Source organism: Lates calcarifer, linkage group LG18 (assembly GCF_001640805.2).
Source record: "Lates calcarifer isolate ASB-BC8 linkage group LG18, TLL_Latcal_v3, whole genome shotgun sequence".
NCBI lineage: Eukaryota > Metazoa > Chordata > Actinopteri > Centropomidae > Lates > Lates calcarifer.
The window spans coordinates 3,403,660-3,464,607 of NC_066850.1; the positions used below are offsets into that span (position 1 = coordinate 3,403,660).

Consider the following 60,948-nt stretch of genomic DNA (forward strand, 5'->3'; position numbering starts at 1 on the left):
TACAGATGTATCAGCAGCCGATAGCATCCAAGCCCAGTTTCATGCTACACAATGTTGTTGTTGTTTCCTCACCAGGTAGTGTAAACTAGTTTGAAGCAGACAATGCAGGTAGTTGTGCTCGCTTCAGTCATGCACATGTGGTTCCATTTGCCCATGCATTTTCTTCCATTTTCTCTGCATATGTGAAATTAGGCGCTGATGTAATTTCCCAGTGGCAAACACCTGCACTTTGATGAGCAAAGGAAAGAATTGCGTAAATGTATCCCCAGATCACAACAACAGTAAACAAGTGTGAAAGGAGGCCACACGGGTTAGAAGGGAGGGGGACTATCATACTCAGATTTGGATTCAACAAAAGAAAAAAAAAAAACTAAATCCACTGGCAAGCAGCTCTATCCCGATCATATGTCGAAGCCTTTTGTGTGTTTGTTCCTGACACTAACAGAGAGAATTACCACAGCATTTATGAGTTAAGGTGAACGTGGAGAGAAGGCAATTGTTTTATTCTGAATAAACTGTGAATTTGTGCCAATTTGTTTTTGTTAACTAACACAAATTTTGTCGATCTGACTACGTCCCAACAAGTGTGTTTTGCATGTGTGTATGTACTGTACTTGTGGATGCAGCTTGTGAGTCAGTGTGTGTGTGTGTGTGTGTTTGTGTGTGTGTTTACAGTGTGTGTGGCACCTCACGTGGAGGTTTGCCTTTCCTCCGGCTGCCTGGCAGCTTGCTGCGCCGGGACAGAACCGGTTTTAGTGCCAACTTCCACACTCCACCACGCTCACCTCACATGGCTCCCAGTAGTTTTCCCACCTCCAGTTTTTGGTTATTTAAAAAGCATTTCCCTAAATTGTACTTGGCATTTTTGTGTGCTGAGTGAGATCCACAGAGCCTCTGAAATAAGCTCACACTCTTCAGTTTTAAAGATAAACAGATATCAGTGGGCAGCTTCCCTCAAATTATTACTTTTGGAGAACACAATTAAATTCTTGTTTTGGTGAAACAGCATTTGCTTTGCTTTGTTCATACCTATTTGCTTTCTTGACAAAGGTAAGATGAAATACAACTCTTCTTTCTTGAGAGTCTTGTCTTGAGATGGTTAGCTTAGCTTAGCTTGGTATAATGACTGGAAACATCTAGCCTGACTCTAAGCTAACGACAAAACTGCTACCAGCTAAAAATAAGTGTGGTACATGTCAGTTTTACACTTCCTTGTTTGTACAGGTTAAACAAACAAGATATAACATTTAATTAGCGAGCCTTAGAGGTGTGGGCAGATGTAATTTTTACTTTTAGATGGCCCGGTTAGCTGTTAAATCTGTTATGAGTATTTATGTTAAGTTAAGCTAACTAGCTGCTAGCTCTAGCCTCGCTAAATGGCTAGAGACAAGAGCGGTGTCAATCTTTCCTCTAATTCTCTGTGATTTTTGTGTAAAGACCAAGAACTGAAAACTCTGTTTTTCTAGAACATGGCAGATTGTGGAAAAAGTGAAATGCAAGCAGAAAAATCCAACATGTCCTCTTTGCAGTATTTAGGATGAACAAAGCTAACAGGACTTCGCTACATATTTGCGGCACAAAGATAAGAATAGTGTGTGTCTTCTGAGCCAATTCTCTGCCAGAGAATTCAATTAAAAACTGAGATAGTCACCACAACACAAAGTAAAACTGAGTTGCAAGTGCTGGAACAACACAGGTGGTCGGAGCTGTACCGAATGTATGTAATGTAATAACTGTGATTTGTGCAGGACAGAGAGAACAGAAGGAGAGAACACACATGCAGAGTGTAAGACCATACACATGCACTAGTCCCTCAAATGTTATTTTCCACTTAGAAGTGAAAATATGCTGTGATGATCATGCAAGCTTTTGAGAGAGTGTGTGTATGTGTGTGTGTGTGAGCTGGCTCTCATCCTACTGTGTGGTAAATATTTCTTCAGGAGGATCATACCAGTCTGTTCCCAGAACAGCCACCCTGCCTTCAGCCTGAACTATTTATTATTGATTCCACTATTATGACCTTCTCATCTTCTTCCCTTTGCCTCTCTGCTTACAGTCAGCAGGTGAAGCCCCAGGGTGTGTGTGTGCATGAGGAGCAGCATGTGACAGAAACTCCATGTGCACACGAGAGAAATCAGGTGACACTAAGGTCAGATCAAAACAATAACAGACGAGCGTGCACGTGCACACACACACACACACACACCACCTTAGCGCTCTTTTCTCATAAACACACTCTTTCACACGCAGCTGTCAAAAGTCAGCCTCTCGCAGGGTTCGCTGCCTTTGTTTTCTCTGAGAACAGCCTCTCTCACCCTGATCATGTGCCAAAACATTTTGAAGCCTTTTTTCCCAGAAATTATTCAGCGATGTAAATTTTCCACTATGTCCACAATTATTTGACAAGATTAGAAAGGTTTTGTTGGCTTTCATAACCCGTATTAGTGAAAACAAAAAAGTGTTTTGAGGTTCAAGATGTATACATGCAGCATAAAATCTGTATTATGTTGTGTGGATTCTTGTAAACATGTTTGAAGAACTTCTCTTTGAAACAGTTTTTTGTACTTTTAGATTAATGGCGGCAAATGGTAAAGAGTTTTTAACTGAATTCCAAGTCTCCTCTCTGAGCTTCAAGCAGGGATTTATAACCATCGGCCCCACTCAACAGTGAGCTCTTGCTTTCTTCTCATCTCATCAGATTTTCACAAAAGCTGGGTATCTCCTAATAGAGTGAAACTCTCGTGTGGCTCTTTGTCCAAAAAGCCTCCGTTTATCTGCCGTCCATACCCCTGGTCAGATCTGAAGAAATCACCCACTCCTAATAGGATTACGAGGACGACAGTCCAACCACAGATCAGTCCTGAAGAGAGCAGGATTGGCTTCGGCTTATCCCCAAACTAAGACAAAGGCTACAGATGGCTCCTTTTGTTGCATTAGAGAAAAGTAGAGAGACAAACACTGAATGTACATATATATATATATGTGTATACTGTATATATGTGTGTATGTTCATCATTTTCTTGTCCTTGAGAACTGGGATGTGGGTGTGGGTGGACTTGGCCATTCATGAAAGCAAACACAATGACAAGTTGATGCCAAATGAAGAATCACCTCAGCCTCGGTGTTTCTGAAACTATCGGAGACAGCCAGTGTGTCTGGTTATTTGTGCTATATACTATGCAAATACTGAAATGTGTACTGATTATGGTTGCTCAGTTCTGACTGGCAGGCAGGCGACTGTGTGAACATAGCTCTGGTAAACAGTTTGAGGAGGGGACATTCCTCTACTATTCACATTTGTCTCTTTTATTTTCATATAACAAGACACCTCATTGTGTTTAATCATTCACGTACACAAAAATGAAGTAAGCAGCTTTTTGTCACGACATGATCTCAACTGTTGACGAACCAGTCTCACCACAGGGTCCATTTAGTAGCTGTTTTGAAGCGTACAATGAGACTGTTTTGACAACTACTGTCTCCAACGGTCAACTTTCAGTCCAGGTTGGACTTTGACAATCCTGTGCAGATGGCCCGGTCAGGTAACTGTTTGTTACAGGGAGTTTTCCTGTGAAAAATGCACCAAAACAAACAGAGACTCCTTGAAAAGCTGAGCGCGTATGTGGGTGAAAAGAGGACCTAGCTGCTCCTGCGAGAATATTTATGAAGCAGGTGAGAGCAGGACTTCAAAATAAACAGGAAAAAGAATACTACTAAACTGTTTAATGAGAATTTTAAATATGTTTTTCTTCCTGAATTTCCAAGTTGCTGTTGACTCCAATTCATCCACCATTTTCCATTTTGTCCAGAATACACAAAACCAAAAAGTTATCCAAAATCAAAATAACCTTTCTTGGTGATTTCTGATAAAGTGCCAATTTCAGCAGAATGGGATCAGATGGTTCAGTTCTGTTTTGCCACTTTTCATGGTCACAGACAGATGGGCGGGAAGAGATTTGTGCAGCACATTTCAACATGAAGGTGCTTTTTACATTAAACTTTGTTTTAATGTTTTTCAAGTTTAAAGTTTCAGTTTCACTCTACCTCTTTCTTTGAACAAACAAATACAGTTGTTTTTCTGGTAAGGAACTCCTCGATCTATAGCGGATTCCGGCAGAACATTGCAGACTTGTCCGTCAGAAAAGTTGAACTAGGCTCAGTTTTTGCTGCAAAGCAACATAGATGTCTATGGTTCCCGTTGCTGGATCTGACAATGGTATGTGACGTGTAAGTCTGATATTTTCTTGAACTTCTTTCCTTCGGGCTTTGTGGCTCTTACTCTTTCCTCTCAGTTGAATGTACGATGCCATTGTTTTCTCTTCAAAGGACTGCCTCTTATTTCTGAAGCTACAACCTTTTTGGCCTTTTGGACATTTATATGCTCGTAGTGTTCGTCACACTGTGTTAAAAACTATTGTATTGTCTCTGAAGGACACAGCGTCCTCTTTGACTCAAGACATTAATGGCAGGCAACAGTAAAACGTTTTTCTGCTAAGGCTGCTTTTGATTCACAAGAGCATGCATGTCATCCAACATCACAACCTTGGCTTCGTTAAAAGGTACCTCAAGAAATCCTAAGAAACAAGACTTGCATCAAAAACATGCAGAACTTCTGTTGTGAGATGTCCTCAAATTACCTTTTCCATCTTTCTCTGCAAACTCTCATTTCAAATATTCACACACCCTGACCTCCTATCTGAGGCCAGCTGATTTCCATACAAATCCAGATTCCCTTTAGCCTCACAGGAGGGGAAAAAAGTTTAATTTCACCCTTCTTACTAAAAAATCACCGTCCATATTCCTCTTATCTCACCCCCTGGGCACAGTAGAGAGCATACTCACATGTACAACCCTCCCTCCCTTATAATCAAATCTCCTCAAATCCAGTTGACATGATGCAAGGTGAGCTGGAAAACAGATCTAGCCAGAGTGACCTACAGAAGCCTTTTAATCGCTTTGCATTGCTCGACTTTCCCTTTTATCCATTTAAATCCACTTAGAAAGTTGTAAATGACTGGGTCTCTCGGCGTGGGTTGGAGGAGAGCAGCTTTCGGAGTCAGAGGAGTGCGATTGGAGTCGTCTGGGAGGCTGGCGGGGTAGATGAAGGAATCATTTACATTTGTCCTTGAATGACAGCGGTGCTAAAAAGTCGACAAACTTAGCAAAGAAAGAATAAGGCATGAGATGTGAAAGATATGGCATGTGAAGTCTTGTACAGACAGATAGGTCTTCTTTAAAGGAAGAGTGCAATCCTCTCTGCTAAATTAAAACATTAGGTGAAGCAGCAAGTTTCAGTTTGATGATAAGTTGTGTTAATTGTTTCATGTGTCATAAACATGATCTACTGACTCATTTTTACAAAATTTCACCTGGTGTTGATCACTGTGAAAACTTAATTTCTGTAACAGTGAATAATAATAATTTTCTCCTGTGTTTAGGTTTCTGTGTTATTTTGGTCATTTTTATTTCTCTTGTGTTTCCGGTTCCTTGGTTCTATTTTGGTTTTCCTTCCCCTCATGTTTCCTGGTTTTGTACTTCCTGTTTTATTTTGTAGTCACTCGTCCTGGTGTGTTTCTTGAGTCTTTGACTCTTTGCCTCCTTTTGTCAGTCTCACCTGTGTCTCGTTTGTAATTATCTCAGTGTGTATATTAAGTCCTGTGTCTCCCCTGCTCTTTGTCAGAGGATTGAGTTGGTGTTGTGAGTTAGTTCCTGTCTTTTTGATCTCTTTAGTTTGGATTTAATAGGCTCTTGTGCCACTAACAGTGTTTGTTTTCTTTTGGACTCTCACCTGTGCCTTTATTGAGGAAGCCATTGTCAGTCTTCTCCCCCATAATGCATCTGAAGGGCAGGGTGATTTTTACATAATATATGTAAAACTAAACACCCCAATAAAGAAGCTTCTGCTTATATATTCATGTTATATTTTCTCCTTTAAGTTATGTAATGTTTCCTGAGCTTATGCCAGATATATACAGTGGGCCTCACAGTTACACATACAGCTCTGGGAATAACTATGAGCCAGTACATAAATGTTTACTCGCTTGTCTTAAGTCTCTGGCCACGTATAGAGAAGCATCTTGAAGTTGTACCTGTGTGTGAGTCACTGAGTGCACTATACCCCAAATAACTTGGCTGAGAATGTGGGGACCAGCGCCGCTTGGATTTGTATGGTAATGCTTTTGGCCTCCAGCCAGAGTGGACCCTGCAGCTGAGCAAGAACACACACACACACACACACCACACACACACACACACCATGCCTCCACACTGGGAAAATAGGGATGCCCTTTACTCTTTTGGATGGAAAAAGAAATATGTTTCAATTAGCAGCTCAGTCCAAATACACTGCAGTAAACACTGTGTGTGTGTGTGTGTGTGTGTGTGTGTGTGTGTGGTGGTGGTGGTGGGGGGGGCTTGTGAATAGGCCCATAGAGTTGCTAACCACAGACTGGCCATTACACCTAGTTACAGTCACCGCTGGATCGGCAAGGAGACAGACAGTCTGCAACACTGACAGAACTCCACTGTGTGTGTGTGTGTGTTTGTGCACGTGTGTGTGTGTGTTATATCAGGTAGGGGATCCCCTGAGTTGCCCCCGTCGGTACCACATGGCTAATAGAAAACGTAAACGCTCCCGAACAGGGAACAAGGAGCAGAGAGAGGGGAAAGGCGAGCTTTTCTCTCTCGGCAGAAAGAGTCCTCTGTAAGCTTCGAGTCCGTCTCCCCGTCTGCCGCGCTCCGTCTGCGTCGCTGTCAGCGCTGAAAGAAGTATTCAGATGATTTACGTGAGAAAAAGAAGTTGTGCAGCAACATTAAAGCACTCCACAAAATGGTGCTCAGGAACAGGCACGATGCAAAGGAGCAAGAGTTCTCGATGTGCCGACAGAATGGCTCCTGTTGTATCATTATAGTTATAAAATTGTGTTATTGCAATCATATTTTGTAAGCTGATCACCTGTTTTGTTGTAAAAACACTGGTGAGTGGGTGATTACTGATGGAAAGTTTTGAAATCATTCAATTGCCGGAGCAAATCCACTGTGAAATATGTAGAAAACCAAAGACTCCAGAAGGAATAAAGTGATCATATTACCTGGGTCTCAATTAGGGTTGCAGAAATCTAGGAATTTTCAAAGTTGGAAACTTTCCAGGGGAAATAAACTTGGGAAGAAATTTGCAAAATTGAAGGTTAGCCTGTAACAGAGAACTTAAATGTAGTTGGGGGGAAAAAAAAATCTTGCTGCGTAGATAAGATACAGAGGTAATACTTTTTTATTTTAGTCAGGTTTCATGTTTTCTGGTGGCTTTTCAAATTTTTCAAACGTTGTGGAGAATAGCCTGCTTTCGCGAGTTCGAATGAGTTTGTACGTGGGTTGGGTTGGTGATCACATGTTTGCCAACACACTGCTAAAAGAGACCACCTCCGAACCACCTCGGGTTCCTTCACAACTGCACTTAGAGCTGTCCACTTGTGACTGGCTCACCAAAGACACGTTAATGACAGGTATTGTTGTCGCCAAGTCACAAGTCTTAGTGGCCACTTTTGCAGGTAGCACATCGACGTCTTCTCAAAAGACATCTGAATCCCATTGCAACACTACAACTTCCATTTTTACGCGTCAGTAACCAGCAACCTGAACAAGTCAAGAAGCCCCAGTGATGCACTGGTTCAGGGGTTTTTGTGTATGTCTTTGTCTTAGTCAGTTGTTGTTGTCTTAGTCAGGTAAAGGTGTTTAAAAACCTGTCTTTATAGCCTCGTGCTAGCTGTATCTCGCTGCCGTCTCTATGAGTTTGTTGTCTTTTGTGTGTCTTTGATGCCACAAAATGAATTCTTTAAAAATGTGAACAGCAAGCACATGGTTTCTGACTTTTGACCCGTCCTTGACGGCAGTTTCATAGCAGTGCTTCTACGAATGAATGAAAAATGAGAGCTCGGGGAAACAAGTTCCAATCCTCCTTCATCGAGAACATAAAGAACCAAGGCCCAGAAAAATCTGATGGTAGATAAAAACAAGTGGAGTACAAGTATCAGCTCTTGTATAAATGTACTTCGATATTTTTGATCCCTGTCTTTCTCTCTGGTTCTTTTTCTGCATGTTCTCTACCTTTACACACTGTGCCATTATTCTGTCTCCGTCTCCACTGATACACAATATTACCATTCTCTCTTTGCTTTTACAGCTCCCTCTCTCTCTCTATTTATACACAGTGTTACTGTTCCCTCTCTTGGCTCTTTTAAGAGTCTCTCGCGCTTGGACGCAGCCTTAAATGGAAAGTCTATACATGCTGCCTGTTTGTGAAGGCTGGAGAACTCTGTTCAGCAGCTGAGCATTTATAATGATTTGTTTGTGTTTAAAAAGGGCTTTCCACAGTAACCCACTGTCATGTGTGGAGCCTGGTTTGAGCAGTAGGAGTGGGCACACATACATATACACACACACACACACACACTGCTGTGCTCTAGAGCCTCAACGATATGGATTTAATTAGTCTTATTATTCTAATCATAGTCTGTACATGACAGGCCATGCCACTGGGAGGAGAGAGGGAGGAGGGGGAAGCAAAGTGGGGAAGAAATGAAGAGGAAAAAAGGGAGGGAAGGTGGAAAAGACTGCTTTTTGCAACTGATTGCAAAGATAGCACGGTTATTACAGGTTGCTGTTTTGAAGCCTGGAAATTCTACACTAGATTTATCTATCAAGGAAGAAGGAAGCTCAGATTTTTTATTTTCCTTCTTTCCAGCAACATAGCAGGTTAGTAACAGTCAGTATGAAATGGCAAAATATAACAATTTGCATGTTTGCTCCCCACCCACCCAAAGAATCAGAGCTACGAATAACGCAAGTATAATAATACATGATCAGAAAGACTGTCCATAATCATCTACAAGCTGCACACAGTTTAAATGTCTCCATAAAATGTATCTACACAGCCAAACAGCGTATATCGTATTTTCTCCAAGTGTATAAACCTCATGGGTTCACTCACCCACTGGTCGTGTGTGGGAGAGGCTTCCTGTTTCAGATTTAATAAATCGATCGGCCTCTGGTTGAAGCTCTCCTCCTGTTATTGGTTCAAACGGCGGCCGACTGTGAGTGTTTTCAGTCGGCACACATGCTTTCAAAATCAGTGTGTTGTGTGTAGGTTCTGGGAATTTTCAACATTGTAAACTTTCCACGTGAGCTGGCCTATAACAGGGAACTTGAATGTAGTTGGAAAAAAAACATCTTGCAGCATAATTTTGGTTTAATTATTTTTCAAACATACAGATTTAATATGAATTTCTCCCTGTCACTGAGCATTTCTCCATCACGTTTACATGTTTATTTTATTCAACATTCATGTCTTTTGTTTGAAAATCAAAAATGGTAATTTTTCGTTGTATAAATTACCCTAAATTTCTAATTTCTAATTCAAAATTTCTAAAATTCCCAAGCTTAACTTTCCACAGGAAGGAATTTTCTGCCCCTTTTCAACCCTAGTTGTGTGTGTGTGTGTGTTTGTATATATGTTGAAGGTATTTTTTGATTGACAGGTGTGGAGCCTCTTTGCACCTGTCTCCAGCATCACTAACAGAGGAGTGAACACAGGAGGTGGAGTGTGTGTGTGTGTGTGTGTGTGTGTGTGTGTGTGTGTGCCAGTTGATGGAGTGGTCCTCTGTGACACACACACACACACACTTGGGTGGAGGTGGGTGGGTGCATCGGGGGACCTCCTCCCTGCTCTGTCGTTAATTGCCCCTACTCCATTACCCGCTGAGCCGCCACGGGGGAGGAGGAGCGAGGGAAGGGAGGGGAGGAGGGGTGGGGGGGGCAGCAGTGCAGTCTGCCATCTGCTCTGACTCCTGACCCCCCCACCCCTGCTCCACCCACCCTCTCTCCACCTCTCCCGCCTTTTTCAGGGTCCTCGGGGGGATTGTTTCCTTTATTCCACTGTGAAAAGAAAATCCTTAGTGTGTGTGTGTGTGTGTGTGTGTGTGTGTGTGTGTGTGTGTATGCACCACCACCACCACCTTAAGTGAACAAGACACACACCCCCGTAATTACATCCACACACTTTTGCAGCCGCAAATGATGCACACGTGCCTTTGTACGCGTGTTAGAAAAACACAACACACGATGCACAAAATCACAATCACTCACATGTGTGTGTCACGCAGCTTATTGTGTGTGTGTGTGTCATGCAGCTTGGTGTGTGTGTGTGTGTGTAAGGTGGGCGGGTGAGTCATGTACGCAGCGGCACACTCACAAACACATGCTCATTGTTTTTGAATCGGTGATTTTAAAGGATGGGGGGAAAAAATGGGGAGAAACTGGGGGAGAGGGAAGAAAGTGAGGAGGAGAAAAGAAGAAGCAAGGAGGGGAGGGAGGGGTGAGGCAGAAAGAGAGAGAGAGAGAGTGAGAGTGGTAACAAGTGTCTGGCTCTTTGTGTCTTGATGTATTGTTCCAGCAGCAGAAGGAGACAGCCCGTCGTGGCTTGTGATTGACAACTAGATGAATTGTGGATCGGCCTTAAAATAGGGTGTGTGTGTGTGTGTGTGTGTGTGTGTGTGTGTGCGCACGTGTATGTTCCATTACAGAGCAGCTACTCATCCATTACTGACATGTAGTTATTACTGTGACTCAGTTTAAAGATGCTGAATTTCAACCATGTGTAGAACAGAGTAGAATTTCTATGATTCCTGGTTGACCTTTAATATTGAGTGACAGGTATTTCACAGAAAGATCTTAAAGAGATAACGCTGTTTTGATGATTAAACGTCAATTTCTGTTGTTTTGTTTTTTGCATTTCATTGTACGCAAACAGCGCTGGCTGGGGTTTAAAGATAAGAAAAGCTCGGGTGTTGAAGAAGAAAGAAAGAGAGGTGAGAACGTGTGGAATAAAACATCATATTTCTGGTTCCACATACAGGCATTTCTCTTTCCATTAATGCTATTTTCCAGTAGCTTTGCACCTAATATCACGGTCTCTCCTCATCACTTATTTCCCTTTTAAAAAAGGGCATTGCCCCCCACTTTATGGGGGAGGGGGTTTGCTGGGGTAATCTGGAGCAGCAAAATGAAAAATTAAAGTGAAAAAAGCTGATGTACGCCATGTTTAGCTCCACTGAAAATGCTACCTCAGCATCTCATAGCTGAAGGTGTTGGTGTGTGACCTGAGCTTCCCCTCCTCCCCAAAAGCTCCACCAACAGTCCATCAGTGCTGTGGCATTAATGGGCTACCCCCATGTGCCCTCCTCCCTCCCCACCCATCCCTTCCCTCGGGTATTGTAGTATAATTAAAGGGCATTCACCCTCAGGGCCACTCTGATGTCCACGCCAAGAGGGATGTCACAAAATGCACTGAACCATTTGAGAATAGTAAAAAAATATATGTATCTCCTTTCCACTTTTCCTCGACCTCGATGGAAAACGTTGAAGGAAAATTGATAAGGAATTAGGAAAAGAGAATCCGACTGCACAAAACAACTTTATTTATAACACAGGGAACCTTTCCTGCTGCTGCAATGAATTGTGGGACGGGATTCTCTCGTTTTGTTTCGTAAAGGAAGGTCCAATGTCTCCTCGGTTAAATGACTTAAGATAGGAAGCACTGAAGCTCCATTCCTTAAGACTTAGAGAATTCAATCATATCGATCTTATCGTGAGCTGAGATACTTCCTGGTTGAAAGGTCTATTCTGCCGCAGCCCAGGTTTGTTTAAGCCATACATGGACCCCAGCTGGTTCCACACGTGAAGGCCAAAGGACTAAACAGTCACGGAAAATGCTTAAAACGCATGTAGAAATATCACAGGAGTCGTACACACATACATCACAGTGAATGTCCCGGGGATGTACGCCTCGGAAAGGGTCTGAGGGCCAACAGGGCCAAATCTGGCCCCTAAGGTGACAATAATAATAAAGCGGGGGTAGGTGGGGATCCAACCATCATGATTACAGCGGAACTGAATTCCCATGGGGGCCCTATATGTGAGAGGACGCAGGCTGGAATATAGGCCAACCATATGGATACGCTGTGATGATGAAAGACACTGCTGCAGAGGGATACAACGTGCATCCCTCAAGCTAAACAATGCTGAGGTCCTCCTCCCTTTTTTCCTCTCTCTCATTTACTACACAAAGGCCAACGGGTTCATCGGCCATTCCACCAGTGCTGCAGTGTTACTGTAGTGTGTGGTGGCTGCCAGGGCGCTGTGCCAGTACGGTATTGTATATCCTCATATACTGTAAGGACTGGAATGTTGGACGCAGCCCAAGCTGAGTCAGAGGCTCGGTTTTCCGACAAGACGTCGTCTGCAGGAAAACAGAAGTTGAGTCAACCTTAGATGATAAGTTCACATTTAGAGCTATTCCCAGAACCGTTTCAAAGACCAAGTTTGTTAGATTCCCTATTTTATTTGACTGCTTCACACTGTTGAAGCATAGAGGTTTATATATCGTGTCAGGAAATGATGCCTTCAGGGACACCACCCACTATGTCTGTGAGAGTTTTTCTTTTCTTGTGGTTTGGGTGGATTGCAAAACTGAATTGCCCTAGTTGTCTGAATCTGAATCAATGTACAAGAAGAACAATTACAGGGAACCTAAAACCAAACGTGTGAATTATTGATGGGACGATGTATGATTGTATCGCCCATCACGATAAAAAATAACCACAATAGTAAGTAAATAAAGTTTATTTATTTACCACCTTTCAAAAGCAAAAGTTACAAAGTGCTTCACAGCATAAAACAAATAAAAGATATTTTAAAATTTAATAAAAAACAATAAAAATAAGTTGATTGTGGTGAATTTCCATCATCCTCACAAGTGACTTCAAAAAATGCTGTCCAGTCAACACTCAGTCCTGTATGATGTTTTTTGAATCGCCACAAGGGGGAGCTGCATCTTTCCAGTGATTCCAAGGTACTAAGCCTGACAAAATGGCCGAAGGCTCCGCTAGCCTGTTGTATCCCCCTCAAAACAAAGTTAAATCAGATGTGTGGAAATGTTAGCCAGGTTTCGTTAGCTATGTAGCTAACGGAGTGGAGCTATGGTCTCTGGCAAATTGACTGTAATTTTGAAGCCATTTTAAGAATTTAAAAGCATATTTTCATGATGATTGTGAATATTTTGGTCAATAATCATGACAGGAAATCTTCATATCACCCCATGCCTAGTTTAAATATTAGAAAAGCTTATATTGCCTGTATTATGTGACATTCATGACTGTATATTCCACGTGGAGGTTTCAGCTCAGGTTTGACATCGCTGTGCATTTGAAGAGTAGCAGTACATCACTGTGATAGCTTGTCAGTATCCGAGCCATATGTGAATACCACCGCCGAATTCCACCACATGCTATGATGTCTAGTTGGCGGAGAGTGTGTTGAGTCGGCTTGACACAGTTTCTGTGTGTGTGTGTGTGTGTGTGTGTGAGGCCCAGTCGGTTTCTTTTTCTCACCAATCTTTTTTTCCCAGTCAGATCTTTCTTTTCCTACCATAACTTTTTTCTTTTATTACCCTCTTCTCTTTCTTTTCTTCACCCTGTAATTAAACAGTTTCTCTTCCATTCCCCATTCTTCCTACTCTTCTTTCTTAGCATTAGCCACACACACACACACACACACACACACACACACTCGTCTTTCTTTGATGGGATCCTGGTATCTTGAATAGAATATGACTGTGGTCTGGTGCAGGCCTGTACCAACAAATACCATTGTTCATGGGGGGTTGGCAGATCCCTCTGATGCCATGCCAGTTCCTGTGCCAAACACACACACACACACATCAGTGATTATCAAGCAAAGCCTGACAAGTGGGGGAGCTTATAGAAGTGCAGGAAAGGCCTGGCACTCATCCACCCACAGGCCTCTTTTACCCCCACCCCCACACAGTGGGGGGTCAGCACACACACACACACACACACACACACACACATGCATACACTCCATCCACCCCCTACAGAAAAAACAGCCTCTGTATTGTGTTTCCTTGTTATTCTTTTTTTTATTTTTTTCCAGTCTTAGTCTCTGGCTCTGTGATTCTGCCGAGCTTTCACTCTGACAAAGACACACACACACACACACATGCAACATGCCCCAGTCGTGTTGAATCACACACTTGTCTTTGTTGAATTTCATAATCACAACACAACAGGACACCTGACTGTGAAACCACCAATGACGATGATTAAAGGGTCAGTTCATCCAATTCCCAAAGGACAAAAACTCTAATCAAACCCTTTAGGTGAATATAATTACATTTATGGTGCTTTCATCAGTTACATTACATCAGTCTGATGTTAAATATATAGCCGGGGCCACCAGTCAGTTAGCTTAGCGTAATTTTATTAATTTTTATTTTAAATTAAAATGTTGAATTAAAAAATAGAAATGAGAAATTTGGTGTAATTTATACAAACTGTATCATACACAAACATAAACATTTTGTTTGGTCATTAGCAGACATGCTGCAAACTAATAAACATTTTCAAAATTGACATTTTTATTTGTGAGTAGAACTTGAGATCATGAAGTGTTAGCTAGCTTATATCTGATTCACCGGCTAGCTAGCTACTGTTTAAACACATTTTGATTTATTTTTTGCTCATTAAACTTTAATACTATTGATCAGATATATTTACCACAGTTATCATCTAAATGTAGTTGACAGGACGTAGTGTGTGGGCTCAGATGCAGTAGTGTAGCTGTAGTGAGCAGTGATGTTGTTTTAATCAACGTTTTTTTCCAACTACAATTAAGTAACTAACCTGCAATTTTGCAAATTTCCAGTTTATTCCCATTAATTCCTGCGGAATTTTGCAACTCTAGTTGTCACCCTGCGTTTTGCCCTCTCTTTCTGCAACAATGGTTGTGCTGAGTGCGCTCATTGTGTCCCACCACTCTCTTTACCATTGTGTTGTTGTGTTTATATACTGTACTGATCCTCCTGCCCACCTGCCCATGTCTCACGCACTCACAGAAGAGCGTGGAGCCTCCACAGCTGGCCGGTCGGCACGTGGCCTGACCTGAACTATTGAAATGTCAAGGGTCACAGGTTGCCTTCCAACAGATGGACTCTCAGTTTGAGTGTGTGCGTCGGGGGTTGGTGTGTACTCACATGGCTGTAACGTGGCAACAAACGCAACCTGGAGGAGGGGTGGGATGGTGTGTGCCTGGCGTGTGCCGGGGGTCGCGACAGGTCAGAGGTCAACAAAGCTGACAAAGGCTGGTGACTCTGCTAAGGTCACTCGCCAGAGGGAGGGGGCCATTGGCAGCCTTTTTTATGTGACCTGGCATTTATGGCGCGATCCCCGATGATTTGACCCAAAGTCCTGTCAAAAAACGAGCGAGGCCGCCGCTAATTAAAAGGCAGGAGGCAAAACTAAAGGTTAGGTTTGATTATGTAGGTGTGTCAGGGGGTGGCAGATACTCGCTCGCTTTAAATCGAGGCATTTACAGAGAGGCGAAGGATGAGGGATGGAAAGAATCGCCGGCCGCCACCACAAAATATTTCTCTCCAGTACAAACAGAGAGAGGGAGGGATTTGGAGAAGGGGTGACGGAGAGATAGGAGCCCATGGAAAAGGCCTTGTTTGCCGGGAGAGGCATGAGATCATTGCCCTGTGCTACTCTGCGCCATTATCCCCCCTAAACCCTGCACTCCTCCTCCCTCTGCCTCCCATTATCCCCCCGCCAACACTCACACACACTTCCTCACACACACTCATCTAACTGTTCTGTTTATTGATGACTCAAGCTTGCCGTTTCTTGCCGGATACACAGTCAACACTGGAGCTCCGGCACCTCAGGGCCTAATGGACTGATCTCGACTGTTTACAGCTGTGCCCTTTCTAGAATGACTCACAAAGGAAACAAAGAGGCCTCTGTGTGTGTGTGTGTGTGTGAGCTTTTCCTTTTTCTCATCAACAAGACCTGCCGACGCACTTTTTCTTCGAAAGCCCTCCTATCCTCCTCCTCCTCCTCCTCCTCCTCCTGCCTTGATGAGCTTGTCGTCTTTTCTCCGGCCTCCCTCGTCCTATCAGTCTCCTCTTTCATCCTTTCATCTTCAGGTGTCACGTGTCACCACTTTGAGCCTCTTCATGCTCCTTTGTTTATCTCCTCTCATATCCCCTCATTTTTTACTCATCCTCCTCCAAGTCCACGCTTCGTCTCCATGGCCTACAAACACAGTACCTGCAGGTCAGGGCTCTGAAAGGCCTAAAAACTTGCTAAATTGTGCAAAAGTTGTCCACTCCCTTTTAATTTTTTCACCTTTGACCCTTTCACCTTTGCCCTGTTTACCCAGCTCCCCTCATATGTATCTTTCCATGCATACCTGAGGAAGCGAGCCTCTATGTTTGCCTGTTTGACATCAAATTTCCACCCTCAGAGGCTCTAAAAGGACTCTGTGTTTGTTTGTTTAGCGCAAAGCCCTGGCGCGAGCGCTGCGTTGGCGCTCACCGATTAGCCCGTCGGGGAACAACACCCCATCGGAATGTCTGGAATTCTACACAACAAGGATTAGCTCATCCCTGTCTGTTGTCTCTGGCCTCCGTGTTTGTCATTCTTTCACCACGTGGGATTAGAGACTAGAGATGGACAGACAGATACAGATGGAGATAGAGACGAAGGAAGAAGCGAGGCCGGTGGTTGTGTCTTACCTTATGTGGAAAACAAAGACGCCTTGTTTTTGTTTTGTTTTTTTGGGGGGGGGTTTCTAATTGTTTTGAGGTGAAAAAGTTCAACAAAAACAGCTGCTGGCACTGTACCTGGCATTTTCATCCCTGTGGCGGACCAGCCAAGCTCAGACAGCATGACATCATGTTTAGATAATACCCGCAGAGCCACAGTGGAGTTTGATGTTAGGAAATGTTTCAACAGTCTGAAACATCAAAGATAACCACTCACTCAGACGGAAAGAGGTCCTCTTTGTTGGACTTTTTACTCTGAGAGACACAAATATAGATGTAAACTCAATGCAGCGTGAAGACATAGCACGAGGCTGACATTCTCACTTCATCTTAATAGAAGAATTTTCTATCTATGCAGATATAAAGCCCACAGCCAAATGCAGAAATGGTGCGTTCCAATTTGGAATTTCAACTGGAATGCCCCCTGAATTCAAGATGGCTGCTACTAGCATCAATAGCAGTGAACACTCACTGTTTATAGCAGTTCTGTCTTATTAGTTTCACATTAAATCAGTACTGTTCAGTTTTTATCCGTGGACATGTTGCTCTGTTTGTATGAGCAAAATACTGTGTAGCTATCAACTGGTATTGCTAACGCTGGAAATGGTGGAACGTAGCATAATGCTACCTATCACTACTATTGATGCGAGTAGCAGCCATCTTGAATTCTATGTCGTCGGGGTTGGTGGGATTTCTCCAAATTTCCGAGTTGGAATTCCGATTTCGGGGGGTGTTCCAGTTGAAATTTCCGACTTGGAACTCAGAATTTCTGACTTCTAAGTACGACTGGAACGCACCGTAGGTTCTATAGAGATCCAGAGGCATTCTGGGAAATGTAGGGAACCACTAATGGAAGTAGAAGCAGTTCATTAAAGGAGAGTGGGTATTTACAAAACTTATAACGGCATTAAACACCAAACACCGATGATATATCACAGATTTAATTTTACCTTCAACATATTTGTTTGGTTACAGAGCCTTGTGTCACTTTACTGAGATTCTATCAGGGTTTAATGCCTTCCTGTTCCTGTACATCCAGTAGCAGCGCCACTTCAGTTAATAACAGATATTTAAACCCTCTCTGTCACCTGTCAACAGCACTTTGTAACTGTGTTGGCTTTTCTCCATTTATTTCTCAGTCATTTCTGTTGTTAGTGTGACTGTAATATTTTCCACTGATCTGCACCGTGAGCAGAAACCCATCCATTTCTTGGAAGTCACCATGTCTTTAAGCCAAGTCAAGCCTTGGTGAAGGCAGCCATCTTGTGGCCACTGTTGTAGAATATCATACACAGAGTGATCATCCTGAGGGAAGGGAAACAACACTGGGACACTGTTTAATCAGTCAATGAACTTCAATACAGTTCAGACGCAGCAAATAACAATGATATATCAGTGTATTATATCCTTCTGCCAATAGTTACAGTATAAATTAACTATATACTGTATTTTCCAGGGCTTAGTATCCAGTGCACTGCATTCCTCTCAGTTTTTAGTGAACAATTTTTGAGATTCAACCAGAAGTACTCATCTGATACTTTGATCAATATTTCTGTAACAGATTAGTGCAGGGACCTACTTTAAAATCTGTGTTTTGCCTTTACAACGAGATGTCGTTAGCGATTCTAATCCTTCCAGGGACTTTGTAATCCATCATGGCAACTGGTGTTATTTTTTTAGTATTTCTGGAAGAAAATAAAATCAATAAAGGGTATTATAGTCATATCCCACTAAAGGGAGCATCCAGGACTGTGTTTCCTCTCTTCACTCTGCATCTAGTGGCCTGTTGCCTCTCCAGTAATTAACTAAATAATAATATGTTGACCGATGATATTAGAGTAGCTGTTCAGTAGATGACCATGACCATAACTGCTGCACATCACTGCAAATAACAATTTATTCTGGAGAAACTGGCCTGAAGATGGCACTGTTCACCATGTATTTAAAGCTCTGCTCACTGCCTTTTCACCATTTATCTTAACTGTAAATTAATAGTATTATATGATAAACATTGTCCAGTTATTATCTTATACACAAAGTACACCTGTCTGCACAGTGCAGTGTTTTCCATTTTGTGAGCTTTCAGTTGGATCTAATGTTTATGTTTGTTTTTATAGTGTGATAAGGCAGTGATGTCATCTCTCGCACCAGCAGGTACCTCCATGCACCTTTCCTTTTGGCGGCGTGAGATCAGTGTTGGAAGTCGGCCCGGTGATGGTGTGTTTCTGATATAATTGGCTCAGGTTAAAGTTTAGTCCAGTCAAAACCTGCAAAGGACGCTAAAAGAAAACCCCACATCACCCCCCGTTCCTGATAAGTGATACGGACGGATGACTGCTCTGAAAGGCTCAAGCTTTCATCTGAAATCTTGTACAGTCTGGTAACATCTGGGCAGAACAAACTACCAGTGCCTCATTTTGATTTCCTCTCCTGGAACAAACCTGTTTGAATGTGTTTTTTCCATAATATTCTTTAACATGCATCAGTGTTTTCATTGTTGACGATGTTGCTAAGTTGTCTGCTCTGGGTTTGTCCTTTTATTTCCTGAATTGATGTATTTCCTTCTTGCATATCTTTTGTTTGTTTGTTTCCTCGCCTCTTTGCATCACCCTGCTGCAGATCTAGCCATGCAGATAGCGAAGGATTAGCACAGTTACACAGTTTTTGTTGTCACCAAAGTAGGCTCACTCCATGAACAAGAATTCCCTCACGCTGTGGGAAACAGATATCAAGTGACGATATCACCTGCAGGCTCATATCAGTTCATGGTCATTAAACTCTTGAATCTGTGTTTTTCCTGGTTTTTCCTCCACCAAATATTGAGATGGTTGCACAAAATCCTGCCACACACGCCAAGCAAGAAAACTGAGTGAACTAACTTGCCCTTTAAGCAGGTGAGAAAGCAGCGATCATGTTAGGAACATTTCGCAACATTTGTTCCAGGTCCAGGTTTGCTTCTGGGTTAAAGCACCACCTGATATGATACTGGCTGTGGACTTTTTTTTTTTTTTTTTTTGCTTTGTCATCATGAACTGTAAGGATGCTTTACAGTAATCACACGGCCATTAAATTAAATTGTTTCCTCAGTGTGACTAAGTTGTGATTAATAATGAGCCAGTGATATATTGCCAGGAGAAGGTCACTGACATTTTCCCTAAACGCACATGGACATGTTTTATGATTCCTGCAAGAAGATTCAGATTCTATATGAGGAAGCATTTTCTGTTTTCTGTGTATGCAAGTTTTGGGAAAAGGTAAAGAGTACAAGCGTTGTCTTGTATGTTTTCAGTCCTCATGTGTGTGCAGTCTGTGGTGAGGATTAAAAATAGACACTGCTTTTCATTTTCCTGCTTCCTGCGAGGTGATTAGTTGTGCAATTTCAAAGAGCACATTATTTTGTTGTTTTATGTTTAACTCACCAGGTGTTTTACATGCTTGTTTATAAACCAATCTAACAGGGAAATGTGTCTTTATCACAGCCAGACTTACAAGACTGACCCATTTAGGATTTTACAGTAACAAGTTCCTTGTGTGCTAAAGTTGGTCACTGGGTAGATTAAATACTTGTGCATCTGCATCCGAGTCTGCACAGAGACACCACTGTTCTCTTACTGGTACGGTATCCTGTTTTTAAACAACATTATTTGCCTATGTAAACCAAGTGGAAATAATTCCCGCTCAGCGAATGACGTGGGTAGTTCAGCGACGAACTGTGACAGGAATAGAGGTAGAGATGGTACTGTAAGTGCCTTTTGTCCAAAGATGAAGCTTTCGGTCATGCCAGGCATTCAAGGCGTTTGGCTGCTTTCCAGGCTTCAAGCCTCACATCAGGCCTCTTTGAGCTAAAGCACTGGGCTTTGATCGATAGGAACAAATGGACCAGGACTACAGAAGGAGGAAAGTGGTGTTTGTCTGAGCAGCACTCCCAATATAATTTACTACTGATGCTTGAAAGCTCTAAATGAATATCCTCCACCTTCCTCAGACTAAAACAGGTGACCCAGAAAAATAAGTATAAACAGATGTGCTACAGCTATGCTAGCATAACAACTCAGCTCCACCACTTTGTTCCAGACACGTCTCAACAACTCTGGGTTACCATGAAATTTCGTACCAGCGAAATTACATCACTCTCCTTCTATATGCCTCTTTTTAGCTGCTAAAAACCAAAGCAAACAGCTGACAGAGGTTGAACCTGGGTTTATTTTTTGTTGCTGTTGTGTATTTACGTTGTCTTGGTTTAGTCTTGGTTGTTTTGATATGTCTTTATGTTAATAAATCCCATGGATTTGGTTGTTCTCGAGGTGTTTTTTGTGTTTGATTTGGGTCAGTGGTGGAGTTTTGTTCACCCCACAGGGCCAACCAGGGGTGCAGTGTGACAGTTTATCATGTGAGCTTACAGTAAATACATATATGTTTTCATTCTAGGAGGAAAAGCAGGAGAACTGGTCCATACCAGCAGAATTATGAGGACTATTGTGCTTGCTTGCCTGAACAAGTGGGAACTCCAGTGAATTGTCATTTCTCGGAAACTGTTAATGTTAAATACCAGAGGAGAACTGCAGCCCTATGGGGGATGGTAGGAGGTCCATACTGGATGTGGACAAAATGACATCTCACGATTCAGTACAACACAGCAGCGATTACCAGGTGAAGCTGTTATTGCTGGGCATCAGAGGTACTGATTTGACTCGCCGCTCCTGTTTGCAAGTGTTTTGTTTTTGTGACATCAGATAATTTTGTGAGTGATGTGCTGCATTTAAGGCTGTGACTAATGTAGAGTCAGCTAAAGTTTAGACCTCATTACGATTTGAAATAAACACATTAAGACAAAGTTTTGTTTGTATTTTTTTTTATTGAAAATAGAGATTTATATTGGGATGGAACAAGTTTAGCTGGAAGCAAAGCGAGTATTTTAACTTACTTAAAAAACAAAAAACAAAGTCAATATAAAAAGTAACTTTCACCCAAACCAATAAAACAGACTATAACAAGCATACTATCCAACACATACTCAGTAACTTACATAACAGTTGAAATATCTGTCCCAACATTGTACACAATGCATTCAACAGAGAACTTGCATGACGTCTTTACAGTTTAAACCACATGAGTCGCAGGTGTTGTTTCAGGGCCCAGAGAACCCAGAGAACCGTCCTTTGGTCATTCAGAGATCAGGTTGGCTTTCTCTGTGTTTCCCACACTGCGGCGAGTCGGGTACGAGGATCCCTCTATGGGGATGAGTTTGTAATGCAGGGACCACGCAGTCGAGAGCAGGATCTGAACAACACAGGGATACAGGTGAGGTTTGAACTGCAGGCAAACTGAAAATATATGTGCTGCAGATCTTAAACAAATCAGGCGGGCTTCTTACCTATTTGCTTTTCATCTCCATTTCTTTTCTGTTTCCTCCTCTGATACACTGAAATAGAACACGGGGACTCAGATGAGGAAATGTGGCAGTAGATAAATTCAATGGCTGGTTTTCAATCATCATTGTGCAACCTGCGCTACCTAATACGTCCACGGCACTTGCAATTTTTATGTTTATTTGCAGAGGAAATCGTGCTTAAAATTCCCTTCCACTCCACTGCGTCATCAAACAACTAATGTTGTGTAGTCTGCCAACACCAAGATGCCAACACTGGTGAACATGTTAGTTCTGGTATGGTTTGTTTGGTGATGATTCAAAATACCTTGTTTGCAGGCATTTACATGTACAGCAGGTAGGCATATAATTATTTAAGACGTGACAGGTTTTGTACCTGTACACAGATAATAACTGTTTTTAACATCAGAACATTCATTCTTTGTTAAAGGCTTAACTCAGGAAGCCTTCGTTACTTATCAGGAGCGTGCAGCCCAGTCTGAGAGCTGAGACGGGTGGAGGTCAGACGTAGACCTAAATCAAGTGCCTGCATTACTGTGTGTCAACAGAAAAGACAATGATGCAGGAGGGAGCTTGACAGTATTGTTCTCTACCTACCAGTTAACAGCACATGAAGCACCAGAATGATAATTATTATGGCAGAGAGGCAAACACCAGCCGGTACAACGACCCAGGTCAAATCCAAAGAGGTCTGGCTGGAGATGACGGGTCTGAGAGGTGACGACTGATCTGTGAAGAGAATTTACAGCGTTGATTTTAAACGAGACGATTGATACCACTCTTACATCTGTCGGTTCAACATGAAGCTGCAGAGAGTTATCTTATCTTAGCATTAGCATTGACCCATTCCTATAAACCATGTCTCTTGAGAATCATGAACAATTTTGTGTTTGTCTGATGTTTGAAAGGCGAAACGACCCGCACGCATTCTGCTCCCTACACGTTCTCAATGAACTGAAAATACTGAGAACAGCTAATCAAAGAAGGCATTCAAGATTTTCTCCGGAGCCCTAATGTTTACACATGGTTTCATCCATCGTAGAAACAATCATAAAATTCAAGTGGAGTGAAATGATGGTACAGAGAGGCGTATACATTTGTGACAAGAAAAAATGATCATGGCCACTGATATCACTTGGCAGGAGCTGCTGGGGGTCACTTGAGGGTTGAATTAGGGTTAAGAGGGGTTGAATTGAGCGTGAATGGTTGGTAAACCATCCGTCTGTTTCATCAAGTGTTAAATGATCTTTATTTTGCTGCACCCAGATCAGACCACACAGGATGACGATGATTAGAAGAGAAACAGCACTTACTGCACTGATCAAAACAGTGAAGGACTGTGGTGGCAAACTTCACATCGAGCCTCTTGACCTGTCCAAACACAGCATTCAAAGTCATTGTCAGTCTAAAAAATCTGGAGAAGACATCAAAGGAGATACTGACGATACAAACATACCTGGATGCAAGAGTTGCACAGTTCCTCTGCCAGGTTTATGTCAACAGCTTTATTCTTCTCCTGAAAAATAAATAAAAGTGTGGTTTCTGTTTCGCTTTTATTGTCTCTTTCATGCACTCCCAGTCAAATCAGTACTAACTCAGGAGAGAGATGACTGATTGAAGAAGCAACAAAAAGAAAACAAAAACAAAAAGGAAATAAAAAACAAACAGAAAGCAAGAGGACAAGACGGTGATGTGCAATCATTGCAAGCGTGTTGTGACAGCTCCTGTCATGTCACAAATACTAATGTATCCATACAGGCAACAAGGGGTAATGGAAAGGTTTAATAAGTCTGAAATGATGTGAATCAAACATTCCAGTCTTTGCAGCGACCTAATTGTGACATCTCCGGCGGGTTTTGTAACAAAGCAAACAGCCCTCACCACCACCACCAGCACCAAACACCAAATAAGGGAATGTCTCCTGGAGTTGGTACTGCCCTAAATTCATGGCAGATGAAGTTTCCCTTTGGCAAGATGTGTGATACTTACCACATGCACAGTGTCTGATCTGGTGATCTGGCACTCAGCGAGCCCAGAGGACTTCACACACACCCCCACGGAAAACACTGCAGTGATCTGTGACAACATCTTCACTCCTTCGTGACTCTGTGGAACCACCCTCCATGCTGGAAATAATTGCACAGCTATCATTATAATGATCAATTTTACAACACCACATTACATAAAGCCTGCCGTTATCTGTTTAAGGTAATCTACCATATCGTCCTTAAACGACTGGAGTTGGATTAAGTGCCCTGGACTGACGTGCCACTGTGATAATAAAATGATAATCATGTTGTAATATTTGACAAAAAAATGCTAACATGAGAAAAAGTGCTACCTTGGAATCTCCCATCAGCAAAGGGGCACCTGGTCCAGGAGTCAGGGCCTACAGTAAACTGTGGAGGATATAAAATATAGTTATAGCAGCAGTTATGTGAGGCACATACATAGACAGTGACTCCCAGTCAGGGGCGTTGTTGGGCATAAAGCTCTACTAGGAAACTTCAGAGCAAGCCTCCCTTGATGATGACAAGATATAACTGGGCTAGCTTTGGCTAGCTTTCCCCCTGTTTGCAGTATTTGTGCTAAACTAATCAGTTGCTGGGAGTAGCTTCATATTTACTGGAAAGACATGAGTGGTATCAATCTTCTTAGCTAATGCTCAGCAAGAAAGAGGATAAGTGAAGTTCCCAAAATGTTTTTTAAATAAATTATTTTAACACAGAGAAAAAATACTTTTGCTTTGTTCTTATACCTTACAGTGCAGGTGGGGAGTAATCTCTACTGCTCAAAATAACATCCCTATTATTTTACTACATCGAAACTCCCAAATAGCCAAAGGGTGAAAAGTGATCTTTACCTTTATGCACAGATGAGGGTGTGGATCCACTCCAGTAAATGTTATCTGAAAATCAAAGATTGATGAAATGTTTATCAATGAAATAACACTTCTCATTGCACAAACTAGTGTTGCAACTTTTAGTGTTGAAAATTGACGTCCACAGTTTTTAGTTTAGATCAGAACTAAACTAAACACCACTCTACTCGTTCAGTTCAGGTTCAGACGACATGGTTTTTTCAGGTCAGCTGGATTCAGCTTTCAGATGGGGGACTCTCTGCGTCACTAGTTATTTTTATATCAACAGAGAATTCCCTTCTTATGTGACATGGCCGCAGGTTTAAATCAGATGACGATCTTGGATCAAATTCTCAGTTTCGTCTAAGGACTCCCAGATGTGCAGACTATGCCACTCAGTGGTTTGTATAAGCTATATGTGTTTATATACTTGACTTGTAATGGTAATGTAACTCAACACGTACAGGGTTTTTTGTATAAACTCAACCTGCAATGTTACACAGTTTACTCTAATATGTAAACTCTCACAGAATGTTAATGGCCCATTTAAAAGTCGACCACAAGAAGAGAGAAAAAAAGAAAGAAAAAGAAAAAGAAAAAACTCCATTTGTGAAAACCTGATGTCATAAGCCACACTGAGAACATTTCCCTCCAACAAGATCATGACATGTTCAAATTCCACTTTACTGTTATCATATGTGGCAATAAAGTCTCACAGTCTCAAGCTGAGTCATTTTTCAGAAGCAGTGACTAACCTGTCAGATACTTAACACTCAGTTTTTTGAATTCCATGTCAATCTCACATGATCTGGGTCCTGTTTATTTTAACGCGTTGCATTTCCGGCATGTGTACCATCTATTGATCTTCTGCATTGTTGGCTCTCATGCACATCACCTTTGAATTTCATTCCTCCATCAACCAGCCGCCAGAAACCTCTCAATGTTTCAACACTTATGTACCTTTCCTCTGGTGATGTTCTGGGAGGCGTGGGGCAGATCCATGCAGACGCCGGCCTTGCTTTTCTGGCACAACGTGACAACGGCAGTAACCGGACAGAGTGATTCCCATGATAGCGTCCCCTCCAGTGGGTCAAAAGCTACTCCAGACCAAAGCTCCTCGACACCTGCATGGAGGGAAAAGTCACGATTTTTCATATGAAGTAGCAGTTTTCAAATACTACAGCACACATGGTCTGACGGCCAACTGTTTCTCATTTTAGGGTGGGAAAACAGAAAACAGATGACGAACTGTTTTCCAATTTTCATTTTGGAACAATCAGAATCAGAAAACAAAGAACGACTAGTTTTTGTTTTACGTTAACTCTAGGAAAATAAGAAATCAGTTACAGGCTTAAAAATCGTCTGTTTCGTCGTGCGTTAAATTATTTTTATTTTAAAGTCACCCAATGAATGATAGGACAAGATCCTCGTAAGCTAGTACAATCTAGCTAAAGTGAATAAAGTTGGCCTTGGCTAGCTATCTAGCTAACAATCCTTTTTTTCAGCCTTTGAAAAGGATCGACAAGATAGTTAGCTAAGGCCAGCTTTATTTGTATTAGCTGGGCAGCACAGAAAAGAACTCTGCTAGCTTATGGGGATCCTGTGCTATTGTTCGTAGGGTGGCTTCAGTGGCAAAATAAAAACAATTTCACGTACAATTAAAAAGATGGTTTTTAAGCCCGTAACTGATTTATCGTGTTCCCTGTGCTAACATAATAATAATTTTAAAGAAAAATCCTTACTCTTCACTTTCATTGTTCCAAAACGATAAACAGGGAAAGGCTTATTATCTGTTTTCCCACTCCAAAACAAAAATCAATCGGCAGTTATGTACATGGACTACACACTCCATTTACTAGTTAATTTTTTGTGAGTAAAATCAATCAGGTGACTCACGGTCTTTGAATGGGCAGACCTGGACTCTGGGAGCATCCATCACAGCTGACCACCCCTGTGACGAATTCAGTCATCATCATGAAATAAACCTTTTTCACAGACTTTATTATACACACAAACAAATCAGGAACACTTAAAGGAGTGTTGACAGAAACCATACCTCAATGCAGAGGCAGGGCAAAGGTCGGGAGTATTGGAGGGTGACACTCTTTACAGGTTCCTCCTTCTTTATCTGCAAGTTAAACACAAGTTTTCCACCAGTTATCCGTCTTCATTTGACGTGTCCTGACTCATGTGATTAATCAGCCACATTTTTTTCCACTGCAAGAGTCTGTGGGAGTTTTCAAGGGTTGTCTAAATGAGATACTAACCAGTGCACTCGCCCCTGCGCCAAAGCAGATGAAATCCTTGTAGCACAGACGGAGATGGTAGTTGTGACCTTCGAGCATGTCTGATACACTGACGTTCAGCTCTTTTCTCTCCAGGTTTACGTCGTATGATAGCCTACCAGCTGAAAAAGACAAGTCGATATCAGCGAGGAAGGTTTTTAACTCGTGTAAGAGCTTAGATTAGAAAGCCTGCGTTGAGGGGTCCTAACTACCAGCTTGTAATACTGTATGTTTGATGCCTAATTTGGTCAAGAATAAAAAGTACTCACTGATGCATTCAGGGACATTTCTTCTAAGATCTTCACTGATGCATTCTGTGGAGAGTAACACACTTAAAAAGACGAAACGTAGCCATGGGGAAAAGATGACGGCAAGATAAATGTGATGTAACTCCTGCCTGTGAAACTTTTACGTAATACCTCCTACTACAACGTTCTTACTGTGAATCATTTACCTTCATCCAAACCGAACTGTGGATCAAAGCATTTATCACCTGGGAGGTTTACCAGCTCTATTTATAGACTTCAGCTATTTGCTATGTAATACATCTACACTTCACCTCATCAGTTTCCTGTTTCTGTACCATCATGTGCCTGTGGGTGTGTGTGTTTGCATAGTCATACAAATATGCAAGACGTCCTCTTACGTGGAGCGTCGTAGGTGCCAGCCCAGATTACGCCACAGTAGCTCGGCACAGTCTTCACCATAACTTGTATTTGCTGGTTCGGAGAAACGTCAGTACAATCATTCTCAACTTCCACCTTAAAGGGGGAAAAAAAAGGCATAAGCTATCACATGTCTATAAAGTCATCATGGAAACTACTGTGCACTTTTGAACCCATGTCAGCCTACAGTAATGTCACAAGAGTTGTTAATGTGAGTCAGAAAACTTTTGGTGTTAAATTATAAATGATTCACATAAAATACAGCTGATAAAAATAAGTGCCTTTAAAACTGGTTGGTCATTTTGGGTTCATCTATCTAGAACAATCATTTTTATAAGTGCTCAAGAACTAATGACGTGATTAGTCTTTCCCGAAAATTTTCACAAATTTAAATTAAATTACTACAACAACTACATTTGTGATGGTAACTGTACCTGCAGCCCAGACATCCTTTCTCTCGAAGATCTCGAGAAGCTGACGATTCGGCAGTTCATCATCATCCCTGCAGTAACGGTGCAAACAGACAAACCATGGATGGACTCTAGGAAGAAAGAGTATTAAAGTCAGAAGTCAGGCTGTCAAACAGTAACTGTTAACCATTCAAAATCAATTAATGAGTTTCAGTATTAGTTAGTGCTAGCCAAGGTGCCTTGCAGGAAGAACAGTTTTATTGGCTGCCTGGATGAAAGATTGAGAAAGGGATCAAAGGGATTTCCCCCCTCCACCCCGCAAAGCCAGGAAATCCACAAAGGTTATTACTCAATATATGATATGAACAAGTGTGTTTGTGTGTTTTGACCGCACCTCATCAGATTGTGCGGTTGTTGTGCAGAATCAGGAACAGAAAAATGTCAATTGACACAGTCAACATGCAAAAGCAGAAGTTTGATCATGGAAAATGGATGATTTTGCAAATGAGACTTCCTTCACTGTTAATCTACAAATGCCTTTATGTGTCACCAAATCGTGACCAGGTCCCACAGTGGTTTGGCTACACCCAAAGAGCTGGTTTTAAAACTTCCTTATTAAGACAAAGTTAGGTCAGGTGATTGGGTAACAACATCCATAGGTTTGAGGGTCACTTTGAGAGAATATACAGTAATTATACAGGTTAAAATAGCAATGGACAAACTTTAAATTATTTGCTTTTGATGCATTGTATTTAGACAGTATTTCATAAAATCTGACTTAACTATAACTACATGCCTTATTACTGTGTGTTACTGGGAATGTCTTATTTCCATGAGTCATTTCAAAAACAGCTGGAAACCCCCCCTGTCGATGGCCAAAAGTTAAAAGAGGGAGCAACAATGGCTCTCCATGGAATTTTGTACAAATATTTAGCACAGCCCCACAGAGTTACTAGCATTTACGTACCAGTGAGTTGTAATGTAGTTTTTATTCGGAGGTGTAGCGAGCACTTCTGCTTCCCCACACAGTGCATGACCGTGGAGAGGCTGATGTTGTGGAAAACGGAGGATGTGGTGAAACCTTCAGTGGAGTCCTGACATGGAGGAGGAAACAAATCTACACAGGACAGGACCCAGGAAGAAAAATAATATGTTATAAATGTAGCACTTTATATATGTTATGTACATTTCTGTGAGGTTACATTTCTGTCTGGGTGTCCTTCTATGGAAAAAGGGTGTAATGGGCAGTCGGGGAAAAATATGAGCTATGTGTTTTATTATTTCTAGTTCTTGATTCTCATGTTTAGTTAAAGGTGTGGCATTCTTTTTTCACATCTTCATTTATGTGTTCCAAAGCAAGCTTTTAGTGTCAACACAAAGGTCTAAATGTGATTTATAAACATTTTTCAAATATGTATCAACTGCATGTCTGAGTACTGAATATTTTTCTTGGCAATGTCACATTTAATAAGCAGTTTAGGTGTGACAATAGTGATTCTTCGCAGCAACACACACAATATTACATGAGTTATTGTGCAGATTCATGTCCTGTGTGCATGCATGAGTGAAGATGTGATGAAGCTGCCACGCATGTTGGTTTTATACTCACTGTCAGGTTTGGTCTTGCAGTGAAGGCCCTGCGAGGAGAGAAGAAAAGAAAACACCCATTCATAAAGTAATACTAAACAACTCCACAGAAACGGGGATTCCCTGGACATTGAGTTTTTTGCATCCTCGTTGCTGCGGTCTATTACCAATCCAAAGAATATCTATTTATAGTACAGTGCAATTAGCTATTTGACTCAGTCACCCCACCTATTTTTTTCTACTTTGAAGTGGCAGCCAGAGTCAGTGCTAAAAGTATACAAAAACATTTCACACAGCGATAAAAAGTGTGTATGACCAAGGTCATTAAAGTGCAAATTTGCTGAAGTTCACTCACAGATTTTAATAAAACACATCCTTGTTTACTCATCTCCCCGGAAACATGACCTGTGAAAACTATTTTAGATATTTGCACGTGCTGTTATTCCCATGCGCAGTGACGAGTGATTATTGAAGTATGTTTTCACTTGTACGACAGGAGTTTCTTTTCCTACCACGGAAAAATTCTCAGTTGACTTTGCTTACACTACTCTTAGTAAGTATCAAAGTGGAAATAACACGAGGTAAATGAGGTCATTCATATTACCTCATGTTTTGAAAATAAGCACAGCTCATACTTGAGTTTGAAGGTGACAGATACCTGGAGGATTTGTGTTTTAATTTATATTTCTAGTCACATTAAGTCTGTTTTTGTCACTGAGAGAAAGTAAACATGGTAAGCATGTGTTAACTATAAAATCTCCTCCCAAACTAGATTTTCAGCTGTTCTGGTTTCCTCCTCAGGGTTGAGTAAATGATTAAATAAGAATATTTGAAAAGTTTTAGCCTTCAGGAACTAAGACACCAGCACCTCTTACTTCTGAAATTTCCCATGTGCAAGCTTGCAGGTTTGTGTGCATGCACACATTTGCAGCATGTGTCCATATAAAATGTTTAAAGTGAGTCAACAGGTGAGTCATGCAGTGTCAGGAATCAACCTTACAGTTTAACCACTTGCATCCTTATTAAAAATGGTTGACTCATGCTTGGACAGCCTTTTGAGGAAATCCAAACTTAAACTAAAACCTGGATAGAAGCACAGTGCTTTCAGTCACAGTAATATTAGCTGTAGAAGTTGAATTATTATTATCACAGCTGTTTTAATGCTAATTCAAAGGATGCAGTTTTACCTGAGAACACCTGGTGCCACATTTTTCTATCCTCTCCAGTCCTGTGTTTTCTGCTGCAGCTCCATTCAGACCCCAACAACAGTGAGACATCACCAAGGCAGCCCACAGGATCATCTTCACCGGCCAGCACTGGAAATCCTCTACTCTGCTCTGTCCAGGTCCTGTAATCTGGTGCTGCGTCTTCCTCTGACTGGCAGATGGTTCCATGGTGAGGTGAGGAAGGCTCTTCTTGTGTTTGTTTGTTTTTTTTAAATCCTGAAAAGGGATGGGACCCAGTGAGAAGTGTACTGGGGCAGATCCAAGCACAGAGTGAAAGACTAGGCACTGAAAAGTAGATTTAAATATAAGGAGGCGGGGTCATACTCACCAGCTGTAGTATAAAGTTCCTTTCATACAAGACATAGTGCACATCCTCCTAACTTTTTTATTTATTTATTTATTTTGGTGACTCCACTTGTGACACGAGATTTAAAAATTCTGCCTGACTGTCTTGGCAATAAACTGATAAGTGGGTGGAAATGATGCTTCTACAGCCATCCACACACACGAACACACACAAACAGAGAAAAGTTGGAAAAGGAAAAGAGAAAAAATTTACATCCGACTGCTCCAGTTACTTCATAAAATTCCACACTGCAGAAAAAACTAACATACCTGGTACCATCTGTTTCCTGAAAGAGGGGTTTTTACTGTAATTTACTGTTATTATTTAAGTCAAAGAGGGAGACTATGGCTGTGGCTGTGCTGAAACTTGCCGCAGGCATGATGTTCATTACGTTGTGTTCTACCTGTCTTACCTTTGTTTTCTCTGTTTTGTTTTGTATTGAATGCCAATCAAGGGTTGGGCGGGTTTTTAGCACAACCATAATTTCTGGTTGAATTTTGAAAAGGGAAAGTGTTTTAGGCGCTTAAATGTTTATGGGTGTCAAATTTCTTGACAATTCAGTTGATATGTCAACCAGAAAAATACTTTCATCCAGAGCAGTAGTTTGTTGTATCAGTGACCTCTGACATTTAGTGTTAAATAAAGGACACTTCCTCTTGGCTTCAAGCTTGTACCGCATTCTCTAACACAATGTAGGTCAGTATTTAGCTTGAGCGTTGACTATTCTAGACTGTAACAAATGTTTTATTTTGTAAAGAATAATATTTCTTAAACCTGCGATTACTAACTTCTTTGGTCACTTGCAAGCAGCAGAAACAAGATGTAAAAACAACAGTGACATTATCACCTTTTGAGCTCGCAGATTTATTAGCAAACAGTTCCCTATTTACACATCCAGCAGTTGCAACATGAGCAGCATTAGGAAAAGGCAACCGGTCACCTTTTCTAGCGAAAACTGTCATCATACAGATGAAGTTAGCGAGTAGCCTCTGGTACTAGCATAATCACGCTAACGCTGCTTATGTAGCAATTGTTGGATGTGTAAATAGGGAACTGTTTGCTAACGAATCTGCTATCTCAAAAGGTGATAATGTTGTTGTTTTCACCTTTTCTCGTGCAAACTATTGTCAGACAGACAAAGTTAGCAATTAGCTTCTGGAACTAGCATAAACACAAGTCTACATTTTGTTAACGCTGCTCATGTTGCAACTGTTGGATGTGTAAATAGGAAACTGTTTGCTAACGAATCTGCCATCTCAAAAGGTGGTATTATCTTTAAATCAATTAGTCTGTGTCTTTAAAAGACTAGAAGAAAAATGCTGTCATTAGTCTTCTCTTCCAGACATTCATAATTGCAGTTTGTGCTCTCAGGAGTGACCAGCAACTGAAATGAATGTCCGGGAGCAACATCTGAACTTCCCACCATTCTGATTCTGGGAACAAGACAGGGAAGAGTTTACCCAAATACAACCTCAAAGACTTCCAAGATAATCACAGGATATTTGATAGTCTTGATATAGTTTAATTACTAGACCACAAAATTTAGGTCAACACAGGCAGAAAGAGAAGTCTGTGTGGCAACAGCAACTCCATGAACAATACCTAGTGTTTTACTGTCAGACACTGCACTTCTTTTAAATGCAATGTGGTGCAGTGACGTACAGGGCATAGGGCAATAAAGGAGGACAAATAGACTGATTACTGCCTAGTCTGGTTACAGTCCTGCCCTTAAAAACAGATTTTATCTTTTCATTGTGTAAAGGCAAAACAGTTCAGTCTCAAAGATACACCTTCAGGAAAAAACAAAAACAAAAAACAAAAAACAGCACACTGACTTCTTGTGCCCCCTGTTGCATTTGTGTGTGTAACATAAGAATAGTGGTGATTACTCAGTTGTGATACCATTCTTGTCACAGAGGACACGTAGGACACAACAAAAGGCCATTAACTGGTTTGAATACACTGTGTGGCACTTAGCCAGCCTCCTTTTTGCTTCCTCAATTAAGTTGTGAGTTGAGGTAACACAAGATTGAAATGACCTAGGCCTAGAAACTCAATAAAAGAGCTATTGACATAAGTTGGACCTATTTATCATAGTATATTTATTCATGTGTGGTTACTGTTTCACAGAAGAGGGTTTGAAGTATTTTCTGTTGTTTTTTTTTTGTTTTGTTTTGTTTTGTTTTGTTTTGTTTTTTTAAAGGTGTCTTATCTGTGGGTTAAAGTTGTGTAACTACTTTTGTCTAATGGCTCTCCCTACTGGGAATCTGTGTGTATTACAGTACCTGCAGTCGTGACACTTGTCAGGTACATTGTCAGCAGGTTTTTTATGTCATATTGATTACATTATTAATGGCTTGTATTAACATTAATATTTAGTCATGTGTTTTTCGTTTGTACTAAGGTGAGCCATCAAGTCTGCAGTCATAACAGTTGGCTATTCATTAATAAAGACTCATTAAGTTCTCTTTTTATCGCTAATAAGCCACCAAGTATGCAGTTTTTGTTGTAAGACATTAAAAAGTGATTTCCCAAACTGAAGAATGCATCATGTCTGCAGCTGTGTTAGTAAGTTGTTAATAAATGAAGTGTGAATTAAAAAGCTAGCTAAAGCTAGTTATGCTGGAGAATATTGTTAATGGATAACACATTAATAAATGAAGTTGTGACAAATTAAGAACCCTCTGTAATAGAGATACCACAAGAAGAAAAAGAAGGCGAAACAGCTGATTTCTTTTTCCATTTTAAACTTCTCACATGGTTTAATGTCAATAAATGATCCAACTTCTCACCACAAGTCAAAGACTAGAGAAAAACTGCAACAACTGATTGGACTGAAAAACATAACTCCACCTCCTGCAGATACAACAGCAACACATTCAAACTTCAATATTAATCATCTAATGATGCCATATATGATAATAATTCAACCAGAGGGATCAAACTAGTACTTTAACTTTAAGACTTTAGCTACATTTTGCTGCTAATACTTGATAAATGTATTGATTTACCTCAGTAAAGGGTCTGAATACTTTTTCCACCACTCGCCGCGCGTAATTACGCACGAGTCCAACAGCTTGTAACGTCAATACCTCGTTAAATGTACACGTCCCCGCGATATCACCAAATAACTATGGTGATTTTTCCCCCTGTGCACAGGATGGGTGAACAATCACACAGATTCCATGCGTATTAGCGCACAGTGAAGTCATCGGCAGTGGACTACCAGAGACGCCCTGCTGGCGCTTTATAAAAGCTCCAAATATTTGTTCATTAAATCATCACAACTATTTGTCATGACTCGAATGGTTTGAATGTCAACAGATTTGTAAGCGTGATAACAATAAGAACACCTCAGCACTGACAGCGCGCACTGTAAAGCGCTTATTTCTTAAAGGAAAACGCTTCCTCTGCCTCTGTGAGTCTCCTCTCTACAGGCCTGACTTACCTTTAACCTGCTGTCAGCTGCTGTAAGCTGCTCACCCCTGCTGCTCTGTAAGAATTATCGATCTTTGCTCATCCTGCACTGTAAAAAATGTCAGTCTCACCCGAGAAGTTCTGCAGCCGAGCGAGGCTTGAAACGACTGGTTTGGAAAAAGAACAAAAAATTAAATTATGCGTCAGTTTTACTTGTTACAGGTGAATTGGTTTAATGATTTTAAAAAGAGATGTTTTAAAGTAATAATGCATCACTCCATCTGTTAAACTCCATCCTGCAAATTTCTTTACGGATTGAAATGATCACATAGTAGCAAAAATAGGATTCACCTCATGTCACTGTTTTTTATGCTTTTAAATTTAAATTTTGGAATTATTTTATTTTTATTTCATTTTATTTTTTTTTTTGCAGTGTGCATCCATTGGATGCATCACATGACCCGTTAATCTTCTCCTCGTATTTCCGCTTTCACGTCGGCCGAGCTGTTATCAATGACTCTCCATGGGGGTGTGCAGGGTTTTACTTAAACCAGCATCTCTGTTTTCATCGCCCTGGCCTCCGGTTGCGGCTGAAGTCTCACCTCTGAATGAATGAAACCGTAACCATCTGAGGATCTCCTCCTCCTCCTCCTCCTCCTCCTCTGCTTCTCCATCGAGCCTGTCGTCGAGCAGCGCGGCCGAGCTGGGGGGGAATCCGGGGAAAGGCAGCCGCGGCGCCGCACACCGGCCGACCGACACCCCGCCGCGACGCGCCAACAACATGCTCACCCGGGTCAAGTCCGCCGTGGCCGGATTCATGGGTGGGATCATGGCCGGGGGCAGTTCCGGCTCCGGAGGGGGCAACCCCGGCTCCGAGCTGCCGCTGAAATTCCCATATATGAGACCCGAGTTCCTCGGCCTGTCCCCGGATGAGATTGAGTGCTCGGCGGACCACATAGCCCGGCCCATCCTGATCCTGAAGGAAACCAGGAGATTACCGTGGGCCACCGGATACGCTGAGTAAGTAACCCCGGCGGCAGCTGCTCTCAAAGCCGCTCCTGTTGTCTCTCAGGTGGCGTTTCATGTAAAGCATCATGTGGAGGGCCCAGGGAGCTCTGCAGGTTTATCTCAGAAATACACACAAACACAAGGTGTGACCTGGAGCCAGGCTGCTGCACCTGTTGTGACCTGCTCCGTGGTTCTGGATCCACGGGACCAGCCTCCACTAAGCTCTGCATCACATTACAATCGCATGAAAGGGATGATAGCATTCATCTAAAGGATCACAGCACTCAAGCTGGTGTTCACGTGCGAGAGGATGATGCACCTTTCACCAGCAGCAGCATCTGGGTTTTAAGTCTACAACTGTGTCAGGGTGTGATTGCATGTCACCAGCTTGTAGACCAGTCCAGTAAGATGCAGCCTCATGTTCTGCTGACTGGCTCTACATAGGTCGGCAGTGATCCATCTGTGCTGCTTATGTAATCACAACAGACTTTACGCAGCAGTTTTGCCATCGTAGATTCACTCCTCCACAAATCTGACGCTAATTCCACAAGTAGTAACTGTTATTGTTCATTTAAACGTCTGGTTGAGCTCAGGAGTCGTTGCTTTTTGTGATTTGATATGAATGGAAGTGATTGTGTTAAATCAGCAGATGACATAAAGTGGAGCAGGTGTTTTTGTAGTCCAACCCTGAAGTTAGAAAGTAACAACAAAAGTTGGTGTTGAACACCACTGTTCTCATGTTTGAAGCCTAAATCCAACCTCCAGAAGTAAGAAGCTAATGTTAGGCTATAAACCAACTACACCACGGTCACATGACGTCAACATCTCCACCACTAAGCTTCCATCTTGTCATTTCATTTAGCTCTGAGCTCTTCTACAAAAGCCTTTCTTCTTAGAAAGTTAGTGAGAGTTTGAAAGAGCGTGAGTAGAAACACAACAAGGCTGTAAAGGTGGACTGGTGAGTAGATGGGTTTTCATGTTAACGTCCCCGACAACCTCTGTAGTCTCATTTAGACACTCGTTAGCAACCGCCTTTTTTAAGACACGTAAAAGCTTCAAACATCAGGAGTGGGGGATTTACTGACCCATTTTATGTCGGAGAACAAAACCTGAAAATGTCTTGAGCTTGTGATAAAACCACACCTGCAGAATTACACCTCTAGTAGCAGTTGCATCATGCAGTGACATATTCTGTGAGGCAACTGGACATTTATTAACAGACTGTACCTGTGTTGACTTAATGATCAGCCTGTTTGCAGGATGTAGCCTGGGCTGCCTGACGTGACTCGCTCAAGTAATAATCATCTCACTGGGTGGAACCAACTGTTTAAATATAATAAATGCACAGGGTGCTGCCTTGTTAGTGCTGATAGAAGGCCAGCAGTAATGTAAGGACACGATATATGAAGTGGACCAATCATAAATGACTTCTGCTGCATTGTCTTCAACTCATTAACTCAAAAACTATATATGATAAATAGGCAAAAAGCTACACCGCAGCTTATCCCTCCCAGTTTCCACCCTTGGGTTAATGTGCCACAGAAGTCAATTCTTAGATAGTCGTCTCTCTCTCGGCCCTGATACTGTTATAATGTGCTGTGATGGGTAATTAGTAGTTATCATGGATGACACTGTAGGTCCTGATAGTCTCCCTGATAAAATTAAAGAACCACTGTCTGTTAATTGTTTCTTTACTACTTGAATATAAGATAATATATTTGTACCTTTTCAAGTTAAATGCTGCAGCATGCTGAGTTGTTACCCCATGATTACCGTACCATGGCAGACCAAAAATATGTGACAGCTCAGCACTGGGCTACGTTGCCTCTTTCCGCTCTTGATGCAATTTATTTAAAGACGTTTTTGCGGCTTCCCTTCAAGAACAGATTACATTTGACAGTTTTTTCTTCTGTAAAGTAAAGCTCTTTTTGCAGGAGAAACATTTATTTCCAGAAACTTTCCATAGGAAGTAAAGCTGAGGGATTGGAAATTAGAATTTATTTAGAAAGTAGAAATTAGCCTTGATTTATACAAACTCTATCGTATACAAACATAAACAGATGTAGGGCTGAACGATTTTGGGAAAATATCTAATTGCAATTTTTCTGACAGATATTGTGATTATATATACAGAATATATATAGCAGAAACACACTTCTCTGTTACCCATTTACTGTGACTATCCACACACAGTGATACTCAGAGCAGGAGTAGAGTGTCTCTTTGGGACCGGTGTGGTTAATGAGTTCAGTTCATATCAGCACTCATCTGTAATTAAAGCCTCCCGTGTTGTCATTACTGCAGCCGTTTTGGCTCTCACCTCTTCAACCTCACATGTGGTAGGAAATTCCAAGACAAATCAAAGTCATTTTATACAATCTTTTGTTGTAGTGATCCTAATTTACCATTCTCCAAGTCCCTCAGCAACCAGCCTGTCAGGCTTTGGATTGATGCACACTTTGATATTGAATAAGAGTGATAGTTGGTATATTCAGAGCTTGGAAAAAGGTGTTTTAGGTTTTAAAAAACAAAAACACGTTTGTCTGTTCATAATGTGCAAATATTGGCATTTCCAGCTAAGCTTGCACATTACTGTAACAGAGCGTTATTTCCATGGCAAACAAGCGTTTAACAGCACTTAACACATCCACTACTTTTATCCTCACAGTGTGGAAGCCCCTATACTTTTATATCAGGGTGTTGGTAACATTTCGTCTGCCAGTATCTGGCTAGCTAGCTACCAACCACTGATATCTGCCAGCAATAGTTGTTCAGTGGGCTAAATTAGTGGCTGCCAGCTAGAGAGAGGTGCTTTTGTCTGCCTCACATCTAAAATCAAAGACATGCACTATGTCTCATTTTGGATACATCTGGTGGTACACTTTCATGTAGTACACTGTGCAGCTTGTAGATAGGTTGGTGGTCCCTTCCCTTCTGCTACATAGCTAACATGGCAACCTTTTAGGACGAGAACTGTTCAGCATTTTACACCCAACTTTTTGACTATTACAAGTACACATCCGAGAAAAGAAATACATATTGAAGAGGACATCTAAACCAGTCTATTCTGGTTTTGTATTCAAACTCAGATTTTGCCTGTATTTTCTTATCTTGCATATTCAGGTGGTAGTGCAATCCTGACCAAAATCCTCAAGAAAAATTTTTGAAATACTGTTTCAGTATTTAACTTGGAGCCATTTCGCTGTTATTCTTGCTTCATGTTCCAACAGCGGCGAAGCTTTGAACCATTGTATTTCACCAAATAATTATTACATCCTTGGGGCCAATGTCTGGCCCAGAATCTGTTGCAGAGGGTAGAGAAATAAAGACGGCATTAGATGTCGGACAATGGAGGAGAAAATTAGGTTTTGTTCCTAATGGGAGGAAAGGTAATTGTTCTGAATGAAGCAAAAATTTGATTGGCAGGGAAATAAAATGACTATCATTCTTCCTGAAAATGGTGAAATGAGGACAAATGAGCGATCACAAGCACACAATAGCACCAGCTGCACCTTTCATGAAACGCAGTGGGATTCTTAAATTAAATACACTGTGGTTATGAAGGATTAGACAGGCTTCTGCTAATAGTTTCTACACTTGGGGTTCAAGAGTTCACATGTATTTTTATTTTACACGCTACAATCAGCAGGATGTGTTTGTACCACACATACACAGGTCACTGCATTACTGTGTTTGTTGACAATAGATTAGCAGAAGCAGACAAAGGCTTCCTGGACTTCTGTGTATCAACAAGCTCCAAAGTGGTCGATGCGTCATAGTGCTTTATAGCTGCAATAACTCAGAGGGCATTTTCTCCTGTAATTATGGCTGCAGTGGTAAGGCATTAGAAAGCAGAGCTGAGTAATCAGAGTGAAAACCAGCCCCCTGGACGTAATGGATTTTATGCTATGCATGCATGATGAATGATGCCTTATAACCAAAGTGGTGCCAGGTTTAGATCAGGAGCTCCCTCAATACCACAAACAAGACATGACAAACTAATTTAAACTCTCAAAATGTGCAGTTTGATCGGGAATAGAGTGCTGTGTCTTTAAGTAACCTTTTTTGTCACCATGACGACATAAATTGCGAAAAACTGCAAAAGAAGTTGTTGCAAAACTGATCAAACCCACCCTTCTTTGAAGCCACATTATTTTGTCATATTTTCCTGTAGGAACATGGTTGAAACTTTAAACAGATCATAGGACTTGAGACCTTTTGGGGTTAAATCTGCATTTTGATAACTATTGCAGTATTTATGAAATTAGAGTTTAAGTTTTGTGGTTTTTTTATCGTTTCAGATTTTATATAGGGTGTGTATTGCGTGGAATGTTCCAGCATTCTAACTGCCACCTGAAAAATTATCCCAAAAAATCTAATTCAAACCTCTTTTGATTCCAACAATTTCCAACTTACATGGACAGTTTATATATGAAGATGTAGAGAAATTTGTTCTCTCCCAACCAGTGTAATTCCCATTGTGACATGACTCATAATTTTTAAATTCATTGCCTCCAAGCACAGAGGGCGATGACCGACAGTCCCATACACTGCATTTTTAAACTGAGCTCTGAAGTTCATATTAAAAACAGAGAGGGTGGATGTTTTAAAACTGCAAAGATGCCTAACTGTAAACAGTACATACACATATATTTTACACACAAAGCTTTGCAGAGCATTTTTGTTGATAGGACTTGTACTTTTCGAGCTATGAAGGCATGTTTAATGGCAAGTTTTTGCCTATAAGCTGAGATGGAGAATGATTTGTCATTCAAAATTTCTCCAGAAATTTTCTAGTTTTTTAACAATTATTTAAAATGTTGTTTAAAAGGACTTTCCACAAGGCAAAGCAACTTCTTCCTGCAATAAATGTTTATTTTCATAATCAATTAGTGTCATTATTTTCTGTATTAATGGTTTGATTGATTTGGTCTGTAAAAGCTCCAGGGTACAGGCTTCAAACAGCTTGTTTTATCTAACCATTGGTCCTGAACCCAAATTTATTTAGGTCATTACATTTTTGGCAAATGATTTAAACACTTAATCAGTTGTCAGAATTGTTGTTGATTCATTTTCTATCGATCATCTCACCATTCCAGCTCTAATGATAACAAATCAATAGAGCAAATCAGGAGAAAACAAGCATACAATATGGTTTTCAAAGGCTCTAGGAGCCTCATACATGGGAAAAAATAACTGGAACTGGACTCTACAGTTTTTATTAATGTGGTCTTCTCCCATTAGGGACTACACATTGTGAGGCAGCACCTTCCCACCACTTCCCTCCTCTCTTTCTTGAAACCCAGATAGTGTCCAGACAGCTGCAATGGACAGCTACACAAAGCTTTCAATTGATTTTTTTCCTTGCGTCTCTAAAGATGTTTCATTTACATTCATTTGGCCATTGACAGATGCACAACATCTGTGAAATAAAGAGTGGGACATCCATTAACCAAACATTTGTGAAGCTTATGATGAATAAATAACAGCAAATAAAAAACACATAAATGCATATATTCTCTTCCATTATATCTTCATGTCTAAGGTTAACAAGCATTTGAAGCAAAGGAGCAGACAATGATGCTGCCTCACAGAACAGTCTGAGTCTATAAATAGACATGCCAATTTCTCAACTCACATACACAGACATTCACATTCACAACACCCTCCAGACACATCTGTCACACTCGCCAGTCTCATCGGAGCTGTCTCCACAATCTCACTTTCTTCAATATTTATTGAAAACCCTTTTACATTAGCTATTGTTCAGCAGGTTTAGCGACCTTTGAGATGGCCAGTAAAAGCTTAGCATTGCATAGTCTGTGTTTGCTTACTTTAACGCAGATAAGCTACATGTCTAATTTTTAATCTTGATTTTTTTTACTCACTTATCTTTGCAAGTGGAAACTGGATTACATTTTTTAAAATAAACAAAAGTCTGAAGTAATATAAATATCAATATATGCTACAGTTTAACAAAACTAAGTGTCGACAGCCATGCTAGCAGCTTTGTGAGGCTAGTTCTTTGAGCTAATTGCTAACATTAGCATGCTAACATTCTCACAATAACAATGTTAACATGAAGATATTTAGCAGGTTTAATATTTCCCATGTTTGTCATCTTGGTGTGGTAGCATGCTAAACACAAAGTATAGCAGAAAAGCTAATGTTATTATTTTTCCTGGTTTTTGGTCATAAATCAAAACTTTGACCCATACACCGACGTTATTAGCTGCTAGCATGGCTACAATGAAAGAATTTTATCTTTGGCTGTGTCAAGGCTGTGTGAACAGTGTCAAATTACAATTAACTATCTGTTGCATAAACAGTCTGGGTGGTGGACAATTTATTACTGTTCAAACTGTACAAACCAGAGTTATTGTGTGGTTGGCCTTGACTGTTAGCGGGTCACTGTATCATCTTTCTTTGTCGTCTGCCTGCTTAAATAAGGTACAAATAAAAGAGTAAGACTACACCTACACATGCAGCTTTGGGCATGTTTGTACAGTCTCACGCATAATCAAAAACCTCTAATGTCCAGACGCATCAGGACACTCCCAGCAGAGCAATACCACAACCGAGTGCTCCCGTTTGATTTTTATCAGGAACATGAAACATACAAAGCCAGCTGCTTCAATGGGTGAAAAGAGAGAAACCTCAGGCTGTGGCTCTAATTGTTGTGATCCTGCAGTGAGCCGTAATAACCATGAAAGACTTGCGATAAGAAACATCTGATGTCGGCTTTCATTCGTTTCAAGCGCTCGTCCCAGACCACAGCTGTCAGACTGGGGAATCATAGCAAGTGGTGCATCTGTTGCTCGTAGCAAAATTTTAGCTGCAAAAATGAATGCTAGAAGTATATTGCCAAGTATGATTTTTATATAACCATTAAAGCCTGAAATATGACTCAGTCTGTATATATATTTATACCATGCCCACTGTCCTTTCCCTCTTCTCACAGGGTGATTAATGCTGGTAAGAGCGCACTAAATGAGGACCAGGCCTGCTGCGAGGTGGTGGTGGCAAGAAGGAGGCCAATGAGCTACTGCCCTCCCTCCACGCCCAGCAAGACCCCCACCGCCAAGAGACGCAACTCTCTGCCCAACGGAGAGGGCCTGGGGCTGCGCATGGAGCACAGCAAACTGGGAGAGGTAAATAAAAACCTAAAAACAAATAAAAATTAAGTAGAATTTATTACTGTATGTACAATCACAGGCAGATGGAACAGTTAGCTAACAACTGGTGTTCACAATCACATAAAAAGCCCCTAAAAACGTGGAAAATTATTATTGAAAAGTTATTTCTCTTTAACATTAAATGTTAATTTCTAAACATGTGACAATTTAAAGTAAGGGACTAGTTTGACATTTCTTTTTAGCTTTTTTGCCGAGAATTAGACGAGAAGATTGATACCAAACTCATGTCTGTCTGCTAAATATGAAGCTACAGCTAGAAGACAGCCTAGCTTAGCTTAGCTTAGCATAACAACTGGAAACAGCTACCCTGGCTCTGTCCAGGGGTAACAACACCATTATATCTTGTTTATTTAGTCCACATAAAAGTAAGTGAGCAAAAACAAGAGCTTGGGGGTTTTAAACTGGTTATGTGTCAGACTTTGTACAGATTAAACAAATGAGAGATAATGTGTTAATTAGCAAGTTTTAGTGGTGCTTTTCTTTGGACGGGGCCAAGCTAGCTGTTTTCCCCCCTGTTTCCAGTCTTAGCTAAGCTAAACGCCTGCTACCTGTAGCTTCATACTTAGCATTGACATCAATCTCATGTCTGTCTGTCTGTAGGAGACAGTTAGCTTAGCTTAGCTGGACTGGAAACCGGGGAATTAGCTAGCCACTCTGTCCAGAGGTAACTAACCACCATTATTGCTCATTTGTTTAATCTGTACAAAAAAGTGAGTAAAAACAGGAGCTCTGAGGAATTTAAGATGTGTCAGCTGTTTCCTATTATCTTCTGTCATCTTTTATGAGAACCACTCACTTCGAGGAAGCAGTTGCGACACAGACAGAGGTTGTTCCCAGCAGCTCTCAGCTGAAATTTCAGCAGAAAAACAGGGCTTTACTTGACTGTGTGTTGAAGTTGAGGTAATGTTAAGCAGATTATGTGACTTTTGACAAAGGCATGAGAAGTTGCCTTGTGCTGTTCCCCACTACGGAAATAAACAAAGTGATAAGGTTTGACCTTTTCAGTTCCAACGCACTGCTGGACAGAATGAGTCATAATGTTGTCTCCCGGGTCACTCCGCACAAATGACTCACCCGTACTACTAGGTCAACTGTCAGCATTAGTCATTTTGATGATTTCTGCAGATTTATGACAGATTACTTGGATAATATGTAGTATTTTGACCACTAGCCAGTAGATGTGATACTGTTTTGACTCACTAATTTAATATCCTGTTTTCACTGAACTGCAGTACATTCATATCTCATTGTAATGTGACATATTATCCGGGAGTGGTTCAAATGTAGACACATATTTCTGGAAAGGCAACACGTGTCATCATATCATCATAATATGATATATTCATTCATTCAGTGGACAACGATTCAATGTTTGCCAATACGATTTTTAATTGATTCAATACAATATCATCTGCTGAATTAACACAGTAATTTCCATTCAGATCAAATCATAAAAAGCAACTAAAATACCATTTGACATTTTTGTCCCTGAGCTCAACCAGACATTTAAATGAAAAACAGTCTTGTCTTTTTATAAAAACAGACTTCCTCTTCACTCTAAACTGCCACATTCTGATATATTGAGCTTTAAGTGTTTCACATTTTATAAAAGAAAAATGAAAGAACATTAAATTCCTACTTGCAGACATTAAAGCACAATATTGTGTAAAACTTACTCCTGTTAAGAATCACAAACAAAATATTTTTAGAACTTAGTAATAATAACGAAGGTAGTACAACATTGTTCCTCATCACATTATCACTTGCACCTTGTTTGGAGGTGTGAGGTGGAGAAAGGTGTGCCGGCAAACTTCAAAATAAAGGCACATCTTATAAATGATTATATTGTGATGTATGATGTTTCATTTTGGATCGACGCTGTGGGATGGTTAATCATTGAATTGATGTATAACAGTGTGTCTTTACACCCCTGATAAATATATATTCTGCATGTTGTATCTGCAGGACAGTGAGGGACTGGTATTCCACTACTGGGCCTTGTTTGATGGTCATGCTGGTTCAGGTGCGGCGGTTGTCGCCTCCCGCCTGCTGCAGCACCACATCGCCTGCCAGCTCCAAGCCGTCATCGAGATCTTGCGCAACCTGGCCTCCCCGCCTCCCACCGTGCTGGGGGAAGAGCCCGATAACAACAACCCCTACCTCCAGGGAAACACCCCGGGCCCTCACCGCGCCCTGACCCGGGCTGCTTCGCTGCGCGGGGCCGCAGGTGCGCCCGGCTCCCCCTGCAGCACCCCGCCACCGCCTCGCTTCTTCATGGAGAAAAAGATTCAGCACGAGAGCCTCGTGATAGGAGCCATAGAGAACGCCTTCAAAGAGATGGTGAGACTCTGTCATGCTCCATTACTCAACATTTTGGATTTTGGCTGATGCTCTGATGTAGAAAAATGTCATCATCATTTTGTAGGGATCAGTTGTCCGACCTCAAAGTTACAGACAACCCATCATCAGCATTTTTACCACCTTATGTCCTCTAAGTTCCACACTATAAAAGTTATTTAAGCTGGTATGACACTTTTAAATGTCAAAGCAGGAGACGCACAATCTGATTAATAACAGTAATGATGGCTGCGTTACAAGTTTCAGGGTCTCATACTGTTCACACCGACTCCCTGAAATGACTTGTTAATGTTATTATAATAATACGGACAAATCCAAATATCTGCCATGAATATTTGCCTTATTTTGTAAACACAACAATGCCTGAAGCCAACAGCTGTCAATGCTAACGTTAGTTATGTAGCAGTAGCAAAAATGTACATGTACACCTTTTAAAGCAAAAATTCAATAAAATCAGTGGCTCCAGTTTCTCAAATGTGAATATTTGACTTTCACAGTAGTCAATTGAATATATTTGGGTTTGATTAGACCCAAATAATATGTCTCCTTGGTCTTTTGGGAGCAGCTTTCTGACATTTTGTTTTCATAATTATCATTTTATTTGTAAAACAATCATTAGGTGCAGCCCTACATAAACTGCTCTTGGCAAATTGTATGACTTTCACCAACTTTGGTTTCAAGGTGAGACATAAAAGACATAAAAACAAGGCAAAGTTTAGGATTAAAAAATAACCTGGGGTGATTAAGTGTGGCGAGTAGCACTTGAGATGCCCTTTGTGGTTGACTGGCATTAATCTGAGATACATCTTGGTCTGTTTCACCTATAATTAAATGAAGCAGACCATTACACAGCTATTATAATGTCACTGGAATAAATGTCCTCACAGCTGTTGAATTGAAAGATGTGGACTCATCTCATTTGAATAATGAGCATCACAAGCAGATATGGAGCCAACATATGCCTAGAAATACAGATAAACAGAAGCTGAATTCCTCATTGTGTTTGCACACCACAGACATTCACCGACACACACACTTCACAGAGATGCACACAGACCTTTAGCAACCTTCAGCATCTCTGTTCACAGTTTATTTAGACAAATTGGCATCTGGCGTCAGAGAGCTGGGTTATGAAATGATGGCTGCTGGCTAAATGCCACTCAGCCGTGCTCAACTGTCGCTCTAGTTGAAATAAAAGGCAGAGACTCACTTAATACGTCACTAAATAATTTGCTTTTGAATTAAAGGAATCTTGAATCTTATGAAATGTGTCCAAAAATGAGTCATTAATGCTGTATTGCAGCTTTTAAACTGCTTTGAGAAGAGATAAATATGCAGGATTGCCACTAGATGGCAACAGAAAGCAGTACACACTGTTCCAGCTGTACTCTGAAACCCAGACTGAAAGCTCTGTTAAGATCAACCCCCCGCCACCCTTTCCTTTCTGTGAAAAGAAACACTCTTACACATGATTTGACATCCTTTGTTGAGGACGATCACTGCGTCAGTTAAAGCCGTGGCCTCTGCAGAAAAAAAAAAGAGTCCACCTGCAGGAGAAAGCTATTCATCAGAGAGCTCCGTCTGCAGCGTTTCTGCACAGACCTGCAAAAAAATGGAAAAATTCATGCAGTTATGTCCCGGTTGTATTAAAGTAAGGGACAGAAATAGTATAAAAAGAGACAAAAACGAACATATATTATGAAACGAACAGGAAAATAACTGCAGTCTGAGTAGTACTGTATACAGCCAGTACAGGGCTCCTTGAACCTGATGATGCAAAAGTCGAGATAGAAACCGTCTCACATATCGCCCTCTGCATTATTCATGCACAAGTTGCTGTTTGCTGACACACGGTCAACAAGAGGTTCGAGTCAAACAGATCGATAGTCGACGGCTATGCCCACACATCATCTGTCTCTCTGAAAAGCTGATGAAATTTTGTAAGTCGTGTCTCGTTATTGAATCAAACAAAAAAGACCTGTAACTGTATGTACTCATACTATGGATTTTGACTTGAATGACATTTTGTTTTGTATTTTCTACTGTCTCTCCCAGGACGCCCAGATCGAGAGGGAGAAGCAAGTTTATAACATCACAGGAGGATGCACGGCTCTCACTGTGCTTTACCTGCTGGGGAAACTATACGTTGGGAATGCAGGTGACAGCAGGTGTGTGTACTTCTGCTTGTAAATGAAAGAGTGTGTGAAGGACACAGGGTTAATTACACTGCAGCAGACCCCCAGGGATCCCAGATATATACAATGTAAATGACAGAGACAGCAGGTGAATTTAAGGTTATGTTTCTTCAGTACAGCTTTTTGTGTTTGTCTGCAGGGCCATCATCATAAGGAACAATGAGATCGTTCCCATGTCGACAGAGTTCACGCCAGAATCAGAGCGACAGCGACTCCAGTTCCTGGTAAGAAAGACACACCTGTATGTCTCCAGGCGTCTCCTGTTCAAATAATGCTGCTGCACAGAGTCTTTAGTTTCACATGTAATCTGAATCTTGACAAACACTTTAGTCACACAAAGACACGTTAGCCTACCTGAAATGACCCAAGACCTCGGTCACCTGAACCGAACGCATTAATTCTGTGTATTGTTGCCCTTCACGCAACAAGCAACACAATCAGCAGGGCATTTAAAGTCCATCAGAGCCGAGCAGCAGGGGGAAATCAGCCAGTGTGAGGACACCCAACAAGCTCGTCTGCTGAGAATAGATGGCCATGATTGACCTGTTTATAGTCAGTGGCAGGAAACAGTGAACCAGACCTCTGCAGTTACATTTCATGAATAAATGAAACCATTTCTTCTGCATTTGGAGGCATTTTACCTTTTTTTTATGTGCATTTCCTCACATTGCACTGGGTAAGATCAGAGAGAGAATGCAGCTAAGGGCATTTAATCAACTGTACATAAGTACAAATCTTAGGTACTTTTACTTTACTTGATGTGCTCCTTTTCCTTTAAATGTTTTTTTGAGGTTTTGAACTACTAGTTGGACAAAACCAATGGTTCTGGGTAACTGTGATGGGAACTTCTCACTATTTAGAATTTTTACAAACCAAAAAATCGCCTGATTAATCAAGAAAGTAGTTTGAAAAATTATTAAAACATAATAAATGACAGTTTAATAACAGTCACAGGAGATTTTTTTTTACATTACAAATAATTTTCCTTGTAATATTTCAAGTACATTTTCCTGATTGTGCGTCAGTGTTGGTGCAGAGATAAACAACTGTAAAATGTCTGACTAAGTACATTTTAGTCATAGGAATTCACTACATACACAGTACTCCTGAGTGAATCAGAATTTTTAATCACATCTTGTCAACCTTAAAATTCCAGTGTGAGTCGAACTCGAGAGTAAAGCGAAAATGGGCAAAAAAACCCAAAGTGATGGAAAATGACTTCCATTTTATCTGCAAATCTGCCTCACATTTATCTGCTTGATTGACTCAGAGACCATCGCTGTCTGTCCTCCCAGGGTTTCATGCAGCCTCACCTGTTAGGAAATGAGTTCACACACCTGGAATTTCCCCGGAGAGTCCAGAGGAAGGAGGTGGGCAAGAGGATGCTCTACCGAGACTTCACCATGAATGGGTGGTAAGTCCCTTCAGTCTCCCCGTGCTGCTTTAATTTTCTCTCTTTTACTCACTATTTCTCACTGAGCAGACAAAACACTTAAAGATGGCAGACTCCTGCATCCCCCAGAATGTCTGCTGTTACCCGATCATACCTGTCAAATTATGATATGAAATGAAAACTGATGATTTCCTAGGATTGCAAACCCCTGCCTCCAAACCCCAACCCAGCTGCATCCACCTTAAATGAAACAATAATCTGAAAAAGATGTCATCCAACCCTCTCTTGCACTTTTTCCTTCATTTACTGCTGCTTAAACACAGTGAGAGCTGAGGAGACTGGCACAGAGCTAATGAGGGAGCAGCCTAACCTGATGCCGATATAATGATACAGCAGAGATGAGTCCTGTATGTGCAGCGTTATGTGGGTTAGCCAGGCACCATGCTGTTTGACTGTGGCTGCAGTGGAAGCCAGTAATGAGATGTGCTTTTACTGACACTCTCACTCACTGACACACACAGGCACACACTGTACTGTGTGTATTGTAGTGTGTGATGTATATTTCACAATAAGGCCGCCCCCTCAGGAGCCAGCCAGGATGTGCCGCTGTATGGGCTACTGTTGTGTTTCTCTTAGCATCGATGCAAGGAAGTAGTCCTTTTTGTATTTTGTATGTACCAACAGGACATGATCTGATTCAAACATTTTACCACATGTGCAGATACGATACTCAAGTTGTGCTGTGTATCAATATTTTGGGGCTATTTGGAGACATCAGAAATAAGCTGTAAACACACATTTGCTAGCTCACCTTTTAAGATAGCAAACTTATATGCATACAGCTGCTAATTTACACAGACACAAAGCAGCATTAGCATTCTAAAAGTCCAATATTCACTCTTTCTTTGGTTCAGTTCTTCTTCTTCTCTCTTGCTGTACACTAATTCTTGAAGAGAGGCTAGTAGCTAAATGCCCCATTGTGTTCACCGACTAGCCGCTAACTTGGGGTTGGGGTTAGGGTTAGCTGTAAACACATGCTTGCTAGCTAACAAATAATGCTTTACACAGACACAAAACAGCATTAGCATTCATTTTGAGTTGTGTTTCTGTTCACCTGACAAATAAAAGTCCATTATTCACTCTGCTTTTAGCTTGTTTTTTGCTCTACACTAATTCTTATGGGAAATATCTGTTTTTTTAGCGGCTATATGCTCTGCCGCGTTCACCAGCTAGCCACTAACTTTTTCTGTCTGCTTTTTGGTGCGGGTCAGGTAGTATACGGGTATATGGGTTTATCAGAGCTAAAGTGTTGTTTGGGCTGCAAACAGATGCCTGCTACATCTAGAAACAATTCTGATTAGCTTGAGAGTAAGTTTTGAGCCGTAAAACCAAAACAATGAGCCTGAAGACACTAAAACGGGCCTTAGAGCTAAAGCTAAGAAGCACTGCATTATTCATATGGAGCTCCTCATTACTCATCAGAATTCATTGGCGCCTAAAGGTAATGCCTGCAAATTGCATGTTTTGTCGAGCCACGAGTTCAAAACACAAACACTAACTTTACATTTGAGAAGCCGGAAACAGCAGATGTCTGTTATTTATGGCATTTTAAAAGTGAGTACCTTCTCTCACCTTTCAGATTAAACAGCGAGAAGATAAATTAATGCAGTGTGACTCACTGTTGTCTCTCTTTCTGTGAGGTGTAAAGTTTGACGGGCGGGGATGGGAGGGTGGCTGATGGGTGAAAAAGCTGCATCTCTGCCTCTCAAAAGGCACAAAGGCAAAAAAACAGAAAGATAGAGAGTGTTAGGCTTGGGTCGTGAAGAGTACACATCTCAGTTTTGAGACAAACAAATGGACAGCGAGAGACGCAGACAGACAGACTGAGCAAACCCTGGTCAGATATGAAGCTGTTTGAAGTTGTTGATATTCTCCACTGACTGGTGACGCCAAGTCTAATCTAGCTAGTTTAAGCACATCAGGCGTCAGCCATGGAGTCTTTCAGTTCTGACATCAAAGCTCCATTTCTAAGTGTGTTTTCAGATCTTCTGCTTCCATTTGTGCACTTCTGAACTTATTTTTTGTTGTTTTGCTTGTGTATTGTAAGACCCCCCCGTCCCCCGTCCCCTCGTGTTCTCTCACTAAATTTTTCAGCAGCAAAACACTTGTTATTGCACTCCAGAGAAACACTCACTCACTGAGACGCGGGCTAAATCAAAGTGTTGAAACCTACAGGAAGAATGGCAGTCGCTTTGTTTCCCACTTATAAGTATATTAATAAACCTCCTCCATTATTATTTATTCAAGAGAAAGCAGTGTGGAGTTTGAGAGATCCGGGCTTTTACCAGACAGGGAGGGTCTTACAAAGAGATTGCTATCAAGTTGCATTTTGGGAATTGTATTGTCTGAGTTTAGTCCCATATGAGGGACTAAAAGTGAGGCTATTCCAGCCTGCACCAAATTTGACAGCTCCAGTTTTATAAATGTTCAATACGAAACTGCTTATCTCAAAGCAGCATATTTGATTTTTTTGGGCACAAGCTGTAATCACACTAATATATTGTCCTTTTATAAAGTTGTCCTGACAAAAAAGTTAGCTAACATTCACTTATTTACACCTAAAGCAGATGTGAAACAACACTGCCATTCATTTGGTCAAGTTAGTCTAATGTTCTCTCCATTTTTGGTCTCCACCAACAAAATAGCTGCCATCCCTGTCAGGCAGGGATCATCAGTTTCACAATATCACAAGAACACAAGTGTCTCAATACCGTCATGGACTGGACGATAACAAACGATAGGTCTTCTTGGCAAAACTGTAGTTTTGTTACAGTGGCAGTTACCTGTGGTTGTGTTACATCTGGTAATTACATCCAATTATCGGCCCAAATTCCCCCTCCCGAACAAAGTCTCCTGATCAAAGTCAGCAAAGGCCAGATTATCTGATGGTTCTAAAGACTGAGGAGAGCCAAGCACGCACTCTATGGATTGTCACGTGGAACAGTCAGGAAGTAAGCTGACTGAAGACGGAAGCACAACAAAGAAGAGACATTGTTGTCCGCCATGTTTATTTACTTCATCTTGAGATTTCAAGATTCTGGTTGTTGGTGGACAGAATCTGTTAGTGTGTGGTGTGGCTGTGTTGGTCAAAACTGTGAAATCTGTCATTATTTGTCGTCACATGTGTGGTCTCTCATGTTTTCTAAATCGGTGAAGATTTTAAAAATCTTTTAGTGTGTGCTTGGCTTAATAATGCACCTGGGGGAGGTGCTGACTGTTTCTCAGAGACAATGTGTTACAGGAAAAGCAAGTTTCCATTTGGTTTTCTCACTCTTTTTTCTTTTTCAAAGTTTGCGTACATTATTTGTGTGTCTAAGTCATCCTTTCCTTCCCTTAAACACAGGGCCTACAAGACCATTGAGGATGAAGATCTCAAGTTTCCACTCATATACGGTGAAGGGAAGAAGGTAAGTGTGTGTGTCCACTCCCAAGCCCTGTGCATCTACTCTGGTAATTCAGAAGAAAGAGAAGAAAAAGTAAATCACTCAGTCTAACATTGTCAGTCTGATACACACACACACTCACTACATGCCTGCCAGCCACCCGGAGAGTGGGCGAGCACTTGGTCTCTGATGTGCAAGTAACACGCAGTGCATGTGTGTGTATCAGTGTGCACCCTCACTAGAAAAGAGAAGAGACGGTCCATCTGTTTCACTCCAGTAGCTACTTCTAATACACACGTACACACAGACACACACGGGCGTTCAGACAGACACACACCACTCGGGAGAAGACAGTCATCTCTCTGAGAAGTGAAGTTAATCCCCACTGGGACGGCAGGGGAGAGATGAGAAGAGGAGACTGAAACTGAAAACACTCCGCCAAAATAAATTGCACAGAACGCTTCAAGTTCCCAGTCCGTCGTGTCAGCTTGTTTCATATTTTCAATCAGTGCGGTTTGATGCAAAGAGAGACGTAACAAGTCTTCATCTGTCGACCACACAAGCGCCAGTGTTTTAAATTCAGAGAACAGACAGTTTTCACACAGGGATGAAAGAGTGGGAGAATATTGAAAAAGATTTTTTATAATTAAACGAACAGAAAAATAACACTGTTGAGTTTCAGTGCTCTTAGGACACTTTCCAATTCTTTTAACAGTGTCGATTTTAGCCGCTGTGCTCTGTGGCCTCCCTTTATGAAAGGAGGGATAGAAACATGCTGTTCTATGAGAGATCGGCCTGTTCGAGATGCTGCTGGTAGATATATGATGAGCATCAATGCAAAACAGCAGTTGTACATGGAAACTCTCAGTCATATTCTGATGGACTGATACCAAAACCTGACATTCACTGCTGATGTGTTCAGCAGATGTTAGATTTTCCCTCTGTCAGACTGCACCAGCAACATCCCAACTCGACTTCTAGGCGTCTATATTTATGCTGCGCTCCATTTACATGGTCGGAACTGGGAGTGATGTCACCTACAAGTTGATCGCATTCCAATTGAGAAGTCGGAAAACATTCACAGAGCCTTTATATGTGCACTCCACCTTAACACCTCACTTGTTAACGTTAGATTTTAATGCAAACTCTTCAGAGCATTTGTAAAATTAGCGGAGTGCTCACTACTATTGACGTGAGTAGCAGCCATTTTGAATTCTTATGTTGGGGTTGGTGTGGTTTCTCCAAATTTCTGAGTCTGAAGTCCGACTTCAGGGGGCGTTCCAGTTGAAACTTCCGACTACAAACTCGAAAACTCCGACTTCCGAGTACAACTGGAACGCACGGTTACCTTTGTATCCACCAAATTTTAAACTAGTAGACTAGAATTAGTTATACATGCTGACAGAGACCATGTTTATATCCTTATATTCATTAACAGCCAACCTACAAATAATGCTTTGCACAAATAAAAACAAGGTGGAAACAGAGAGTAAACTGTCGTTGTCTTTGTTTTTGCAGGCTCGAGTGTTGGCCACCATCGGTGTGACCCGTGGGCTCGGTGACCATGACCTCAAAGTTCACGACTCCAACATCTACATCAAGCCCTTCCTCTCCTGTTGCCCTGAGGTAAGTCTGCTGACTCACATTCAGTCACTGAAGACAAAAAAGCAAACAAAGGCTTTTAACCTTTTTAACACATTTAAATTTCACCTTTTCACATGTTGGCTGTTTGAGGATTATTTAAAGTTACAGTTGGAATTTTGCTTTTTCGTATTGAAAGTTAGAAGAGAACTGTAATACTCCTTTACACTTTTATATTTGCCATGGAGGGGCCAAACTTTGCACATTTTATTATCTTTTATCCTCCTTTCTTTTTGTGTGTGTGTGTGTTATTTAAGGTCCAGTGCCCTCCAACTAAAAGTGACACTGTACTCATGAGCATCTTGTTTTATTAATGTCTTGTTATCCCACTGGTTCATAGATTTTGCATGGTACAGAGTTCAAACGATCTGCTTCCAGTCCCTGTAACATAATGATCGTGTCCTGTCTGTGCAGTCAAGAACACATGGACTAATACAGCACATATCAGCTTACGTCTGCGGTCGGCCTGTGCTTCATTTTGTCGTGCTAGGCTTTCCGAACACAAGGAATTGTGGGCAAGCGTGTCAGCATCTATCTCCTTAAACCCAGTAAGCCTCAGACTGGGTTGCTTCCTGTAGCTGGTATAGTTATTACAAAATGCGATGTTGCAGATGTTTCCTTTCTTCTTTCCTCCATCTCTCGTCAGTGTTTCTCACCAGCCCCGACTCCTTACCTCATTTTGACTCATGGCTCCTGTCACATGACTTAGCCCCGAATCTACCCCTGTCACATCTGCACTAGAAGCAGCATTTTGCTGCCTCACTGTCTGAACAAGGTCCTCTGCCGCAGGAGAACTTGAGCTCACCTGTCTGACTGTCTGGCACTGGTTTCAAAGCGCTTTCATCTCCTGATGTAGTTGGTCTTACAGAGTTTTGCATTTTTTCCTCCCAGAGCTCTCTGCTTGATCTTTAATTCATTAATACCCGGGTTCATACCAGGTTCACATGGAGGACTTAACTCCTCTCAGCACTTTATGTCTCTGTGTGTCTCTTTCTCTCACAAACACAACTCTCACTTCTCACCTCAAGTCTCTCAAGTGTTTTCTTGAAAATGCTTTCAGTGAATGAAAACTGCATTGAATTCATTAAGGTGTGGAAAGGCTAAGTTGTGGCTGAAGGCCTTTTCACATACACCGTGACGCGAATATAGCAGCCGGTTGTGGACATGACGACAGATGACATTCCCATCAGTCTCAGCTGTATGTTGTGGTCAGGTGCTAATTAACAAATGCTAGCATTCTAATGCACTAAATTAAGCATGTTAGCATGATCATTATCACTTCATCATGCCTCAAAGTAAAATCAGTCACAACTAGGAGGTAAATTAAGTGATAAAAAATGTACCAAATTAAATTCTGTTGCTGCTTTATTTTTGAAGATCGGAAGCATCAAAATGTTAATTGTTAATAAGGGGTGTTTTAAATTAAAGCCTTAATGTTTTGTGGTTTGGCTTTCAGGTGAAGGTGTACAACCTGACGCAGTACGAGCACGGAGCTGACGATGTTCTGGTGATGGGAACAGATGGGCTCTGGGACGTTCTCTCCAACCAAGAAGTAGCTGAAGCCGTCACTACTTTTCTAGCCAACTGTGATCCTGACGACCTGCACAGGTGGGATGCTTGATTTCTTTTTTGGTTTCTCCAATTACGGGTTTGTTATTTAGATTCTGTCTGGGCCATGTGTCCATTTCTATTTCTGCGTTATGAGGCCTAAATCTGAATGTTGTAACTGTGACACTGTGCTGCATAATTTATTTAATGGGCACAGTTTCTCTTACAAGGACACTTACCACTTGCTCTCAGCATCATGGTGCTTTTTAACTAAAAATTTTGGCACAAGTGTCAAGTATTCTCTCATTATTTTAAGCCTGCAGACGGCAACTTTAAGGCAAAATACTAAAATTACATCAGACAATATCAAGGGCTTTATACACTGTGAATTGAAGGCTTTGTTATTGTCGTCTAGGTACACAATGGCAGCACAAGACCTGGTGATGCGAGCCCGTGGCGTGCTGAGGGACCGAGGCTGGAGGATCACCAACGAGCGCCTGGGCTCCGGAGACGACATCTCGGTCTTCATCATACCACTGATGTACGGCAATCGTCAGCCCTGAGGAGTCTGACAAAAGGTGCTGCTGTTCAAGGACCCGTAGACTTTTAACACACAAAAGGACAGAGTTAGTCCTGAACTCCAGAATCCCCCTTTCAGTTTCATCAGTGCAGTTTGCACTTTTATTTTCTTCCTTACGCTGAAGTCAACATGGGACATGTTGATTTGTTGGTGCTTCATTTCTCTATAGGAGTTCAGGATTGGTAAACCTCTTAGACACATGGTAATTGAATTTAATTTTCCTCACAAATCAAAGATAATTTGGCCTGTTACAACTGATCAAGAAATGAAGCGAGTGCAGCTCCATAGGATGGTGAACTGTTCCTGAACTCCTGCAGAGATGTGAAAGCTAAAATAGTCAAACACTTTGACAGAAGTGAAAAACGGACCTCCTCCTTTCTTTCCTTCTCCTTACCTCTCTTGTAATGCTGTACAGTACTTGGCTTCCCCTTTTTCTACCCTTTCTTTTAGTCCCCTCCTCTCTTTCCTTATACAGTCAAACTTGTTTATTTAAAAAAAAGAAAATACCTCCCTCATCTCCTGACCATGGATGGATGGACAGAGCTGACAGGTCAGCTGCGTTTTCAGTTTTGCCACAGTGTGGCTTTGAAGGATTGTTTTTTGTTTTTTTGCTGAAGAACTGCAGCCAGTTTGCTGAACAGATTACAGAGCTGACAATGTGGACGCAGAAGAAAAAAGACTTGAAGTTATCCACCACGTAGCAAGATGGATGAGGAACTGTTTTAATGTTGGGATATAAAAACTCAAAGGAGGATCTGAGCCTGTTTGAAGGGGCACAGTTTGACATGGTTTAAGAACAAAGTTTAATATGAAAAACACCGAAAGAAAAAGTCCGCTGTTAAGTCATTTAATCTTATTCAGTATCTTGAGTTTGGTTGCACTTAGTTGGTGATTAGCAGCATAGTTATGTTGCTTTAATTAGTCTCGATGTCTCATGAGCTGGCATTTGTTACTAAAAGATTTAACTGGTTAAGCATTTTTTGAAAATACACCTACTCACTTTTTTGCCAAGAGTTAGATGAGAAGATTGATACCACTGTCATATCTGTACGTTAAAGGAGGCTACAGCCAGGCGACTGTTAGCTAACTGTAGCTTAGCAGAAACACTAAGCTAGCTAGTTTTATTAACCTTTGGACAGATTTTTAAAAATTAAGATGTTATAGCTGCACTTAAGTTTCTTTAAATTTAAGTCATCTACTAAACTTTAAAGAGGTAGGCATATATACTGTATATCTATATATATAGATATATAGATATATTTACCTTTGAACAGAGCCAGGCTAGGTATTTTCCCCTGCTAATGGTATTTATGCTAACCTAAGCTAATGGTCTCTGTGCTTTGCTTCAAATTTAATGCACAGATAGGAGATGGTGTTACTCTCATCTAAATCTCTGCAAATAAGCAAATTTATTTCTAAATTGAACACTGGGTAACACAAAATTTGTGGAATTTAAAATGATCAAGAAAAACAACACTAGCTAAATTTCCTAAAAAGTAAAAAATAGATTCTTAAGTAGATGAAATGACTTGTACATCAGTGTAGTTGCACTTTAGGCTGACCCATATTACTCACTGTGGGGCCATGATACATGTAATGATGACAAGACAAATATTCCCTGCAGCAGGGAGGATTAAATAAAAATCATTAAATACAATCAAAGTCAAGCTAATCAAAAGTTCCACAGAGGGGAAAAAACAAAAGCTTCCTTTTGCTTTAACATGTTTTGCATGTTTCATGAGCTTTTAGATGCTTGAAACAGATCACATTTGTCTTTGGAGGAACAGGTTTGGTGATGAAGATGTACTGTGCTTGGATGTAGTTTTTTACTGTCAGTGCATGCAGTGACATATTGTAGGCCTGGGAATATGAGTGACGGTGCAATGGTTTACACTGCTGTTTGTTTTATGTGGACTGAATTTACATTCCTGATGTATCAAAGATTTAGCGATAATGTTATTTGTTTGTAAATGTGCAGTAACCATGCATATATTTATTCGGTTGTTTTTCCTTTAGAATTATTAGCATTCCAAACATTTAGCATAAGAGTTAATGGATGTGATTCATTGTAAAGGAAGGGTTTGAAATGAAGCAAAAACCTCATGGCCAGACACGAAACCAAATGTTTTTTTGCACTTTTTTTCATCTTGTTGACTGGACTTTAAGAAAGAAAAGCGACTGTCAAGAGTTTAGTTTGTCTTGTAACTGTCGTGGCCTCCGAAACTGATGTGATAATATGAGCGTTCACCCTTTTCCTCCATTATTATTTTGTATTCACTGCACAGGCAGCCACATTGGGTTAAGATGCAGGATATGAAAAAGTAGTCTGGGAGAAGGAGAAACTTACACTTCAGAGAATCAATGAGAAATTTGATTGTAAGTTGAGAAAAAAAGAGATTGACAGGATGAAATTAAAACAAACAGCATGTTTTAAAGAAACGATTTAGTCCTTGACTGAAGAAATAAACAGTGATAGATTTAGATTTAATATTTTCCCCTGTAATGGATGTGAAGAGTTTTTGAGTAGCACTGGTTTACTTTAGGTTTGAGTGTAAAGTGGGAATATATCTCCTTACTTTATGAAACAGATGATTGACTGAATCCAAAGAAGATCATTTGGAAATTGTGCAGTGCCAGGATGAGGAAGCCATTGTTGAAGGAGTTGTCTGACATTTTGGGAAAACACATTTACTTATGAAAAGATTGATACCACTCTCAGGAAATGTGAAGCTACAGCTAGCAGCAATTAATTAGCTTAGCCTAGCTTAGTATAGCGACTGGAGAAAGGGTGAAACAGTTTGCCTGACAAAATTAGCAAGCACCAATACAATGGACAAATTAACACATTAGATTTTACTTGTTTGGTCTGTACAAAAAATGAAGTGTAAATGATTGTTTTTAGATCTCAGTCAGTTAGTTTCAGAGGTGCTGTTTGGTGGATGTCATTAGTTTTGGACAGAGCCAAGCTAGCTTTTCCCTTGTTTCTAGTCTTAATGCTGAGCTAAGCTGCTGGCATTAGCTTAATATTTGGTGCCAGTTCTCTCATCCACAATGCAGTTAAATGTTTTTCTCAAAATATCAAACTATTCTTTTAAGTCTTTCGATATGTGCCATTGTGTTGCATGGGCTATTTATCATCTTAGCTTGGACTTTTTTGCCATCGACAATTATTATCTACATTCCTCTTACAAGCAGCAGTCATTTACATTTACCTGAAGTTCATATGGTGCACTTTTTCCTCTTGTACATTCCATGAAAGAAATATTTAATTTGAAAATTATGTATTGTAATATATGTCATTGTTATGTGCTGTTGTAGCTGCTGAGTTACATCTGTTCTTCCATCATATAAGCTATTTGACTTTTTTTTTCAAACTTGTTCTCTATTTAATAAGTTATTGAATTTTTATTTTAGATTTACTTTTTGAAATCAAAACTGTCCTGCCGCCATCTAAGCTTTGTCTTAACATGTGCCCCAGTTCAAAACTGCAAATTCAAACAACTTCAAATGACTTCTTCCAACATAGACCAAGTGTTTTGAACTGTGAGCTTGTAAAGACAAAGTTTGAATGAGGCACCAGAATATCTGTGTTGAATGTTCATCCTTAGACCTGTCATTAAGCCTTTTCTATTAGATGAATGTCAAAGAATTAATATATATTTTATTTTTCTCATCCTACTGTGCCACCCAACTGCTGCACATCAACTCAGGTTCAACTATCATGTAGTTAAACTGGACAAGCTGTTAAAGAGTGGTTGTCTAAGGATAGAGGAGTCCTTCATGATGGTTTATCAAGTTCCACTACATTTGGAAATTAATGTGAGTGGATTGGTGAGTAAAAGAAGCTCGTAGACTTGAAAGTTTGCTTTGTCCCTTCAGCCTGACTGTATGTTTCCCTTACTGAAGTTGCTATATTGTTTAAGTAGTCACTGCTGTTGTTTTTTTCTACCTTTGACTATAGGGCTCATTAAGGGAAAATGAGAAGAACTTGGAGGTTTTTTCTGTAGCAAAGAGGAAGTTTGAGCCCATTTGGGAACCATTTTTAAGTGACCATTGTGCTACCCTCAACCTCTGTTTGTGAATGTGAAATGTACATTTTGTATAAGAGAAAATTAACTTATGAAGTCAAAAAGAAATATTTTTAATGTTTCTTTGTGCAACTTTGACTTTGGGGAGGAGGGAAGCAATGTTTACCTTTAGTGTTTACCTTTTCCAGAAATGAAAAAAGGACAATAAATGTTAAAGATCAATGTAAAAACTGTTTGTGTCATTAAAAAAAAAAGGAAGTGAACTTAAGCTCAATATGCACCCAAAATCAATGTTTCCACACATCTTTTCTCTGGCAGTCCAAATCAGTTACCAGACCAAATCAATCTGAAGGAACAAGAGACAAAAAAGCAGAACTGCAGAAAAATAAATCAATATTGTTGCTGTTTGTATTGCCTGACTTCTACTTGTAGGGAAAGCAAAAACTAATGAGCAGGGTGAGCTGGCCTCCGAAAGACAAGTCAGACTTGGGAAGACGGCAGCAGAGGGATTCATTAGTGGTATTACAGAGGGTTCACCAAACGCAGAGGATCACAGATGGACCTGGTCGTGGTGATGAAGCGGGACCTGCAGTACTTATTTATATAGTGCCAAATCATATATATATTTATATAACAGAAGGCAAGGCACTTTTCATATAGAGCAGGTCTAGATCGTACTCTTTATATAATTATAATTA

General features: G+C 40.9%; 2 protein-coding genes across 4 annotated transcripts; one reads left to right on the forward strand and one right to left on the reverse strand.

The window, feature by feature from the left end:
- Window positions 1-21,510: 21,510 nt before the first annotated feature.
- il17rel (interleukin 17 receptor E-like) lies at window positions 21,511-35,603 on the reverse strand. Of its 3 annotated transcripts, none has more exons than XM_018700547.2 (19): window positions 35,463-35,603; window positions 31,059-31,313; window positions 29,894-29,921; window positions 29,252-29,401; window positions 28,309-28,415; window positions 27,856-27,970; window positions 27,479-27,523; window positions 27,192-27,331; window positions 26,981-27,052; window positions 26,821-26,875; window positions 25,885-26,048; window positions 24,928-24,972; window positions 24,406-24,463; window positions 24,054-24,190; window positions 23,521-23,580; window positions 23,378-23,435; window positions 22,662-22,793; window positions 22,050-22,097; window positions 21,511-21,955 (listed from the first exon to the last, which is right to left on the reverse strand). In XM_018700547.2, the coding sequence occupies exons 1-19, from the start codon at window positions 35,532-35,534 to the stop codon at window positions 21,843-21,845; spliced, it is 1,854 nt and encodes a 617-aa protein (XP_018556063.1). In that variant the 5' UTR covers window positions 35,535-35,603; the 3' UTR covers window positions 21,511-21,842. The 3 variants fall into 3 exon arrangements, with proteins under 3 accessions (XP_018556063.1, XP_018556065.1, XP_018556066.1); XM_018700549.2 differs by lacking the exon at window positions 35,463-35,603 and adding an exon at window positions 34,892-35,027; XM_018700550.2 differs by lacking the exon at window positions 35,463-35,603 and adding an exon at window positions 34,455-34,859.
- A 38-nt stretch (window positions 35,604-35,641) lies between these two features.
- LOC108899858 (protein phosphatase 1H) lies at window positions 35,642-60,472 on the forward strand. Its single transcript, XM_018700551.2, has 10 exons — window positions 35,642-35,880; window positions 42,830-43,019; window positions 45,030-45,404; window positions 47,478-47,590; window positions 47,757-47,841; window positions 48,913-49,031; window positions 52,414-52,477; window positions 53,972-54,079; window positions 55,551-55,702; window positions 56,058-60,472. The coding sequence occupies exons 1-10, from the start codon at window positions 35,642-35,644 to the stop codon at window positions 56,203-56,205; spliced, it is 1,593 nt and encodes a 530-aa protein (XP_018556067.1). The 3' UTR covers window positions 56,206-60,472.
- Window positions 60,473-60,948: the final 476 nt, after the last annotated feature.

Excerpts from the sequence above, each read along its gene's own strand:
- il17rel (XM_018700547.2), bottom strand. The coding sequence starts at position 35,534 with ATGGAGAAGCAGAGGAGGAGGAGGAGGAGGAGGAGGAGATCCTCAGAT. Across the intron at positions 28,416-29,251 it reads AACTACATTACAACTCACTG|AGTCCATCCATGGTTTGTCT; the intron begins GTACGTAAATGC and ends CTTTCTTCCTAG. Across the intron at positions 22,794-23,377 it reads TCACTGTTTTGATCAGTGCA|ATCAGTCGTCACCTCTCAGA; the intron begins GTAAGTGCTGTT and ends TTCTCTTCACAG.
- LOC108899858 (XM_018700551.2), top strand. The coding sequence starts at position 35,642 with ATGCTCACCCGGGTCAAGTCCGCCGTGGCCGGATTCATGGGTGGGATC. Across the intron at positions 43,020-45,029 it reads AGCACAGCAAACTGGGAGAG|GACAGTGAGGGACTGGTATT; the intron begins GTAAATAAAAAC and ends TTGTATCTGCAG. Across the intron at positions 45,405-47,477 it reads AGAACGCCTTCAAAGAGATG|GACGCCCAGATCGAGAGGGA; the intron begins GTGAGACTCTGT and ends TGTCTCTCCCAG.